At 40.6% G+C, this 71930-nt stretch overlaps 2 protein-coding genes across 6 annotated transcripts; one reads left to right on the forward strand and one right to left on the reverse strand.

The window, feature by feature from the left end:
* Window positions 1–1343: 1343 nt before the first annotated feature.
* Window positions 1344–17699, reverse strand: ALG12 (ALG12 alpha-1,6-mannosyltransferase). Of its 5 annotated transcripts, none has more exons than XM_030480884.1 (10): window positions 17464–17699; window positions 13251–13443; window positions 12980–13112; window positions 12256–12429; window positions 10659–10853; window positions 9244–9347; window positions 8544–8767; window positions 7625–7794; window positions 7354–7429; window positions 1344–2682 (listed from the first exon to the last, which is right to left on the reverse strand). In XM_030480884.1, the coding sequence occupies exons 2-10, from the start codon at window positions 13413–13415 to the stop codon at window positions 2451–2453; spliced, it is 1473 nt and encodes a 490-aa protein (XP_030336744.1). In that variant the 5' UTR covers window positions 13416–13443; window positions 17464–17699; the 3' UTR covers window positions 1344–2450. The 5 variants fall into 5 exon arrangements, with proteins under 5 accessions (XP_030336744.1, XP_030336746.1, XP_030336747.1 ...); XM_030480886.1 differs by having other exon boundaries at window positions 13251–13440; window positions 17464–17641; XM_030480887.1 differs by lacking the exon at window positions 17464–17699 and adding an exon at window positions 17311–17437 and having other exon boundaries at window positions 13251–13440.
* Window positions 17700–17892: 193 nt separating this feature from the next.
* CRELD2 (cysteine rich with EGF like domains 2) lies at window positions 17893–29196 on the forward strand. The gene is made up of 10 exons (XM_030480889.1): window positions 17893–18193; window positions 19361–19443; window positions 20377–20487; window positions 21030–21121; window positions 21925–22101; window positions 23370–23468; window positions 25099–25176; window positions 25996–26091; window positions 26947–27087; window positions 28614–29196. Exons 1-10 carry the CDS (start codon window positions 18041–18043, stop codon window positions 28670–28672), a joined length of 1089 nt encoding a protein of 362 aa, XP_030336749.1. The 5' UTR covers window positions 17893–18040; the 3' UTR covers window positions 28673–29196.
* Window positions 29197–71930: the final 42734 nt, after the last annotated feature.

Raw genomic sequence — 71930 nt, forward strand, 5'->3', positions numbered from 1 at the left:
AGTGATCCTGTTTAACTCTGTTTTGAAGCAGCCTTTACTTTCAGTATCCGAAAATGTCCTCCTGCAGAGTTCCACAACTTTTTTTGATGCAATTACTTTATTTAGTTTTACAACACAGGGTGACCTCAATCTCAGGCAGTGACCATTCCCCATCTCTGGCTGAAACAGCACGATGATGTGTTTGTGTCCAAATCATTTGTTAGCCTTGCTCTTTACAGGAACAAACATTACTTGTAAGAAATTAAGTCAAACTTCAAAAGGCAGTGCATAATGCTATGCAGCTTTTGACCTTTGGGGAGTTTAACAACACATCCTAAGGACATCTCATTCTACTGCAGCATTATGCATGTTAAATGCTTTTTATTTACACATATATTTTTATATTAGAGATGGCTGTACTATCCATCTTTTGCTTTATTTGGGTTAAGTCAACCCTCAATTATTTGAATACGCTCACCCTATTTCTGCTTTTATTGAGAAAAGCATTACTTTAAGCTAGGATTGTTTGTAATTAGTCATGACAAAAGAAATTTTTCTTTTAATAACTTCAATAGTCATCAGAAATCTAGTACTTTAAACTCACTTCAGAAATTCCAAGTAAGTTTTCAGTGTCTCTCTTACCTGCACCCATCAGTTATGTGTGACATGCAGCGAGATTAAACTCCTCAAATGCCTAATGGTCACATACTTTGTGCCACTTCAGGCATTAGCTTGAGCTGCCTGTGTTACAAGCATAATAGCCCTAAGTTTTCCCTGTTTTTGCAGAGGGTTTCTGACAACTCGGGATTTGGAAAGCTGGGATAACTATACACCTAACTGCAGCAGTGCAGACATTGGTCTACACTTGGGCAGGATAAATTTTAGTTTAGATTCTTGTGTTATGGATTACGGTGTGGGAAAGTTACATAAAGACAATGATTAGATTTAGCATAAGAGCCTACATCCTTATTTAAAAGTTTCCTTTTATATTGTTCCAAATTCTCAGCTATTTGCACATGTACTTCCTGCTGTCTCATGTGAATTGTTTGATGTTCATATCGGCTCTGAAGGAAGCTGAGTTTTCTTCCAAAGGCAAGTCAAATAGAGAATACTTGAGTGATTTCAGTTTCTAGAGCAGCCGGAGACTGGACCAACAAGTTCTGCAGGTTGCCTTTGCCACATCTGCTCCGCTTGCGGAAGCCTGCATAACAGCTACAGCCACCCACAGGGGAGCAGGCTCCACCCCACAGATCCTGTCCTCTGATACATCATCTAGAGGATAAAAGGAAAACATGGTCCTAAGAACCGAAATGTACAAACGGGTAAAGGTAGTTCCTGAACGAACCATACTTTTAAAAGTAAAATACAAAACAAAACAAAACTCACTTTATTCAATAAAAGTTTTTTACTCAAGTTTTCAGCCAGCAAGGAATAGTTTCCTGCCCATGTTTATTTCAGCAATACTGATTTTTACACTAATGGAGCTCCTGTCATATTACAACCAGCCCTAACCAAAATTCCAACTTTTTATCCTTAGTTTACCCCTTAACAGACATTCTTAACAAAAACATCTAATAGAGAAGATACTACAGAGCATGCTATTTTATTCTAGTTTACAGAATGCAACACATAGCACATTAGATTACGCCTTTCCAAAGGGACTACTTCATAAAAAAAAAAAAAAAGAAAACAGTACCTATCTTCTTAAAGTGTATTCAAGTGGGTAGTCTCATAGGTAAATATCTGCACTGCAAATTAAGATATCATTACAGCAGAAGAGGGAAGCTTCATTTTAAAAGTTCTTTTTTCTGTGAAAACCAAGTTGCTGCTTCTTTATGAGCTGTTGGAATAAAGACAACCATCCTCAAATCTGCTAGGAGACAGTGCTTGTCAAAGGTCCAACTGCTTTTTAAGTCAATCTTTAATTAGTCTGGTAGCCTATAGGGCACAATTAGGTATTGTGATGAAGCTACAATGAATATGGCTTTCCTATGTTGATAGCATCATTAAGTTTCACACAGGCAATCTGACAACTGAGGGGGTTACAATCCTGCAGATACATCAAGTAATATATCTTTGCGCACATAGATTACATATCAAATTATTGCCGTAGCACAAACCTGTGCCATTATGTATCTTATCTAGGACAATTAGGACATACCTGTGCTACGTTGTGAAACAGGCAGCTACCCAAACCAAGTAGACAGGTTTTACTTAATACTACTAAACTTGCAGGTAGCCTCTCTCAAACATATCTAACAATACGACTCAGTATTTGAGTATATACTGACCAGGAATGCACTGTAATGTTTATGTAAGAAACAGGACGGAGCTAAATACCAATTGGTACAAAGATTTTCTGCGCCTTTCCATGGAAGCTGAATTGCAGTGCTGGAATGACAATTTGCTGCTGTCTTAGATTATTCAGTCATCAGCAAAATTACATCAAAAGGCTTACTTAAAATTCACAGTCAAGATGATAGAGGAAGTTTTTCCAACAGTACTAATTTTGGTTTCAAGTTTAAAGTAAAAGGAGGTAGTGCAGTAAAGTTCAACCCAATTTTACTGATGCCAGGTATATTTGCCAGTGGCCTGTGGGTTGTCTTGTAATGTGATATTTGAAGAGGGTTTGTTTCCATTAGTATGTGTGTGTAAGAAAACATCAGCTGGTCTCCTGGTTTCACATCTTCTCTTTTGTCATACCTGTAAAGAACAGAGATGGATTATTTACATTTCTCTCTTTACATATGAAACATCTCAATTACTGCAAGGCACGTAGCATTATCCAAGATGAAACACAAAAGGAACTGTAACATTCTCAGCTATATCTCCTGATTAAATTAACTTGTACTGGAGGGGGGAATAGAGTTTAGGGAGCCAGTCATTCCATGCAAGCCTTTCTGCTGCTATTGTGATATAAATCAGTACTCCCAGTAAATCTCTCACTAGTCCTCTATCTGAGTTCTGTGAAGAAAGGACACCAAAGCCTGAGACTGTAGAAAACTGGACTCATTTTTAAGTTTTAGTCAAACTGCAATTTTTGTAGAGTAAGTGTGGGTAGGGGTTTTGTCTTGTTTAATTAAAATAGAAATAAAATAAAATGAGGCACTTCAGCAGAAACCTTTCTCTTCTGGTAGTTGTACATTAAAGTAGAAGGCTCAGAGAATCACATAGAAAGAACAGTCTGGCAATTGCAGTATTAACTTGACACTTGTTATTTCTGGGTTCAGTTTCCTGATCTACTACATGTTTGGGTAGGTCACTCTGGATCGCCTCTATAAAACTGTTTAGGTACCTAAATATATCTAAATTATTTATCTAAAATATATGTATATAAAAAAAGTAACTAATGAGTTCCAAAACTATATAACACGCACAGTTAGTTATTTCTTAAAAGGACTTACATTCAATCTAGCTGCAGAGGAAATTTACAGGATGACAAAACAAGTGACTTGAGCATTTGGCAAGGATGTGAAAGATCTAGATTCAGCCATTCTCCATCTGATCTAAGCCCAGAGCTGGTTCATTGCCTCACAGAGCTGTATGAACCTCTCTAATTTTCTAGAAACGGAGACAGATCTCTCTCACTGTCTCATGAAGACACTTCTACTTCACAATCGTTAGTTATTCATTCAGTGAAGATAATCAGGTGCAATTTATAGCCCAGGGGTTAGCATGCTTATTTTGGATATGGCAGGCTGATCGAGTCCTCAATCTAACAACTTCAAAGGGGAAAAATGAGATCAGTCCACCCCAAAACACTCTGTAGACCACTGTTAAGTGTGCTTCCAAAAGTGGGAGAGCTGGATTCAAATCTTTACTCTGTATTCCAGAAAAATGCTCTATACTAATGCTGGCTAACAGTCCGGAAGACAGAGGTTAAGATGAAGATTACTTCCTTTAGTTTGTTTATGACAAGACAGTCTCAGGTATCTAACTATAAAGGAGTCAACGCTCTGTAACCTGGGTGAAGAGCATTCAACCCCTTCTGTTGCCCTTTTCTGTGCACTGTCTTCTAACAGCCTTCTACTCCTATTCTCAGGCATCTTATTCCTCCCACAGATTTCACAAGCAACTTACTCAAGGCTGTGGCTTTTCTTACAGGCATGGACACTGGTAGGGAAATGCTGCGATCCCAACCCTTCATACTCTTAAATGCAGCTAGGAGCAAATCCAGGCTGCACCTTCACCACGTCTGTCTTTGCAGGCCTGGCCTCATGTGCCACAATTCTCTGTGAAAAACTGGAAACCATCTCAATTTATATCATCACAACACTCCCTGACACAGCAGTCATTAACATCTAAGATATTTAAAGCAAGGACTTTACAGCAAACGAGAGGTTTTGTGTGGATTTTTAACTGAAATTTTGTCAACCCAGAAGAAACCCCAAGCTGACAAAATCCAGGGGTGTCAATAAATACATCATATAATGCAGAATTAGACTTTGCACACTCAACAAGTGATTTCTTCCCCTCAAAAAAACGGTAATTTAAAAAAGCACACTAATTTCATCTGCTATTTCCAAAAAGATCACAGTACCACTTAGGATGGTACATGCACCCGGCTGGCAGAAGAAATGGCATACTTTGTAACAACTCCACCAACTACTAATTTTGCATTTTCTTCATCAGCAAATAAGGGGCCTTTCATCTGGCTGCAAGCATTTCTGAATTTTATTATTTTTAAATACCTTAAGCTTACACAGCACATTTATTCCTGGTTCAAAGAGACGGCACTAATTGAAGACAAGATTGTAACACCTGTCCTATGTAAGAATCTGCATCAAGCTTCTTTCAATCATCCTTTGAAGAAAAATAATGGATCACTCGCATTTCTCTTGAGGCAAACAGATCTAATCTGAGCATGCCACTGAAAGCTGTTAACTTTAAGACACTTTTATTTATGGCTCATAGTTATGCTGATGAATCATCAGCCTTCATAGCAACTCCATCCTTAAATCTGTTTTCACCTGATGTACACAGTCTGTGAAGATGGTGAGTTAGTTTTCATCCATCTGAAAGGCTGTCACTTCCCTGCATAAAGGGAAATGGGCAGCTGGTGCCATTAAACTTTGCACTACTGTGCTGTCAGACAAAGTGGCAATCCTGCGTATGATGCTCAGCTGTGGATTTTGCCTGATTGTTTTAATGTGAAGCTTTATGATGAACCAGCCCGCCCTTGAGGCTTTTTTATGATGAGTAAAGATAAAAGAGAGAAAAACTGCTCTGTAGTTGCAACACTATGAAATGTCCATCAGCGACAGGGATGTTATTCGTTCCCAATCCCACTACACTACAGCTTTGCGAGCCCAAAACAATCCAAAATCTACGACCTCAAAAAAGCTCATTTAAATTAAGCATTGTATTTAGAGAGTAGAGTTCTATTTAGTGTGCTCAAAAACCAAAGATTGGAACATTTTAGCTATCACTAATAACGGCTACAGTGTGTTCTATCACTTACAGTTTAATGTCTCCTCCTGACTGCTCATGGTTTAAGACTCTCTCTAGATTGAACATGCAAAACCGAATTTGAAATAAACATTGGATTGGTAACTGTGAAGGTAATTCAGCTTGAAACTGTCCATACCATCACAACGTTATCAGGGAGCATGGAAGTAAAATAAGCCATAGCAAGCGCAATGATTTGTGTAATTCCCCCAGAAGCATACTTTTCCCTTCTCCCTCTTTACTTCCAAAATACTTTTATATCTAAACATAAAAAAAAAAATAAATTATGTTTGTTCAACTGATCCTGAAGACTGTAGATGGAGGGAAAAAACCAAACAACTCCATACTCAAAGTACTACTTAAACCAAAATCTGCTTGCATTGCTTTTGTTTTGTGCAAGAATGAAGTGAGGCTTTGTGTCACTGTCTGCTGAATCATTTCCATTAAGATGACATTTTGAATGGGAAACCTGCACTTCAGCTGAAGAGGTAGGCCTAAGAATCAGAAAGGTGCCTTTTGTTTGATCTGCATCCTGAAAAGCAAACAATGCCATCCCACAAACATCTCCTACTATTCATTTCAATACTCTGATTCTTAAAACTGTTTGTAGCCCACTGCTGGTCCATGATAACACAGCACTCAACTGCATTTTTTCAGAGCTAATGAACATGACCATCAGCCCACTATAGCAGCTTCAATGCCATCTACGTGAAGGATGTTCCACATAAAAATAGACTTATTAATACACACATAAGCCTCACATTGACACATATCATTCAAAAGTAAACAAAATGAGAAGATACCTCCACAATGATATACTGTTCTGCCAAGAGCAGGAAAGTGTTCACCTATAGCTGTGTTTTACAAGATCTAGTGAGATATCATAGAATAGTCAGGGTTGGAAAGGACCTTAAGATCATCTAGTTCCAACCCCCCTGCCATGGGCAGGGACACCACACACTAAACCATGTCACCCAAGACTCTGTCCAACCTTCAACACTGCCAGGGATGGAGCAATCACAACTTCTTTCCTTGGGCAACCCATTCCAGTGCTTCACCACCCTCACTGTAAAGAACTTCTTCCTTATATCTAACCTGAACTTCCCCTGTGTAAGTTTAAACCCATTACCCCTTGTCCTACCACTACAGTCCCTAATGAAGAGTCTCTCCCCAGCATCCATATAGACCCCCTTCAGATACTGGAAGGCTGCTATGAGGTCTCCACGCAGCCTTCTCTTCTCCAGGCTGAACAGCCCCAACTCTCTCAGCCTGTCTTCATACGGGAGGTGCTCCAGCGCTCTTATCATCCTCGTGGCCCTCCTCTGGACTCGCTCCAACAGCTCCATGTCCTTTTTATGTTGAGGACACCAGAACTGTACGCAGTACTCCAAGTGAGGTCTCACGAGAGCAGAGTAGAGGGGCAGGATCACCTCCTTCGACCTGCTGGTCACGCTTCTTTTGATGCAGCCCAGGATGCGGTTGGCTTTCTGGGCTGCGAGCGCACACTGCCGGCTCATGTTAAGCTTCTCATCAACCAACACCCCCAAGTCCTTTTCTGCAGGGCTGCTCTGAATCTCTTCTCTGCCCAACCTGTAGCTGTGAAATACCGAATGTAGCTACACTAAAGACATTGGTGTTTTAGTAAGCTTATGATTTTTTGCGCTGTTTCTGATTTCTTTAAAAGATTCTATGCTATTCAGGCAAACCAGAACCAACTAACACAATTAGAAAATGTTGCTGTGTTCTATTTCTGAAGTGGCAGCACTACATACATCAAAATTCTCTGAAGATTCACATTATTCTTGACCTGGCTGAGTAAATATGCTGTACCAAAACCTGTATCTGTGATGCTTGCCCCTATGCATATACAAAAAGGGAAAAAGCAGGCTCCTGTATTCAGATCAAAATACCTTGTTCATAACATACCTCCAATCTGAATTGATTTCTAGAAACCGAGAAACTCCTGTTTGTGCTGCAGCCACATCAATATGGACTGAGACATCTACATAAAGAAAAGAAAATACAGTTTTAAAATTCTTTTAAGAACACTCTGATTAATAAATTAACAAAACAGTAATAAAAAAGACACATGTAAATAGCGTGAAGTAATATCCAATTAAAAGAAAAGAAAGATACACCACCAAAAAACCCCTGCAATTGAAATTAGGTGAACATACCTCAAGCCAGCTTTACATACCTGCTGTTGAAGGTACCAACTCATGCAACTTTTGAATTGCCACACCTCCAGGATAATTGAAATGTGAAACATATAAAGATGTTCCTGAATAAGCAGCATTAACTAGGAGATGCATAACAACAAAGAAAGATCCAAGTTTGTACAGCCAGGACTTCCGGTAGTTATTCAGACTGTCGAGGAAGGAAAAAATGAGAATAAACTGTTATTTTCTTTCATACTGGTCATTGACTACTGTGACAGAACTTGTATGAAAACTCCACTGCTAGGTAATGAAAATTAATGCAGATTTTATTACAGTCATGTGTATGGAACGTATTTATTATCCATTCCTAAAAGACTAGCTTCTAGTGACATTTAAATTAGAATAATCTCATTAATAAAGCTAATACAAGCTCATAAATAAAGCTAAGTATTTGTGTTTGAAACCTTTAGCTATGAATGTAGTCTCTTTCAAAGAAGTTCAGAGTTCGACTTCAATTTGTTTACTCAATATACCCAAGTTTAACTATTTAACACAAACTCATGGTTTATGAGCCCCACCTATTTATTAAACCATCCTAAGGTAGGTTATGTTACCACCACAGTAGTACGCTTGAACGTGTCTTTCTCCAGTGGATAAAATAAACTGAACTGTAACAGCATAACAGTAAAATCAGGGCTCTGTTCTTGAATCTGCCCCAAACTTGTCAAAGCACCCTGTCAAATACTTTAATTTTTCTTTGTCTCCATTTTCCTCATTAGTCAAACGGGTACAACGATACGGACCTCCTTTCTAATGCATATGAAGATCTCAAGAAATTCAGATTCCAAGATGGAAAGAAGTGCATAAAACCAGTAGTAAGTTTTGCTTTTCTTTCAGATTTTGAGAGGGAGAAAAACCCAACAACAACAACAAAAACCCACATAATTTTGAACTTACATTCGTGAGCACATTTTAGCAGCCACTATGTTGAAGACAGGGAAAGTATATATGATAAAACGCAGCTCTTTGTGTGGGAGAAATGAATACAGGAAAATAAAGCCCAGTGCTGGCAAAAGTAATATCCGAGTTCTCTTTTCTGCTACACCTAAAGGTACAAATATAATGCTGCATCCCAAAGCACGCGGCAGGGCTGAATAGAAATACCACAAGAAGGGGGAGGTCTTCAAGGTGAGAGTTAAGGATGCTTTCACTGCTAACAAGTAAAGTAACTGTTCTTTACAGTAGTACACACACATTTTGCAAATATGCAGTATGCTTTTTGTATATTACATTCTTCCAGGCATTTGGTTTCTTGCCTTACCCTTTGAGAAATAAAAGCAGTTGCCTAATTACATTCACATCACCCAACAGAGGCTCATCAAAAGGCTCTAACGATGGGCAACATGAAAAACCGAGGGAAGAAATCTGGCTTTACATTGGTGGAACACAACGAAGCAAGAAGGAACAGTCAGCAGATGAAAATTAAAATTTATGGATCTAAGAAACAGACACTGTCTCATAAGCTTCAAACACTGAAATACTAGATGAAAAATAGAATTTAACACCATAACTGAGTCTCAGGAATAGGTCACATCAAGTCTTTGCTTTGGCTGGTAGTGTTCAACGTATCTTTTTTCCGGGATGTTTCAAAGGATACTCCCCAGTTGGAACTTTTGTTTAAAACTGTGTTATACCAGAGCACTTTCCCTTCAGGCCACACAAGTTGCCTCCAAAATAGAGAATCCACAGCAACTGTTAGCCCTAAAAGAATTAAAGAAATACAAATCTGCATGAATTAAAAATTAGGGAAAAGCAAACTAACACACCCAAATTGCACATTTACTGACGAGATCAACGTAAACTGGAACATGCATTGTAAGCCTCACCCAAAGCCACAGAGAAGGTTGAATCTGTCTATCTTGCACTGGAAATGCAGGGGAGGGAGGCATTTCTTAATAGAAGTCTTAGCAGAAGCATGTTAGGAATCTGATTGAGAGTCGCCCTGCTCCAAGCCCACGTGTGAAAAGCAGTGGTTTAATTGAAGTTCATTTTGAAAGAATATTAGAGCATTAAATGCAGTGAATGGTAAGAAACCCAGGTTAACTTCAAATGGTACTGAATGGATGTTTACTGTCAAGCTGGTAAATTAATAAAAATTAATCTCTAAAAGTTTGCTACTATTTATTAGATGGGAGGGAAGAAAGACAATAAGGGATGAGAGGCAAAAAGACAGGAAGAACAGCAAATCCATCAGCCCCACCTCCTTCACCCAGCTCTATGAAAACTGCTCTGGTATTTAAGAAGTTAGCCCAGAGAGGGAATGGGAGTACCAGTGACTAATTCCCATTGGACCTCCAAACACGCTGTGAGATGCCTCCAAACGCGTATGTCACGATTTTCTACTGTCTCTACTGTCCATGCTGTGGAAGGGACAGCACACTACCAGAGGTCACCATCAGGCATCTGACAACAGCATTTTTAATTAGGTAGGCTGGCAGAGAAGCCCTTCCAACCCAAACTATTCTGTAACTCCATATGCATATGCATGAGCCTTCCATGGATGGGTAGAGACATGGGGATTTTTCAACCTCTCTAGCATGGATAATCACTTAAGCTATTAAAATTAATGTAATAAAGAAACAGAGCTGAACTGTGACTGCCCACAACCCTCTCTCTTGATGTCCCTGTCTGCTACACTGTTGTATCCTTAGATTCAGCTTATTGTCATGGCAATAGATACTACAGCTGGTAACACACGTGTAGCTACAGCCATGTACTAATTATACAAAAGTCCATTTGCACATCTAAGCCTTTCTAAGATCAGGACATTGTGCTGTAAGCATTTAAAGGCAGGGGTCACAGTATCTTTCTACTGCTCTGTGCACACCTATTTCCTCACATGGAAATTTCCAAAGAAATAAATAACCTTGTCACAGTACTGGCAAATGGAGAGAAAAAAAGCAAAAAAAAAAAAAAAGCCCCAAGGGCCAGGTCACCAAAGAAGTCAGTCAAATCTCCAGACTTCTGCTGTATTTAATACATGGCATTTGTTTTTTCCAAGCAAGCACTTACCCAGACAAAAAATTCCAGCAGGAACAGCATGGGAAAGAACTTTGAAAATGGATATTCTTTTAGTTAACAACGTCACCAGGAGCATGAGGCCTAAGAATACGCAGAGCTCTGATCTGAAGACTATAATTGCCAGAGCCGAGAACCAAATGAATGGCCTTTGCTTTTGCTGTATCCAAAACGTCAATGCCAGGAGTACTGCAAAAAGAAATAAAACACACTGTCCGACATACCAAACTGTTCTTTTTCTAAAGGGCAACACTTTTCTCAATGCTAGCATGTTGTTCCTCTAACTTCCCACCAATCCTCTCTTGGTCTTCCTACTGTTTCTAGTCCAGAAATTCCTCCTCTGTTAGAGAAATGTAATTTGTAATAACATACACTTTTCTGCTGCTGAGGCTTAAGTAATTAGGAAAAGCATAACCGCAGAAGGAACATGTGGGAACGCTAGACAGTATGTTTATTAGCTTTTTTATTTTTTTGGGGGGGGGGGACAGGGAGGGGAGGAAAAAAAGGAAAAAGCAAAAGCAAACTTTAGAGGAGTACTAAAAGCCTTTCAAACTATGATTCACAATTATTATTGCTCAGTTTAGCTGAGGTGTTTATTCTCTTGGCTGAGTATATCCTGTATTCACGATAATAGCAACCCATCTCAAACACAAAAACAATACTACAGACTACCTCTTGGGGAGAAAGAACTATAAAACCATTTGCATGGTTAGCTGAAGACACATCTCCACAGATTTTTTCACAGTTAAAATCACCTTATAACACTGACTACCTAGTAAAGTGGTCATGATCCTAAGGAAAACATGTGAAATACTAACAGTACAAAACCATGAAACAACTTGTTTTTTTATTAATACCCACAGAAATTATTTGAGAAGTTTATTACTACACAGTGTTTATCTGACAATTCAACTGCTTTTTGTGTTTTCAGTTCTGATCTCTACAGGTTCCTACATTGACCTCATGATTTTATTAGTTGAACAACTTGTGCTGAAGCATTAAATGACTCAGCTAGTATCTGTTACATGGTTAATCTTCCCTCTTGTCCTCTCTGGGGAAAAACTGTATGTGTAGACGTGTAGAGTAAGATTCTGACTTTGATTTTTTTTCCCCCTTTAAGTGTGCAACCTGCTATATTTGTAGATAACTGCAGAAGAGGAAGGTGGAGATGTTGCGGTGGAGTTTGTACCACAGTCTCATAAGAAAGCTGTTTCCTGTGTACACTAAGTTCACAGGGTTGGGTGTTTTTTTTGAACTGCAGGTGTAGGTATACTGCCTTTTCGATAGCTTTGTTTTATGCATCAGGAATGTGTACTCAAACCTCTACTTAATCAAAGCCATCTGACAAACTCCACATATACTCAGATTCAATAAAACTGGACTCAACAGTCATCGAAAGCACATAGAGATAAAAAAAAAACCAAACCACCCCAAGGAAATCACAACTGCTTCATTAATTCTAGTCTTCGTATCACACAATTTAATCAAGCGCATATATCGATTTGGTCTGACCACATATTTTCTGTGCTTTAACACACTGATATATTTGAGAATTTTTGTATTTTAAAATTCTTTCTAGGTGAATACTTACCAAAAGGAAGTGCAAACACGTTAGGGAGGGTTCGTGTACAGTAAAACATCAAATGAAACTGAGTAACAGTGATGAGACAAAAGATTGTTGATGTAGTTGCTCCAAACTGCTTTCTAACTTCTTTCTGCAAATTCCACAATGTGTAAATCACACTGAGCCCCAAGCTTCCTCGGACTATTAGAAGAATAAAAATGGGAAATAAGAGTAGTATCAGACGGATCACTGTTGAACAACAATATGGCATAACGGAACAGGAAGAAGTTATGAAGAATAATACTGAAGATAACGCAATATTTCTTCCCACTTTGAAGAAAAAAAAAACCCAAACCAACAACCCAAAACGTCCCCATTAGTTTACCTATTTTAATCTATCTTTAACTTGTCTGACACTTTTGCACAAAGGTCAATGCTTCTATGCCCAAGTTAAACAATATTTTCTGAGGCGTACACGGAAGTACATATGGGAGTGTATTCGCCAAAGACACTGCTTTTTCTACACTGACGTTTGTTAGCACAGACTTTGTGCTGTTAGTTACACCAAAGAAGGGTTGGAATTACCATGCTAGCTCCTAGTACCTACAGTTTGCAAAATCCCTCAATAAGTAAAAGAATATGCTATTTTAACCATTGATCCAAACACTGAATGTTACAACAGTGTAACGAACATCAGCCATTAGGCCAGTAGTAAAACCATCTCTATTCTGAGGATTTAAAGATCTCATACCTATCAGCTGGGAGTAAAACTTTGACATTCTTAGCACAGAGAGTATATATATAGCGGGGCTGGAAAGAGCAGCAATAAAAATTGGTCCAAGAAACGTTCTTGGGACAACTCCAGGAAATTCATGATGGTCATACTGCAAAAAGGAAAATCTAAGTAAGATAGACACATCAGAGACAAAGGAAAATGGGAATAAATCATATTCGCATTGCATGTATCCTGCTCATATAGCAAGGAATCGCGATCTTTAACAGTGTCCTTCTTTCCAAATTACCTTATCCAAGTCCAGCTGGTGGTACACCACATCATGGATAGCTTGTAGGTTAAAGCTTTCCTCCACTTTTGTAAAAGGACAGACAGTTAAATGAACGAAGGCCACAACAATAATCAGCAGCAGCAATGGGAATGGCCGCCCACTCGAGCTCCTCCTCTGACCCATCTTGGATTTGAAATTCACATATATTCTACTATTATTAAAAAGAGAAATAGAAGAAAATACATTAATAACATGGCATTAAGTGTACAAACAGATAGATTGATAATACAAGGAAAACATACTACAGTAGCAGAAAAGTTTAAACAAAAACTAATAAATCAAATAATCCATGCGTTTATATTTTTAGTATATACAGTCAATGCATTGAGTAGATAGCCAAAACCATATGCAGGCACCATTTCAGGATTTATACCGCTTTCTTTATATGTAATGGTTTTAGTTTTCACCTAAAAAAACCTCAGACAACTCAGACCCTACTTAAGAAAGTATTTCCCTTTGCATTCCATACTGCCATGACTGCTGAGAATGCCACCTCAACTATGTCTGCGTTTTGTGGCAGAGACAGCTTTGTCGTTTACTCTTACTTTAATCACACACTGGATTTACACATGATCTTTAGGACATACTCTCTCATTTGTCTAGGACTCGGAAACTAGTGGGAGAGGAACCACGAGGATGAGAAATTGCTCAGAACTGAGTACTCTGATCTTTTGAGTTTACCAGCTTGCCAGTAGCTAGATCTGGGCTCGGCTAGTGAAGGGTGAATCCCCTTTGGCACCATGCGTCACTACGGAGACACATGAGATGGTCTGACTCCCATTCTTTGCACTCCTGCCCAGAAATTTAGGCCATCTCTCCTTAGTGCTTAGTTTCACAGCATTACTGCGCCATTCTTGTAGTGCTGTTTATGTATTTTACCATCATGTGCCGAGGTGATGCCAGAGCAAATAAGAATAAGCATTGTCATGGGTAAGCAGTTAATCTTTTTCTGGTTTCAGATTATAAAGCAGGCGGGGGAAATTATTTTCCATGACCATTTCCAGCAAAACCATGGTAATCTATTTCACATTCTTTTAATTTAAAGTTCCCACTTTTTGTAAGTTTACAACTTAATAAAAGAAATTTTGGTTATTGTTATTCTTGTTCTGTTCTCATAGAAATGAAACTTTATAAATAGCACCTATAAGGTGCAACTGAGGCTTTGGTTAGAGATGTTTTCTCCCGTGTTTTGGTCTAAACATGTCCATCAAATAGATTACAATAGCTGGCAGATTTCTAGGATCACTTAGCAACTGTCTCCTAGAATTGATGTCTGTCCTGCTCATTAGCAAAAATAAATAAATAGTGAGTTAATGTTCCTTATTTTCACAGCCACCACCAATAAATCCCTAAATTTGTGTACTTCTTGAAAATTGCACGTATCTTCCTCTCTCTCTGACTGCATCTCTTTCTCATGATTGCTGGTTACAGACTGTAACTTACGCTCCAACCCTGGGCTCAAAGACAAAGAGTTCTGTGGTAGGTCCTTAAGATTTTTGGCTTGTTTTGCACTGTGAAGAGCCTAAATAAACACAGCATCCCAGGAAGTGGGAAGAAGTCTTTTTAACCTGTGCTTAGTATTACTTCTTTATAAGGGTGGATAAAGCGCTATGCTACAACAGAATCCTTTTCCACAGCTGTAGTAAAAGAGGTACAGGAGTGACACCCAGAGCACTTCAGAAGTGTTTGGCAGGAATTAAGCCTCTGCACTGGGCAATTTAGCTTGTACAAATTCTTGTCTTGAGAACGCTCTCTTGCTGCACTCTTCCAATAAATACAAAGGCATCTCATGTTTCTGGCCAAACTTACCCGAGTTAAAAATGGACACTGAAGGATCAATCCACCACTGCATATAGCAACTTGGGCATTGAGTAGCTTGTGCTACTCTGCTTGTGTGTAATACACCAGCAAGAGGTGCTCTCCGCTCCCAATTCACAGCTTCTTAACGTTTCAGATATTTTAGGACTCGATGAATCCTTGTGAAAACACCCAAATGCCAAGAAGCTCTATTTTTCCCTTCTTATCAGTTGTATAATAAAGAGATGTTACCTTCACCTATAAATACTGCATTCATTAGACTCTGACCGCCCTACAATATAGCCTGCTCCCACTACCTTTAACTGATCACCACGAGTCCCCAGCCTCCTAAACCATCAGAATGACAGTGAAGCTGCACATCCCATACACGGTTTATCACAAGGCTTTCTTTTAATCTTGTTGACTCCAATCCCTTTGTATGCCTGAAGAAAGTAAGCTTGCCAGCATATTCATAGATTTGGAAGATAATTACATGCATTATACATACTGAGATTCCCTGAAGGGAAACATGCTAGGAGATAAAAAACCAAAGCATAAAGACAACACCTAGGTTTCTGAGATAAAGCCTAATAAATTTAGTGGTCTTGTCAAGACTCGAGATAACTTGCTCTATTGAAAATTGATGCTGGCAGATCTCAAAGTTCAAGTGGAATTATTAGTATTTAAATTTGATGTTTAAAATAAATCTGCCATATAAAAGCAAAATATTTGCAATCACAGCTTTTATTTTTAAATGCCAAAACCACAGAAACAGACTTTCACTTAATAAAAACATTTTAATAATGAAGGTTAGAGGAATAGCATAAGTGAATACAAATACTTTTAAACATCGTTAACATTCCAACAACTTTAGAAGAATCTTCCTCAAACCTGTACAACATAGCCACATTGACTCCCCCCCAGGTCCTACATTAAGACTGAATCATACAAGAGCAGAATTTCTCAACATAAAGAATTCATCTCTTCCTGGGATTAAACTGGGTGAAAATAAATTGCTTTTTTACATTTAAAAAAACAAACAACAACCTGAAACAATTAAAAATGGTTTATTCTTTTTCTATTGAAGTGTCATTAGTTCAAACAACGGACTTCTGACTCTTCCCATGGAAACCTACCATACTTAGCTCACATTTTTCAGATACGCTTCAGTATGAATGTTAGAGTTTGGCAGCCAAAATGCATGTTGAATCTGTCTACAGAGGCTGCATTTCACTCCCTCACATGCTCTGTATGGAGGCATCTAAGCAGAACCACCATGAGCATCCCACCATGAGGTCCTCCCTCTTTGGCTTGGTCTAGCTTTGGTAAAACCTAGGCTGTTACCTTAAATTTTCATGTTTTGTTTTCCTATGCTTTAATAGCTCTTCCAACTTTGCTTTAAAGCTAACTTTGGAATGAAGTCAGATTTAAACCTTGCAGTTACTGGGATTGGTTTTTCTTCTTCTCTACGAAGGAACATAACAGTTGCTATTCTCATATCACAGAATGGTTTGGGCTGGAAGGGACCTTAAAGCTCATCCAGTTCCAACCCCCTGCCACAGGCAGGGACACCTTCCACTAGACCAGGTTGCTCCAAGCGCCTGTGTCCAACCTGGCCTTGAACACTGCCAGGGATGGGGCAGCCACAGCTTCTCTGGGCAACCTGTGCCAGCACCTCAGCACCCTCAGAGAATTATTTCATCCCAATGTCTGATCTGACTCTACCCTCTTTCAGTTAAAGCCATTCCCCCTTGTCCTATATATACATTTCCTCAGGAGTCAAAAAAGGGAAGGGAAAGCTTTGGCGGGAGATGAAGCCTGGGACAGCACCAGATAGCAAGGCACAATGAAGCTATGCACAAAGTATCACTCTCTGGGGAAGAAACACACAGAATGCTCCCGACTAAGAAAACCAAACCCGAACAACCCAGCACCCCGCGCCCCCTCCTTCCCGCTGCCCGCCACCCGCACACCGGGCGCGCCCAGGGCGGGTGTGAAGTTCGTCCCCTTCAGGTCGCGCCGGTGCGGCCCCGCAGCGGCTCGTGAGGAGACCACGACACCGCCCACCGCTCCTGGAGCCACGGGCACCGCGCCGCGGCCGCACCGCACCCCGCGGCGGAGGCCCGGCCGCTGACAGGCGCCGCGCGCCCCCTCAGGCAGCGTCTGCCCCGCCCCGCCCTGCCCTGCCCTGCCCCTCTCCCTCCCGCCGCGCCGCAGCTACCGTGCCCGGAGGTGGGGGCCGCCTGGCAGCGCCTCCGCGGGGGATGGGGCTCCGGGGCCGCCCTCCGGCCGGGCTGCGGCGAACGAAGGGGCCCTCCCCGCTGCCCCCCACTCGACCGTTCCTTCCCTCCGCTCGTCACCGGCCCGCACTCACCGCCCGCGCGTCCACGTGGCCACCCCACAGAGGGCGTCGGCGGGAGAGGGCGGGCGGCAGGGGGGAGGCAGCCCCACGGCCACGTGACCCCGCTCCGGCCGGCCATGTTAGGTGAGGGCAGAGCGCGGCCCCGGCAGCGAGGGGGCTGCGGGGCGGGTGCCCGATAAAAATGGCGGGCGGAGCTGACGCGCCGGCGGAGCTCGCGCCTGCCCGCTCTCATGATGGCGGCGGCGCGCGGGGCCTATGAGCGCTGCTTCCCCAGCTCTCTGCCACACCTCCCCCCCGCCCTCAGCGTTCCCAGCACGCGGGAGGCTCCGATTGGCCCGGAGCGTGGCGGGCGCTGATTGGACCACGTTCCTCCGCTCCCCTGCCTCCACCAACGAGCGCCTGCGGCCGGAGCGTGCGTGGAGCTGACGCGGAAATCTGAATGGAGCTCGCGGGCCGGTTGCTACGGGGGCTGGGGCGGAGCGAGCGCGCTGTGCGCGGCCGTCGGTGCCGTCGCTGAGGCGGGCTCGGTGCCGCGGCTGGGGCGGCCCCGCTCCCTCTCCCTCTCCCCGGGGCTCCCCGCGCCCTCGCCATGAGGCCCGGCCCCGCGGCTCGCCCGGCTCGGGCGCCGCTGGCCGTGGCGTTCTGCGCTGCCCTGCTGATGCTGCCGCCCGGCCTGTGCGCCGGGGAGCGGCGGCGCTTGGCGTGCTCCACCTGCCGGGGTATCGTGGACAGGTTCAACCAGGTGGGCGGTGGGGGCGGCGGGCGGGGGCTCCGCGGCGAGGAGCTGGCCGCGGGTCCCGCGGGCAGCCTCAGGGAGGGTGCCCAGCCTGGCGGAAGGCCGGCGCAGTGCCGGTCTGCGGCCCCGCGGCCGCTCGGCTCTGTGTCCCGCAGCTCCTGCTGTCCCTCGGCCGGGCTTCGGGAGCGCTCCCGCGGGTGTTCAGGTGCTGACAGCGTCTGGCCGAGCCGGTACACGGCAGCCCCATGCTCCCAGCTTCGGCAACAGTTGTACTCCTTTGGTAGGCAGGTTACAGAGCTCCTCGAGCTTTGCTACCGAAGATGTTTCGATGCTTCAGTGCGGTAAGATTGGCTGTGCTGGTCATACCACACTCGGCTCCTAAATGAAGAGCCCCTAAATCCACTGAAATTATGTCACTTGCCACTTTCAGCAGCCCTAAATCACGGCACAGTAAATTCAATGCAGGCAGCGAGGGGCTGCTTCAGCTTGTGGCAGATACTTAGAATCATAGAATGGTTTGGGTTAAAGATCATCCCGTTCCAACCTTCTGCAGTGGGCAGGGACACCTTCCACTAGACCAGGTTGCTCAAAAGCCCATACAACCTGGCCTTGAGCACTGCCAAGGATGGGTCATACTCTTTATATGTATATTTGTTGTTGGAGATCACTTTAACTATGGAGACTTTGCGCAAAGTATGATTTACTAGGCATTGGCCTAGTGGCTCGGAGAAGCTGTGCTGATCATGGTCAATTATCCTATTGTAGGGTTGTGTGTGTAAGTTACAACGTGGTCAAGATTGGTCCAAGTGCTGTCAAAACTGAATGAAGTAGAGGCCCTGTTCAAATGATTAATAAAGTTCCTGAGAACTTAAAAGACAAGGGTATAAACTTTCATACTTGTATGTTTTTAATGTAAATGAAGACTGTAACAAGGCCTCGTTAATGCATTATGAAAATTGAGTCATGTTATGCTATCACTTACACTTTCTCACATTTCATGTTGTCACTAGCTGTTTCTTTCCCTTTGCAATTTGACCAGCAGCGTCTGAGCTTCACTGAAGTTTCTGCATGGCACTTTTTGCAATTTTCATATAAGCATTTACTATTGCCCTTAATTTTTGTTAGAAACAAACTCTGTGTAACTTGCATTCTTTTGGTACGGTTTGTTTGTAGGGATTAGCAGATACAGCTAAAAAGAACTTTGGTGGTGGAAACACTGCTTGGGAAGAGAAGACGCTGTCAAAGTATGAGTCCAGGTAGGCTGTCTCAGTACTTCTGTTTTGGCTACGTTTCATGTCCACTGTGTGTAACTTCACTGCGCTGGTGTTTGGAACTTAAATATTGTACGTTGCAGCTAGTTTCACATGTCCGAGCCTTAAATTCTCATTGATTAAAATGTAACATTACGTTGTAATGTGAAGATTACAGTAAAGGCTGAACCCCCTTATTAATGCCTTTGTTTGCCTCGTTTCAATAAAAAAAAGTTAATACCATCATTTATCATGGTAGGTTTTTTCTATTTACTAATTAAAGTTCTAAAATGAGGATCTTAAATAATGGTCACTAACAGTCATAAAAGGTGTGGAGTACTGCAATACTCTTGTTTTGGAATTAAAGGAGTATCTCCTCCCTAGAGTTGTCACTATCTGAGTGCCAAACACAAAACTAGAAGAGGTGCAAATTACTGTTCTCTTTTGTAAATAGATTTGGTTACTGAGCAAAGTGATCTGGTATCTTTCTTCCAAATTTCAAATTCACTTTTTAATCATAGTTGGAGCATTGAGGTGTAAGGGTGGGGTTTCCGAACCTCAGTTACTGTGAGCTTCGTGGGCTTGTATCAGATATTAATGATACATGAAATTTGTTATTGAACTTAGGAGAAAAATACTGCAGTCAACATTTTCTGGAAAGCTGAAAATCTGTCAGACCTGTAATTTGCAGACATAATAAATGCAAGCAAGCCAAAGTGGTTCTTGTGGTTGTCCTTCTAGTTTTTAATGTTCTAGTAATGTTCATTAGTTCTTTATTCTGATATTTGCTTTGTTTTGGAACTAATTCAAAACACAGTATAAACTGATAAAGTGTTCTAGGCTGAAGTCTAGCTTCTCTGTCATATCTTGAGTGGTGTCAAATGTTTAAATTAAACTTGTGTTTAAATTAAACTTATGATTTTTCTTCTCTGCTTGTAGTGAAATCCGTCTTGTAGAGATCATAGAGAATCTGTGCGACAGTAGTAACTTTGAATGTAACAACATGGTAGAAGAGCATGAAGAACATATAGAGAAATGGTGGTTCAAACTGCAAGTATCTTTTTCTTTGTTTTTAATGGAGATATTTGTATCTCCATTAAATATTTGGATAAATTATCTAAAAAGATGAACAACTGATGTTAAATCTTGTGCCTGAACCGTAGCAGTATGGGTAATTCTTAATTACCCTTCAAGAGTTACCGTTGTGTTCAGCCTGACTTTTAATAGCATATGCTGCTCTACTCTGTTCTTTTTATTTTCAATTCCAGAAGTGTTGCACCAAAACACAGTCTGGCTTCTCACTCACTATCTGCTTAGTTACCAGTGGGGTGTTGAGGCAAACTAACATAGGAAAACTTTCAGGTTTATTACTTCTTTTGTTTTCCTTTGTCATAAAACTGCCTTCATCTCAAGTTGAAGGACTTCTAGAAGTTTGTTCCTGAAATAAGATTGTCTTTAGAACAGAAAAAATAGGTTCCTAATCTGTCACTTGCAATAGATTTCTGTACTGCGTTGTGCAGGTTCAGTTGTGTGAGTTGGCTTTTAAATAATCTTCATTCTTTTTCTGATAAATAAATGTCTTTCATGTACAGAAAGAAGAAGTATCCTGATTTGTTTAAGTGGTTTTGTATAGAAACAATAGAAGTTTGCTGCCCTGCTGGAACATATGGACCAGATTGCCTTGGTAATTTTTCTTTTGAAAAATATGGCAGCAGATATGTTCTTTTTAGGGGTTTTATCTTTCATCATATGGAAAAATATGTGAAGTAGGATATTTTGTGTGAGACACCAGCTGCTGTTTAGTATATACCTGCCCGCTGCCTAGTAGTTAGGTAGGTGCATTGTGATCCTGCTTGAAGAAAAGTCTTCTGAGCATGAAGTAACATACAAAGCTATCAAGGGTACTTAAATGTACAGAATTAATCTGATCTGGTGCTTACATCCACACTTCCTGTGATATTGAGTCTGGTTTTACGTGGCCTTTCAGAAGCTATGTAGACAGCAGTTCTTGGCCAGTTTCAAGAGTAATATGGCCAAAACACAGTTGGGGATTAAATTAAAAAAGTCACAATTGCGGATTAGTTAAAAAGGCAGTGAGAGAAATTGGACAAAAGTAGGTGGGAGACAGTTGGATAAAAGTAAGGTCTTCAATGCAAAAGTGATATAAAGGATGCATTTTGGCGCCTGAAGCTTGTATAATTTACAAATCTCTAAAACCTTGCACCTGATTAGAGGCCTTTTACGTTGTTAAAAGTTGTGGTGATTCCCAATATTAATCTAAATGATTGCTAGTAGGTTTTTCTGACTGCAGTATGATCATTCTCAGAAATCCATAATAAAGAAAGATACCAACTTTAGCCGGGAAGTTAGGAATATAGATAGAATCCTAAGCCATGGTCTTTACCCAAAATTAAATTTATAACTGAACTTTCCTGGAGATTGTTTCCCTTTAACATCTGATTTAAAAGTATTTTTGATGATTTTTAGCTTGTCGTGGTGGATCGGAAAGACCTTGCCATGGGAATGGACACTGTGATGGTGATGGTACCCGAGGTGGAGATGGCTCATGTAGCTGTAACAAGGAATATACAGGAGCTTTTTGTTTGGACTGTTCTGATGGTTACTACAGTACCTTGAGGAATGAGACACATTCTATTTGTACAGGTAACAGTCTTTGACATGTGCTTAGATTTTTGTGATCTTCTGTTTTTGTAAAGAAAACTAGAAACAATTTAAACTGACAAATGTAAAAACAAACAAACCCAAAAACCTACAGTTTGGTCACTCAGCTTTAACCATAAATGACAAATGACGTATCAGTCAGTTTGGTGGAATTGTAAGGTTTTGCTGATCATCCTTCCCCGCTGCCCTTGATCTGATCTTTTTTTTTTTTTTTTTGAATTTTTTATTTTTCCCCTCTGCTTTAAATTAAGAAGCAGAATTCATCAATGTCATGAGGGAGATGGGAGGGAAGAGCAAGCTTTGATTTCCACCCCCCCCAAGTAGTGTACAAAAATCTCGAGCTGAAATTGCTTCATAGTGGACTACTTTGAAAGCTAGGTTTTCCTAATGTCTCAGGTAGGCTTTACTGGAGTAAATGGGCATGGAAACAGCTGATCTGTACTGTAGATCACATAGATTCCAGTTAAGTATGTCTAAGCTTTATTTTGAAACAAAGTCATCTGATTTTACGTCTTGAATAAGATTTTTGCAGCAACTAGACCCTGACTGTGGCATCTAATAAGATTGGTTTTCAACATGAACTATGTTGGGGTTTTTTTGGTCTGGCTGTGTAGTAATTCTTCTGTATGATTTGTTTTATTTACAATATAACATGCATATGTTATATTGTGTGTTAGATACGTGTTCAATATATATAAAATACATATAATATGCATATACAACTGGATTTCTAGTATGTTTCTTTTTGAAGTTCTTCAGACTAGTATCACTTCATGTATTGCTCTCATAGCTAGTTGCAAATGAAGTAGTCTGAGGATTCATTAGGTGGGAGTGCTAAGTCTTGTGTTTAAAATGTTCCAACCCTGCAAGACTGAGCAGGCTTTACATTCTTTATCTCCTCTTCCCAAATATTTTTGGAAATTGGACCTGCCACTTGTAATCACTAGAATTTCATGGCACTGTTTTAAGTGGTGCAGGTAACTATAATAACTAGGTTTGTCTACCTAGGGTTTGGTTTTGGTTTTCTCATGTGTGTTTTTTAGGGAGATATTTTTGTAGGATAGAGCTGCGTTATTGTAAATGATATCACCATAAAGTCAGGATTTAATCTTGTGAATGGGAGGGTCAAGCTACTAAAATATGATACCTTCCAGTGAATCCTAAATAAGGTTTTCTTTGAGAATTTGTGTGCCCAGACTTGTCTTGGAATCTCTTAACAAAGCTCAGAATGTAGTTTCCTTTTATCTCAGCCTGCCACGCTGCCTGTAAAACTTGTACTGGTTCAAGTAACAAGGACTGCCAAGACTGTAAAGAAGGCTGGATTAAAAACAAAGAAGCAGCTTGTGTGGGTGAGTAATGCTTGGTAGACTTCAAACAGGTCTTGTAGTAACGCTGGCTACTGAGATTAGATGATGTCACATCGAGTTTTATTGGTTTTTATGGAAGTGTTCTGTCAGTTTAGATTTTCTATAGTTTGTAGTCTTTCTCTCCTAACTTGTTGCAAGAAAGTAGTATTTCCTCCCCGTTGATCTCCTGGTGATTATAGTTGTCTTTATCAAACTGTTCACTGTGTATCTTTCTAGTTTAGTGGAATACAGGTAGCAGCAAGTGGGGCATTCCTTTTAAGACATGGGTTTTGTGTCTATTTGAATGATAAACAGTGCCCTGCTCTCAATCTAAACTATTTTGTCAACTACTGCAAGATTCCCGTCAGCTTATCTACATATTTTGTAGTAATTGTGCAACTGTCTTCACATTACTGTATGTTTATAAATGCTCAACCCTAATAGAGTTCAGACATTTCACTAAAAGCCAGGGCATACTAACTTTTCCTGTTGTTGCAGGGAAATACTAGGAGACAATCAAGCTCAGTGCTTCCATTAATCTCCTGCCTGTTTCTAGCTTAGCATTTCTCTTGGTTTATGAGGAGATGAAACACTTAAGGAAAATTCCAAATACTATAAGTACTCCCAATGCAGGAATGCACAAGGGGGAGAGTAACACATTCCATGCAACTGGTTGAATTTGACCTTTAACATGATGTTTGGAAACATTATCTTAGAAATTATGTGAACGCTGCTTCTTTTTAAAAGTGCTAATGAGAACGAGGATTTGAATTGCAGCTTCTGCAATACCTGCTTAAGTAACTGTGTTGGACATTCCAAGAGCGTTTTCAAGATTCTCCAGTATTGTCATCCAAAATACAGCTGTTTTTTTCCAAATTATCATTGCAACTGATAAAGTATAAATTAATTGAGTAATCAGTATGAATGATGTCTGCAGCAACAGAATGAGATAGACAACAAGAGGACAGAAATAGTCATCTTCTGTGTGAATTTTTTAGCTGTGAGTACTGTTGTGCCCTTTCCTTGAAATAACCAGACTAGAATGTTTTAACTTCCCAGGTAGAACTGGTTTTCAGCTTGACTGGTCCTAACCATAACTTGGCTTTCTCCAATTTGTTTTATGTAAAAAAAATTAAGCAGTGTATGTGTGTGCATTTGTGTAACTTAAAAAGTTCCATAGCTTGGCAATATAGGGGTAGAGAAGTAAACAGTATTCCGGAGGAGTAGTCTGTCTGCTTTTTTGTTATGCTGTTTGCATAAAAAGCATAAATGCATGCAAAACACAGACTTGAAAATAGCAAGGATGGCAGGTGTTCTGGAATTCTTATTCAATTTGAGCTCTTGAATTTCTGAATGTTGGTTATTGTCATCACAAAACATCTTCTGAGGATCAGTTTTGATTTGTTAATGTTAAGGTGAATAAAACAGTGTATGTTACCATGTTACCTTTGTGTCTGACATGTTGCATATCTGATCCTGAACTCATTGTTAACAATACTCTCAATGCAGTCAGTTTAAGTTTATAGCTTCTGTGGGCCAGTTCGTACAACATCTCAAAGCACAGCGTTGAAGTATTAATCTGACTATTTTGATCATTACTATTTTAGGTAACTTGTCGCTTTTTATCTTTCAGATTTAGATGAGTGTGCTGCTTCTCCTTGCAAAGATCACCAATATTGTTTGAACACAGATGGATCTTTCTCATGCAAAGGTGTGTTTTTTTGTTTTTTTTTTTAATCTGCTGTTGCACTTTATCATCTTGTAACCTAATCTAATGCCAGACGTAATGCTAGAAAGGGCATGATACCAAAAGGCATTTAGTACAGTGTTGTCTGGGCCCGACTGGGCATGGGGAGGATAAGGCAAGCAAGAGATTTGTGGTTATTTCTACTCTGTTTTTGTGAGACCCCACCTGGAGTACTGCGTCCAGCTCTGGGGCCCCCAAGCTAAGAATGACGTTGACCTGTTGGATTGAGTCCAGAGAGGGGCTACGAGGATGATCAGAGGGTTGGAACACCTCTCCTGTGAAGACAGGCTGAGAGAGCTGTGGCTGTTCAGCCTGGAGAAGAAAAGGCTCCAGGGAGGCCTTATAGCAGCCTTCCACTACATACCAGAAATCTGGAGAGGGACTTTTTACAAGCGTGTGGAGTGATAGGACACGGGGGAATGGCTTTAAACTAAAAGAGGGCAGATTTAGATTAGGTATTAGAAAAATTTTACTGTGAGAGTGGTGAAACTCCAGAACAGGTTGCCCAGAGAAGTTGGGGATGCCCGATCCCTGGCAGTGTTCAAGGATGGGTGCTGTGGCAGGGTGGTGTGATGGCAGATTGGATGGGGCTTTGAGCAACCTGATATAGTGAAGGTGTGCCTGCCTGTGGCAGGTGATTGGAACTAGATGATGTTAAGGTCCTTTCCAACCCTAACCATTCTGTGATTCTATGACTTCTTGTGTTGGTAAGCTAACTGACTTAAGGGTGGTACTTTAAACCTCAGATACCTGAATTTTATGCTTAAAATATTTTATCTTTAGCATGTGATGCCAGCTGCATAGGTTGCACAGGAGAAGGTTCTGACAAGTGTAAGACCTGCGCATCTGGGTACACAAAGGAAGATGAAAGGTGTACAGGTTGGTTGATTTAGCAGTTCGCGGTAGAACACCGGTTAGCTCACTCTTGGTTAGCCACACTGAGGAGCTGTTAACTGCATTCATGTTTGTCTGCTTCAGTTTTCAAGGCTATCAAAATGAACCCAGTTGTGGTATTAGCAATAAAGACTTTCTTTATAACTTCCCTTATGTTATTGGGCTAATACGCATGGCAAAGATTAAAGGTGAAATATTCCTTAAAAAGGAACAAAGTATTTTATAGTGGCTTGGGGAAACAAATACATGAGTCTCTTGTCAGTTATCTACCACTCTGTTAGATGTATGCATCTGTATTCGTTTTGTAACAGAAAAGCAGCAGCACAATTGGGATTCTGTTGGCTTTCTGTTAATCCATTAATGTCCAAGTTCAAATGACATTAATTCATAGTGAATTATAACATGTGCAATGATAGTAAAAAGAGTGAAATTAGAGTTTCTCTGTGGGGAAGAGCAGAAGGCACACATGATATTAAGGAGATGTTAATTATAGTGACGTAGTATTTACATGCTTCCTTCCCTTTAGTTGTACTTTGATGTCATCAATAGGAAATGACTATGGGAAATCTTTTAGTAGATTAAGATGAGTGTTGTTGCTTATTTCTCCACATAGGGGCCTGCAAAACATAAAAAGCCCCAGTACTCTCTGGATAAATTTGAAACTCAATCTAAATCATGAAGAACTATAACATTATTTTAACAGAAGTTAAATCTGCTGCAGCAGCATTCTGCTCTTCAGTGTTATTTATATTTGAACTGAATTTTATGTGATTGAGCCACAAGTAAGTTTTATAACAAAATAACAGCAGTGGACTCTTTCTTTCCCTATCCTATCTGTAGATATAGATGAATGTAACCTTCCTGAAAAGGCCTGCATGAAAGAGAATCAAGATTGTGTTAATACTTCAGGTAGTTACAAGTGTGTATGTTCAGAAGGGTTTGAAGATAAACAGGGAACATGTCTTCAAACTGTAAAACCAGGCAAGTGGCTTTTTAATGACAGATGTTTTTAAAATACGCTGTATCAACAACTTGGAGCTGTATTTCTGTCTGAGGATATAGTCACTTGTAAACTCTTCTGTATAACTTCTCATCTTCCTACAACTGTGGTCTGTGTCAGGTAGTTTGTGGTGTAGGCTGTATTCTGGCATGCATGTTTTCTTGCTTAAAGACAGTGGTTTTCTTTTAACATCCTGTTCTTGTGTTTTTTTTTTATTTTTTTTTTTTTTTTTTTTTGCTTAACTCAAGGTCGTGTTTGTAAGTCACTTAGGTGACTTACAGACTTACCTTTCATTACATAAAGTGAAGTAGGAAATTACTGCTATAATAAAAAGGAGGTCTTCCTCCTCCCTACTTTTTTCCTTTATTATTAATTGCAATGACTTAAGGATTTATCTGGTCACATGCAAGCTGCTGCAACTCACTGAAACTCAGAAAATTGGATGAGCAAGCTGAATTTGTTTATTTTGTGATCACAAAAGTGCCAGAAGTAATGTGAAAGTGAATACGGAGAAGACATTCACCTTTCAGTAGCAGAGAACTGTTTAGCTTGATTAAACTATACCTTTAGTCAAGAAATTCAAGTGTGATTTGCATAGGATGTATGACACATAATAGACAGAATTACGTTCATTAGTGTTTCATTATTCCATCTAGGCTTTTTTACAGTTCCAAAGCGAAAGACAGGATGCTTTTGCAATAAAGGTTGTAGGAGAGTAGATGAGAGACACTTAATTTCATAACTTTATTTTCTTTCTACTTCTTAACTTGTTCATTTGCTTATTTATTTTTGTCTGCCCCACCACTGACTGCTTTTTCATCCTGTACTAAGTTGTAAAGATCCATATAATATTGCTACCTGGGGCCATTCAGTTCAGACCTTATATTCTCAGTACTCACTTAGTCCTTTAAAATCAGATATGTACTTTCCCTGTGCAGATACTTAGGATATCAGTTACTGTGATTTTTAATGGGGCCTGACATTTTATGAGAACAAAGGCAAAATGAAAAGTTAACAAGTTGGTTAGCTTTTTTTCTTAGATTAATGCTTTTACCAATATAATGGAATTTCTCTGCTCTTTTTTTTTAAGGCTGTTTTAACATCTGAACTGAGCAAATTTGCATTATAGAAAACAATTCTTAATAGTACTTGCTTTTTGTTTTCAAATACCAGAATTTCTTGTGACAGGTTGTATGGAAAGGAGAAAGTTCACTGTGAATTGCTGAAAAAATAAGGTTAGAATAGAAGTAGCTGTACTGCTTTTTAATTCTACTAACAGTATCATACAGGCTTATTTGAAATGCTTTGTTGCATTTAGAAAAACAATATGATAAGCTTAGGCTAGGAAGATGGTGCAGGTAGCTTTTTTGTATGGTTTTATTGCTTCTTTCTTCTGGATAAATATGTTGATTTGGGTTTTTCTTAAAAAAAAAAAAAAATCCTAATGTCAAAAACTGTGTGGTATAATAACACATTTGTATTCTAATTATGATACTTAATTTCACAGGAGATGAAGTAGAAAGTGAAACAACTGGGTCTTCACCTATTGGACATGATGACTTATGATCTGCATTCAGAACCAAAAGACATTCCTATCTAGAGTTTTAAATTATTGGACTTAAGCCTCTGCTAGCTGACATACTGTGGAAAAGGTATTAAATATGCAGGTTGCCATTAAGATTTTTTTTTTTTTAATGGTGATAAATTTCTCTTTGTTCTTATTTCTTTATTCTTAAATGCCACTTTTTATATAATTCTTCAAGAGCAACACTCTAGGTGGGTTAGTATAAAATTTAAATTAACATTGTACCCAGTCATTATAAATGACTTGCAGGCTTCTCATTCTAGTGCCTCCTGAAAACTGTCGTTTGGAGGAACTTAGTTGCACTTTGTAATTCAAGAAAAATTTAGACTGAAGTTTGGTGTTTCTTGAGAAATACTTCTATGACTGAAATACAGCTTTTAGAAATTGTCAAAGGGAATCTCTTTGTGAGGGGGAAGCACTGTTCCCACAGATTAGAATGCCTAATACTGCATTCAATAAAAGTTTATTTTGTTGGAATGTGCCTTAAAAATTTTTCAGATGTGAATACCTTGCTCTGTTGTCATGTATATTTTTCATTTAGACAGTGGAAAGAAAAAAGAAAATGAAGCAAAACAAAACCCACCCTGCAAAAAAACCCAAAAACCAACCAACAAAACAAAACCAACCAACCAAAGCCCCCATCCCCAACTCCAGAACCTTCTAAGCGCTGTATTTCAGTGCAGCACTAAATTCCAGCACTTGGTCGTGCTGGAATGTATGGGGGGGTGGGGAACAACAACGAAACAAACACACACACAAAAAAACCCAAACAACACCACCACAACAAAAATCCCCAAGCCAATAAAAGCGGCACCTGTCAACTTTCCTTTAAAGGTAGAATTATGTCAACCAACTTTCCAAAGGTAGGTAGACAAGTCTTTCTACCAGATACTTGCACTAAGTATGTGAACTAGTTTACACAGTGATGAAAAATAAGTTTGGCTAACACCTGCACTCGGCAGCCCACAGTTGTTATATGAGCACTCTCTAGGATTGATGAATACATGACTTTCACTACAGTCTACTGCTGCACATAATACCTTCCAGTCTTTCAGAGCAAGCATTCTACAATCAATTTTATTGTTTCTCATGCCGTTTCAGAGGGAAAGCTAATATGTGTAGCCTAGACACAGCTTTATACGTGCTGTCCTTAAGCTTCAAGGCAAGTGTAAGAGTTAAAATTGGTGTATTCTGCAGGACCATCACAGCCATAAATAAGCGAAGGACCATCCAGGTACAGAATTTGAAACTGATGGAATACATTGTGGTGGTAGGATACAGGGAGCATAAAGAGGGATTACAGAATACAGCTAAAAGGAGCATAGCTTGGGCTTGCACGGTGCTGTTTAGAAACTACCATCAACTCATACTCCATGGAACTCTCCAGTACATAGTTTTTCTTAATATTTTCTTTTTTTTTTATTTTTTTTTAATGAGGAAGAAGGAGGAGCAGGCACTGTAGTATAAGGTAGCCTATGTATTAGTCGTATGCATTTGTTTTGGGTTTTTGTTTTGTTTTTCTGCATAAAAAAAGGTTGCCCAAAAAAGAGATGTGTGAATAAATTAATCAGGATTCTAACAAGAGAGACATGGCAGGTCATCTTATTCTTCCCTTGCTAGTGTGGAGTTATTCTCTCTGTGACTTTTAGAAATGCAGGATCTAATTACAGAATTGCTGAGGTAGTATCTTTTTCATTCCCTATTATTTTATCTACTGGAACATATTATCAGGTGCTTATTTGATAGTAATTCTTTTTAATGACTAGCACAATAAATAAGAACTCTCCCACATGCAGATTGATCATGGTGTTTGTGGTAATGCACACACACAAAAGATGGTCCTATATAAGATCTTCACCTTCCAAAAGGTGCAAGAGGAATAGTCATGGAACTGAGATTCATCTTTGACATTTAATAAAAACAATATGCAGGTTTTTAGTTTGCTTTTAAATTGAAATAGGCAGTGTCACGTTTTCAATCGCTGAAGCAAAGGACAGAAACTACCTTTTAAAAAAGCATGACAACAGCTGACATTTTCATATGAAATGCATTTAGGTAAAGGAAATAGCTAATCATAACTCTCAGCGGCAATGTAGTTGCTGTAGTGTCTAACAGGTTCAGTACCAAGACCAACTTTAACTTGCTCTCAGGGAAATTCAGAATTTTTGCTGTGTGCGTCCCCTCAATTACTTTGTAACATACTGTAAGAAATTTACTGTTTCATTTATTCATCAAGGAACAGCAGGGTTAGCTGTGGCTGCTCAGCGTTGGTGAGTAGGAGAACAGGTCACTGGGAATGGAGAAAAGGGAGCGTGAGAAGTCATCAGGTGTATGAAGCAGCCACCAGAAAGGGGTGGTGTGATACCCACCATCAATGGCAGTCTCTCAGAGCTCTTTAATATCTTTGTCCAAGAGCCTGAACTGAAACAGCAGCTTCTCTTTAGTAATAAGGTTAGGAAATAAAGAATTGTGTCTCAACTGCATTTTTATATTTACTCATCTATACATCTAAATGCTTATGTTTATAAAGAAATTCATAGATAGGTAGAGACCTATGTGCCATAGTATACATAAACACCTTTCAATTGAAGTACTTCATAACTTTGTATCTTTTTTATGTTATACATTATAATATATGCAGTGATTAAAATAAATTCTTCCTACCTGATGTCAACTCTGCAACAAGAAGTTTCATTGCAGCGTGAGCTGTAGAAGCTGGATAAACTCTTCCCATGAGCTCACAAGGGAGGAAGATGAGTCATTAAGACACAAGCTGTTCCGTCTTTTAGGACATAATTCTGTTATCAATTCATTGCACACTGTTCGTGTTCAAAACAAACAGAGTGTCCCCACAATAAGTTTTATTTTATGTTAAAGCTCTTCACACAGATGGCGTTTGACAGGCTATTTGACAAGACAGGCATCCTAGTGGGATGACAGCTCTGGGATTCCAGTTGTTTGGGAAAGAGCTCTATGGCAGGTGTGGTGCGATGTTGCTCCAGGCATTCCCTTTGTAGATGATAAATATTGCTGCACAGCTGTTTGCCCCATGCAGAGATGCACAGCTGTGCTGTGCTGGGAAAGCAGTAAATCTGTGTAATGCTGTTTCAGTAGGTTGTGCTGCAGATTTTCGCAACTGCCGTCTTAAGCCAGCAGAGGGTACTCTTAAGCTTCCAAGAAGAAGTCATATTGGCTGCTTCAGGAGACCACTATCTAACACAGTTACAGTGCTAAGAGGAGGCAAAAAAAAGTGATCTCTTTAATTATATGGCCCTGATTGCACCTAAGTAAAACTAATTAATAGGTGATATACTTAATTGAATAAATCTTCTACAGCGCATTCTTTCCTAAAGCACAACCTGCTGATATCTTCGTAGTCATATAAAGTAACATGATCTTAGAAACAGGAAAATTTAGGTTGGAAGGGACTTCAGGATGTCACATCCAGCCATCTGCTGAAGCAGGGTCAGCCATGAGATTTGAGTAGCTGCCTTACCCACTCTTGAAAACCTCTAAGGATGGAGACCGCACAACCTCTCTTGGCGACTGTCTTCAGTCATAATGTTTATCCACTTCTTCGGGCTGAACCTGTCTTGTTCCAACTGATACCTGCTGTCTGTCGCCCTCCTGCTGTGTGCTGCTGTGAATCCTTGACCTGGCTGCGTTCCTGCTAACGCAGCCGGGAGGCTGGTGGCTTGCTCTGCTGCCAGGGCTGATGCTCATCTCGCTGCCCACCAGGACCCCCAGGGCTTTTTCCACAGAGCTGCCCTCCAGCTGGCAGCCCCTAGCCTGTATTACTGTAAGGGGCTGTTCCTTCCCAAGTGCAGGAATTTGGGTTTGTTATCACTGCATTTCATAAAGTTCTGGATAGTCCATTCTTCCAGCTTGGATAGATCTCAGTTTTCTGTGAATTCTTGTATTTACACTTCATTGTCATTCAAGTCAACAGTTCCACTGTCTTCAATAGAATGAACTACATGTATAAAGCCTAGAAGTCTGTAGGCTTGTGGATTACAGATTTGTACGTAAAGTTGCTACAAGCAAAACCACAAAGTTAGGTTATGAATTTCTAACCTATTCAGTAAATAACAGAGGTACAGGGTTTTGTCTTTTCTTTGAAAAATAATACTTAAAGAAGAAAAATAGTCTTTTTTACATAGCTTACATATCTCGTGTGATGTCATGGGTAAAGTACAAGGCATAAATTCACAGTTCAATCTAACTGACAGGATGATGTAAAAGTCATTATAAGTAGGACCTTTATTTTCAAAAAGACTCATGATCTTTCTCTAAAACCCATATGTATTTATGTCATTGCTCATCTGTACAAATAGAGTTTATTTAAAGCACAACTGTTGCTCCCTCAGGGGTTTTCAGTATGTCCTTCTGCAGGTCAGCTTTATCACCAGTTGTTCGTATTACCTACAGCAATATGTTTTCTGCAGGTTAGAAGCAGAGCAGTGAGGTAGCCAGAAACACCTGGAACCTCTTCAGGATTCTTGCTGGCACATCTGGAGCTCCCAGGATCATCAGAGCACTGAGACTAATGGCACCACTTTTATGATCAGTTTGCAACCCAGCACCACCTGAACCAGATGAGTTTTAATGAAAGTTTATGACTCATTTAGGCGCAGTACAGCAGTGTTTTGTACAAGACCCTTGTCTTGACACTACAGCCAATTAAATTCTACCTCTTTCTTTCCAAAACGTTGTGGAAACATACCAGGGCAGTAAAAATGTATAGTTTTGTGAAGGTCACAGTCTGGTGTACTTGCCCTTTTATTTATTTTTTGATAGTTTGAAAGTTAGAAAAAGTAAGAGAGAGACAAGGAGGGAGTTACGTACTGGAATAAATATAGACTAAGCAGTTAGCATTCTTATTTCCTGAAGGAAGGTGAGGTCAGTCTTCTACTCCTTAGAGCTCTTTTATTTTTACAACCATCATCACTTTAATTCTTCTTTGTCACTACTGTGAAGACCATTGAAACAGTGTGATGGAAATGCCACATATAATAATTAGAAATGTCATTTCAGTTTGGCATGAAGAACACACATTGCTTCAAATGTGAAATCCTAGTGTTTATATTTTTAATCTGTACATGTGGTTTTTATTTCACCTGGTTTGGGCACTCAGAAGAAAGCAAATCCATGCAAATAGACTCATGTACATCCTTAGGCAGGAAAGTGTGTAAAGCTTAAGTAGAGAGTACTCAAAGCCAAACACATACACAGTCCTCTGTGTATATATGCATATATGTATATATATGTATATTTATAAAATTAGTGGGATTTAAGGGGAAGTTTAACCAGTTTGCTGAATCAAGTAGATCAGCATGGATGTATGCTTAATGCTCTTCAAACAATAACATATATGCATCATTTTAAGGTTATGAATAATCTCACTGTCTACAACTGGTGCAATTAAGATTTAATATACATGCGAGAGGATTCAGCACTGGCCTGGAAGGTTCAAGTGGTACATTGTGCTGTTGAAGAGAGATAGCTGTGTCACGGCTGGAATGTTTCGATCAGTGGCAAGGGTCAACAACATATGGCATGAGTGTCAAAAGGCAGGGGAGAGGCAGATCCTGAATGTCACTCAGGTATAAAGAGCAGGGGCTCCTGAGCCCTGACAAGACATTTGATGGGTCTCCTGTCTCTGAGTTCAGGGCTCAGATGTCCCTGCCTCACAAAGAGGAGAAACAAATCAGCTGCATTATCCTTTTCAGAGGCCAAATTTCCTAGCTCCCACTGATCGACTTCCAGTGCACTTAGCTTCTTGTTTGGGGAAGAAAAAGTAGTCTGGCACACTGCACTTGAAAAGATGCTGACCCCTGTTCTACATCTCACACTTCCACGGGAAACATCCATGGTTGTTGAATTTAGCTACATCAGAGCATGTGTTCCAAATCCTGTGAACTTGTGTGTCTGTTAACAGCAATTTAAAACCTGCCAGTTTTGATAGTATTCTATAAACAAGAATATGTAGTACTTCTGAAGAGTTATCTGCTATTACTCTGAAACAGTATGATATTTACCAGGGAAGCCGTCATCAGCAGTAGTACAAGGTGCCTATTGGCTTGCATTCTTTATTGTAAGAATATTTGGGCTTCCCACAATGTGAAGTAAGAACATGGTGTTTACATGAGTTAGAAGCACAGAACTGGAAAGCAGCAGCTATATGAGTTAATGTTCTCTGAATAGCAGTTGAATAAACTTCCATGGGAAATTTTTTTATTTCTGAACTTTAAAATGGTTCCAGGAAATACTCGTGCTGTGACAAGTTTCACTATTCTCTGGGGCAGAGAGGGATTTTATCACGGGATCATGGCCTCTGAGTTTGCCAGTGAGGGAATGGACGTGCTATACTTCTTATTCTGAGTCCTCATGTTTACAAATACAAAAAAAGAGAAAAAAGAAATCATAATTCTGCGAACTGTGCTTGGCAGTTGTATTTAAGGTCCCAGGAAAACCTTATAAGCCTTACAATTCCTAGTAGCAAGTTGAAAGAGAAGGTGATGGGGATTTGTAAAGATAAGCAGTTGTGGGAAGCAGTCCCTGCTGAGCTTTGTCACTGTAAACATTGCTTCTAATGTTGTCATCTATAATTAAGCAGTATATATAAGATTTTTACCGAATCATCCAAACTGTAGGAGAGCTTCACAGCTACATTTAAAAAAAAAAAAACAAACAGTGGGGCTATAAGAAAAAATAGATGTGATGACATGTACAGCAAAACATAGAATCTTCCAAAAACTAGAATAATCCTGGATGTATGGTGAAGACGATGCCAGTGAAATGAAACGAGCGGCCCTTTTCACAGAAATCCTAATAGCACACTGGCATTTTGCCTTGGTTCTTCCACAGGAGGAGCCGTGGAGCATGTCTCCAAAGCTTTTTGATTTACACCTGTCAGCAAGGGCAGGTGACTGATGAATTAAGATGTGTGTAAGGTGTCAGTCAGTTGCATCCTGCAAGATAACAACAGAGATTGCTCTGAGTTTTTCCAGGGACACCTTTGAGGTACCTTGTCGAAGGTGCAGGAGGTTCAGATAGCATGTCCATAAACAAATCCATGGGGAAGGACAGCCTAGTGGAGTTCAAACAGGGATGAGATATCCAATTTCTAGGTTTAGCCTTGCTGTAAACTACCATCTGATTTTTGGGTCATTTGCTTCACTGAGCTTTATTTTTGGACAGGGCTATACTTGATAGGCTGGCTTGGCGAGCCTTAATATAGAGAATAAAACAACTCCAGTGCCTCCCACTGAATTTTAGAGGCCAAAGTCAGGAATTGAAAGCTTTGACCTTAATGAGGAAACTTAGTGGGCTTAGTGGCCACCTGTAGTCACCATTACTCAGAGCATCCTCATGGTTTCCCGACTTGCTGTGGAGAATCTGAAAGGTCCGTGGCAGCCCAGGCTTTGAATGAACACAGTGGCATCTGCTGATCCTAGTGAACACAGGGATCAAAGCGATTTTGTGCTTTCTAGTGCTTCTGTGAAATTCATATCACCACAGAAGTGGGAGAAGCACTCGAATACCCTGATGAGAAGTGTCTGAAATGATGAGGTAACTACAGGCTTTGGACTGTGGAGCATATCTCATACCAGTTCAAACAAAACTGAGAATTAATATAGATTTTGTAAGGATAGGCAGCTGCACTTTTGGCAAGAACTCAAGCAAAATACAGGCAGGGAGAAAACGTTGGTTTGGTTGTATACTCATAACTGGACCTTACACAGCCTCTTGTTCAGGGAATCAGCACTTTGCTGCGTTCCCACAGCAATAATAAAATAGATGTACAGAGAAAATGACAAAATGCAACTTGACAAATACACACTGTCCCAAATCATCCTCTCTCCCAAATGGAAACTTCTGAATTTTTCCTTTTTTCCCCTAAAAAGTACCAGTTCTAATAAAAGAAAAGCTTGTTAGAGGATGGCATTAACAGGAGGACAGAATGTTCTTTCTTCTTAGCAACTTTTCTTTTGAAGACATGTGTCAAGAAATACTGAACTTTGTTGAAACTTCTTTAACCTCTCATTCTTTCATAGCAAGTGATCTGTCTCCTGGTGACAGATAATGAATGGCTTTGTAGAATACTTGTTTCTGCTAGCAGGACACACAACATATTTTCCAGGATAAAAGCTCTTAGATAGAGTGATTCCTGTTTAAAGTACAAACTGATTTTCAGAATCTATACTGTAGAAGAAATCCCTGAAACCAGACAACTTTTCCAGTTGCAAATCCAGCTTAAGTTATTTTGCTTGGATTATCTTCTCCAGCTTCAAAGTTATGCACAAACATAGCTAACTAGTAAAGTCATGCATGCAGGCAGGTTGGCAGGCAGGAGAGAAGCTGAAGAATGCTTTCCAACACCAAACAGATTTTGGAGATGACTGGTGATACTGGTTAAGCGATGCAGAGGAATATTTTTTCTGGCCAACTCCTTGGCTTTTTCCACCCCTCCCTTCCCCACCTGCTGCATTCCTCCCCATTCCCTCCTTACTTTTATCTGCAGCGTCTCTCCTTCCTCAGACCATGGCTGTCCAGAGGTCTCTGCTTGATGCTTACATTTTTTCCACTCTCAGACTCAGCTTACCTCACTTCTGTTGGCGTCTAGAGAGACCTATCTGCTGCTTTTCCCCACCCATAAAATCCCAGATGATCCCCAGGGATTCAACACCGCAGAAGGGATGGGAGTAGTCAGCATGTGACTAGCCCTGATTGTGCAGCCAACCCTGTCATTATAGGGTATCACTGCAAGTAAGGTGTGACCATTGCTGTCATCAGGGGGAGGTTTGCCTGCAGCTTTTAGCTGGACTAGGCCTGAGACCTTAGAGCACTGAAAATGAATGAGAAAAACCAGAAACCTTTCTGCCAATGTTTTAAAGACGTCTGTTGCAAGGAAAATATCCTGGTCATTAGGAACTCCACAATATCGGAGCGAATGACCTTTCAGAAAGGAATAAAGGCTCAAACAAGAAGAAAAATAGATTTTATCTGAATGCTAGGTTTAGAATATTAGGGAATAGTAACAGAGATAACTTTATTTATGCTAGTCCTTTCACAAAGAAAAATCTAAAACTCAAAGAAATGCAAGAACAGGGGTTAAACAAAGGAATAAATATGAACTATTGACTAGTAAATGGTTTTGCTTGCCCACATGTAAAAAAAAGCAAAGTATCTTCATAAGCCAAGCCCTCACACAGGATGTTCTTGCAGATAAGGACAGAGTGTGACTGGCAGCAGGAATTTGGATGATACTAGTAACCACATCCCTGGGCCTGCAGGTGCCAAATGCCTCTGGAAAACACCCTCCTCTCAAAGTGCTGGGCTGGGTTGGCTGAAGATCTCTTGGTCCAGTGCCAGCCCACATTAGGTGCTTCGCAGAGATATTATGAGTTTTTTATTATGACTGTAGACTTTCTCTGTGAGAGTTAAGCATTATGGAGCAGGGCTGGCAACTTGTTTATATACCTTAATGAAAGCCTGGTAGTCTGCTGAGTAAAATTGCAAATAAAAATATTTATGAAAGAGTTGTCCAAGTAAAACAAAGATAACATTTTTGAACACAAAGGCTATTACCAGTCAGTGAATAAAATGCTGCTATCTTGATGATGATTTCTTGGTTTGGATGTGTCAGTGGCTTAATGCTAAGTCAGACTATTACATCCCCGATGAAGCTGAGAAAACAGAGTAAGTAACACTCAGCAAACAAAAGCAGTCCCTCCCATTTTAGAAATTTATAGTCTTTTGTCTCTCAGAGAGGCTTATTTGGCTTGAATTAGCAGAAATGTCATTGCAATGGGTATGCAATGATGGAAATCGAGTCTGGCTGTGGAGTACTGGATGACTTTGAATGCAGGTTATCACAGACTAAGAGTACAAATGAGGCTTGATTACAAAAGCACTAAGACTTCAGAATCAGCATCTATTTTTCAAGGCAGATCTGCATTGCAGTTTCACCATGGAAAAGAACAGAAAAATGTGTCCTTCTGTATTGGAAATAGTTCTTCTGGCAGACTAAACACTCCTCAGTCAACAGACAGATATATTTTATAAACTCTATTTTATCACATTGGTAAGAATTTATGCTTGCAGAAGTGTTATGGGGCAGAGCAATGATAATTAATCCCAAATCCCATCAGTTGTGTAGTAGTTTTAGTGCTATGCTGTTACTAATAAATGTCATGCCATTTCTCTAGGGTGAGGCTTCTCATGCAAGGAGTATATTTTCACTGTAAGATTCTATTGTTATGCTTGTTGAGTATGTCTATCAATTCAGTAAATTATATTTCTCAACCTAATTTTCCATTATTATTAATGAACTAATTTGCTATTCAATTATCATTGGTAATAATTGCCTGTGAATGTCTGCTTTCTGTACCAATTTTATAGTTTCTCCAAAGATGTCAAAAAATGTAATTATGGGGGATGTCAAAAAATGTAATTATGGGGGACAGTTTATGATAAGTCATCAAATGCCTTAGGTACCAATCAGGACCAGACCTATTTGTTGCAATCAAATTATTTGGTATTTGTGATAACAAATCTTCCAAGTCTTCCAGAAGAAAGCATGGATTTGCTATGTGTCCAGCTTTGTGTACAGGAAATTTGCGGTGTCCACAGTGGTAGCTTTTAGGGCTACTCAGGAATTCTCTGCTCCTCTATCAAGTCTCTCCAAAAAACCTTCCAAGCATTATTGTCATATATAGTTTACTTTATAATATCTAGGCTGCACTGTGTGATAAATTGTCCATGTGGAGCTATCCTTTTGCCAGGGCTGTTTAAAAGAGTCAGGAGATGCTAGGCATAATGTGCTCAGGGACTTCTCGACGTAGATGTGTTGACCCTGGGTCAGCATTCATGTTCAGCATGAACCCACCCACATGCTGACTGTGGGCTCCCTTCAGAGCAGGAGCATAGAGATCCCAAGTCAGCTTTGTCTGTGGGCAACAGCTGAGCTTGAGAAATCATCATCTGGATGTTCAAGAACCTCATTCAAAACCAAAGCCTTCAGATTCCGAAGCTCTACTGAGCAGTTCCCATTGTCTGGGTTACACTTAGCTCCAGGCTAAGTGGGTGTTGATTTACCCATCAGGGCATTCCCTTGGCACAGAAGCCACCAAAATGGATTTAATACAGTGTAGCAGCAGGAGAAATTTGTTCCCTAATTAGCAACATAACTTTCACAAGCAGGTCCCAGCCTGCTAAGTTTGAAGCAACCTCTATGCTGTTATAAACTCCTGTAGGAGTCACTTTGGCCTCTTGTTGGGCTGAAGGTGATGGAGGCAGAAAAGTACATCGCTATTTCCTGTATGCTTCCCTCTGTGGAAAGGCTGCCCACTCATTAAAGTTGAACCTTTACTCATGAGGCCCCTGGTGCTCAGTGTGTCAGTCAAACCCCATAAATGGCCCCTACCATTGCCTGCATGAGCATCTTCAGTCAGAAATAGACCTTTGTATTACAGAGGTAGGGTTAGGAATAGTTCAAGTAATAAAAGCCATCTGTGAAATACTAGAGACTCATTGCTTATACCCAATCAGAACAGGAAATTACTTTCTTCTTAGGATATAGTCCTTTCTTGGATTTACAGCTAGGCAAAACTATGGTATGAGGTGCCTGCTCAATGAGACAAGAACTTGGTGAAATACAAGAGAAAAGCAGGTTCTTAGTTCTCTTAGACTTCAGAGTAATTAAACTACACTGGAAAAATGCTTCCTGCGTTCATGTCATCCAGTACTTGCTGAGTGTTCATTAAAGAAAAAGGAAACAGAAAGAAAAGCATACAGAAGACAGTTACATTCTTGCAGAATATAGCAATTCATCAAACATAACCCACAAAAGTAACTGAAACCACCTGTTTCCACTTCCTCCCAAAAAAGAGAGTACTGCAATATACGCAGAGCAGAGCAGTGAATGCAGCAAGTCCTGGAGATGAATCGCAGCAAACACAGCCGCACAGAACTTGTTTAGCAGGGAAATGGCATATCCCTTCTTTTTCACTTCAAATCCAACCATTTGTATTCACTCTTTTTTGTACTGCTTCAGCCTGCTAGACAATAAACCTCACCTACTAGAAACCTGGCCTCAGATTATCTGCACTGCAGATAATGTGCACTGCACCGTAGAATGCTATTAAATTTTAGGGTTTTTTCCAGGCATTATATTAATTGAGTTGTGTTTAATCTGGAATCTAATGATGAGAATGGTCATGGGTTCTCACTGAAGAGCACAAAATACATTTTATTCTCACTCCAGCTGAGGAGGTAATGAAAGCTGTCATTACAAAAACTTCAATTTCTTGTGGTCTCCTGCTTACATACAAACTTAATACCGATGTGAAATGTGCTTTACCCTGTGAGTTTCCTGTCAGTTCATGTTGACTTCATCTGTATACTCACTGAGTAATTCGTACCTCTGGCCAGCAGATGATGCATTCATTCTGTGTGGTCTCCTCTGTTGCTGACCGATACTGAAGTGTTTTGAAACTTTACTCTTCACATAGTTTAAAACAGTACAAAGAACATTTTCAGGTATCGAATAGATAGCTGTCGTCATTACTGCTGCCTTTACCAAGACAATTCAAAGGCTTTTTTGCAGAAATGCCAGGTTCTGTTGTTTCGCATCATATGCAGCCTTTGCCTTATATACAATAGGTGTTTCTACTAGTATGCTCCTAAAACTGCAACTGATTGCACTAATATTTGAAGCCGCTATGTCTTCAAATACTAAGTCCTCATTACTTAGACTCTTTATATTTTGTTGTTTTAATTAACTTAATGGAATAAAATAAGTAAAATAAAAACAAAAAAGTCCTTGTCATTGTAGTTGGCCAGATCCTTGACTGGCAAATCTTCAACAAAGTTGCGTCAGTTTATAGGGTGAGGCCTTCAGATGCTGGAGGAACTACCTCTGAGAAGGCTGTATGCTTTATATATTATGTATATAAGGGTTTGCTGTACAATACCTGCTAACACTGTTAGCAATTTAGATATCATTAAGTATATTATACATTTGCACTTTCTGATCTTTCTTTCACATGCATTTATGACATCTCTTGATTGATGTTTATGTTGTCAACACTTACTCTGCAGTATGCGCACTTAAATAAGCATTAATGTTACAAAATCTGGTTTTAATATCTGCTTGAAAACCACGGTTATCCAGCCTGCTTTGTTACTGTAGCACTGGCCTGTAGCAGAGATGCAGGAGCTTGGTGTCCTAGAGGGTAGAATGAATTTGTGATTTGATTCCCCAGAGCTGGTTTCCCTTCAGTCCTCCTGTAACATGAAGGTGACTCAACAGTGTTGGTAGCCAATGCAGCTATGCAGAGCGTGTTTGTTTGGTGTCTCTTCGCAGTTCTGTTCACGTTTCCCTGGGGGGACAAAGCAGCTTGGGAACAATAGTGAAATGACATATGCTTGAGCCAGGAGCACATGGCATCTGTAAAACTTCCATCCTTAATGGCTTGGCAGTGGATCATTTGGGAATTATGGATGAAAGCAACAGATGTTATGCACTGTGTTATGTTATCCATTCAAGCACCTGGATAAAGAAATGAAAACCTGAAAACTACATACATTATTTTGACAAAGCAAAACGGTGAAACTTGCATTTGTCTGTGATGTCCCATCCTATTCAGATAAGGGGCAGTTTGTTTTTAAATGGAAATACAGCTTGGCATAACATGACAAAACCATAAAGGCCCTTGTGGCCGTGTTACAGCTGTGTCAGATGTATTTGATGTTCTTACTTTGATCTCCTGTATAATCAGTATGTTTTCAGCTTAGATCTTGAATCCACGTCTCTTGTAAACAAGAACAATTCCCAGACCTTTTGATCTGGAAAATGACTCATTCTTCCACAACTCTACTCCAGGACAGCAGAGAAAAGTGATTCCTGTTTCCAGGGATTTCTTTGGCATGCACGTTCAATACATACAAAGCTCTCTCCCAAAAATCTTAAAGGAGTTAAACAAGGTCTCTACTGGATCTCTTGGAGCTTTTTCTTTGATATTCTTCCCATGGCTTCCCTTGGGACTTTAAAAACTTGGATAAAGTTCTCTATGATGACTGGATTCATTGACTGCATTGCCTGGGTCTTGTTGATGAGAAAACTGGGACTGTAAAGAAAGGAAATAATGGGTAGTTTAGGGGCTGATAGATTGTGAAGGAAGCAAAGAAACTGTGGACAAGGACTGGGAAAGTGCAGTATAATGTTGGACAGAGGGAGAACAGAGACTGCAGAGGCAACGAGGAATTGGTGAAAGGATGAGCTTTGAGATGGGCTGGGCAAGAACATGAGGACAAGCGGCTGAGGTGCCCACGGCAAAGGCATCGTGACTGGTTGAGGAGTTTGAAGGAGAATCTGAACTCCTGAGAAAAAGACCTGTGAGCAGGGAGAAGCGATAGGAGGTGGGTGAGAGGGGAGCCAGGCTGTGTGAGCGGTCCAGGGCAGGGGGATTGGGCCTGGCTTGGGGGGAAGAACAGGAGCAAGCCTTGGAGACAGAGATGTGGAAAAACAGACTGCAGGCAACCCAGAGGGAGAGGAAGCCCGCACAGAGCTGGGTGAGAAGCGGTGACCACTAAAAACATACCCTTCTCCATATGGCCATACCCCTGACCTTCACCATTCATACACACCACTTCTTATGGCACAATCTGGCAAAATGTCCTGTTGCTTTCAGAGCTGGTGAAAATCTTTCACTCTTCTATGAATTTAAAGGGTTATGTTTTATATTAATCTCCTCCACCACCACCCCCCCCCACCTCCCCTTAGCCTTATTCTAAGTGTGAGGATTTATTTCAGTTCAAAAAGAGATTTTTTTTTTTGAAAGCTTGCGACCATTTTGGAAAAATATTTTTTCCCACCTGTCTCTATCCCATTCAACACGGGAGTATTAAATAAAACATGAATCTTGCTAAAAATAGGATGAGATCATGTAAGGAAAGACAATGCCAGTGCATTTACAGAAGTCTCAATTACAATAATCCTTTTTACATTTTGACTTTTCAAGTCACCTCTCATAATACTGTTTTAAAACACACTTTTCCATTTCTAGAGAGAAACATTTTTACCTAATATACTGAGACATTACCCACAAATTCTATTTCTGTCTGCTTCCTCTATTGTGCTCCTTTTGTGTGATATACTCACAATGTGGGTAGTAGCTGTGAGCTATTTTTGGTATGTAATACTATAGATGTGAACAATGGATCACATTTTAGAACGAAGGAGGATTCTGCAGAAGTTCTCTCATTAGGTGCTATTAAAAGTATATAGCTCACAAGTAATGTGAAATGCAGCAGCCTGCCAGGACAGGAAATACATGAAAACCATTTGCGAGTCCGTGAACAGAAACAGAAAGCAATGGTGCATTTTTCTAACTGATGGGTTAGAAAAACTAACCTAAACTTCTAATTTTCTTCTAAATTTCTTATTTTAACAAAATGTCACTACACAGGCACAAATCTTACCCTTTACTTTGGTTTCCCAGCTAAATTGCATTCTGTTTCTTGTCTTTTCTCAACTAGGGGGAACGCAAGTGCCATCTCATTTTTTTAACTTTATGCTTTTCTACCTGAACAGCACTTACCGAGACCTGTGTGCAAAGCTTGCTGCAATGTGTCATCCTTGAGCATTTCAGTGGCTGCAGATCTGGGATCTGTTGCAGCCGGGGGAGTTGCAGAAATCCAGGCTTATGAGTTTCCCTGGCATAGCTTTCCTGTTATGCACGAACACATGCTTAAAATACACTGTGTGGGCCACGTCCAGGCACCCCCCCTTGCACTTTCCCTTACTGAAGGTGCTGCTGGCTCATCGGGTCATTTTTAGCTTTTGGCTGGAAAGCTGCTGGAGTTTACTGAGAGGTGCTGGGAGTTCCCTGGTGTTTTCCGTTGGAGAAACCTACATCCTGTTATTGGGGCACCTCTGCTTCCTTCACAAAGTGAAAGAGCTCCGGGAATTTGATGTTTATGTGTTCTGAACTATTTCTGGCTTGCGTCTGTCTATGAACAGCAAGTACCTAAACTAAAAGGAAAAGCCATCTAGTAGGGTGCTGATTTAAAAACCAACAAAGAGACAACATCACTAAGAAATGTATATGTACGTGTATGTACATGTAAGTATATACATGTAAGCATACACGTGTATTAATGCATTAAACCTTGTGCGACTAACCTTAAAAAGCCCATCCTTCAGGCCTAAATCATTTATGTTTGTAACTGTAAATTCCTTGCTTATGCCTGTCTGTACCTATTTCTATACAGCATACATGCGAGTGCGTATCTATGTCCCTGTCACAAAGACCTACGTGGACCCGACCTTTGGTCTTTGTGAAGTGCCGGTGGGGTTTGCAGGGTGTCAGCAGCCACTAGAGGGGACTGCGACTCCGCAGAGGAGCTGGACCGAGGGGCTTTAAAGGAGCGCGGCTTTCTGTTGCTAACACGTGTTTGTTTAGTGTTCGGTTGCCAGGCCTGGCCTGTGTCTGTGTGAGGCAGGAGGCAGGTTGCGCCTGGAGCTTTCCCTTTCACCCAGTTGGACGATGGAGGGACCGTGTTTCTGGCAGCGGCTCCGCGGGCCAGAGGCTGGCTGGAGGGAGGGAGGCTGCTGTGCTGGGGCTAATGCCCCTGAGGACAAGAGTGGCCCGAGAGCCCTGCTGCCCCCGGGTGTTTTGTTCTAGAGACTTAGAAGCGCCCAAGTGATATGTTTGATGCGGGACTGTGGGATGCACAGGGAAACCTGGGAATGAAATCTGGCTAGGCAAAAGTTTAATCCACACGCACCCCCGACCCCCATTTCCATAACACCAAGACAGAAGTATATACACTCTTGGCTGCACAAGAAACACATTCAGTGATACTTCTTTAAATTATTTCTATTTAGGTTTTTATGGAAAGGAGAAAGCTTAAAAACTGTGTGCATTATGTGGATATATTTGGAATATAGCAATCCTTCATTCAATTATGATACTTATTCAGAAACAGTCAGTGGATAAAGTAAGCCTGGACAATAAGCTTAGACAGATAAGATAGAGCTGAGACACCTGGTTCATGACCCCTATTGCTTCCATGTCCCCTTAAGTTTATTACGGTGACATGTCACAGTGTACAATAATAAACCCATGTTGATGAAATCCTTTGCTTCCTTTGGGGCAAAGATAAGCTGTCTGAGCTCAGAGATATGGTAGCAACAATACTAATACCTTTTCCATTTCTTTTTAGGCTAAATACTATCACCTTCTCCTTTTGTGGGAATCCCTATTACAGCTGAATACTGTGCCAAGTCCCTGGCACAGTCCAAAAATACCAGAAGCCTTCTCACCTTGCCTATTCCTCCCAGCTTGCTTTACTGCACATTCATGATATATTGTTCCCTTTAAGCTTTCCAGAGCTCTCAAATGCCTTGAAGAATAGTAGTCTGGCTTGAAGGTCAGTGAAGCCAATTAGGAATGTTTCACTGACTTCAGTTAATTAGGATAAAATTTTCATCCTGCTCTAAAAGTTATTACCTTTGTCTTACATTTTTTAAGCATTTGTGAGATGGAGAAGTGTGCTGATGGCTTTAATTTATATAACTACCTGAGCATGGTGCAGTTGACTCTCAAAGCCTCAGTTGAACAGCAAAGCCAAGAGCAGCCTCTGTGCTCTCAGAGCATACTGGAGATTTGTTTGTTTATAAAAATCAACCTGAGGACTTCTTCATCTGAGCTCCAGCTGAGTTTGGCCCATGTGGTGCATGAGGTGTATGACTGTGAAGCTTTCAAAGGGTCTGACATAACTATGGGAGCATACAGCATACAGCAGTACCAGATTGGAGATTCCTAGCTGAGAGCTGGCTGAGCTGGTATGAAGGAGCCTCTCAGCTGGGCAAAGGGACCCATAAACAGGAGCACTAACTCTCTCTGGGTTCTGCATCTCTACTTCGAGATACATTCAGAGAACCAAAGGCACTGGAGAAATCTGAAAGATAATTTAGTAGCTTCTCAGAAACCAGCTGGAAAACCCTTTTCTTAAAAAATAATAATAATTAAGAAAAAAAAGGCAGGCAGTTGCAGATCAAAAGTGCAGAGTCATTAGACAGCAGCAAGTCCAGGAAGGGGAAAGTGAGGACAGCCTAGAAACAGCTCTTTTAAAAGCAACAGGACAGGGAATCCCCTGAACTCCAATTTATATAAGGAAATATCAGGAGGCAGGAAGAAAGCACTGTGGTTCAAACACAGTGAGAAATAGGGCTTTTGTGGCTTTCTGTGATGATCCAGGGTCTCTGTGAGGTGACTTGATGTTTTAAACACTGATGATGATTGAGGTGAATCACGCCAGGTAGAAAGAGAGCAAAACCTCCACAGTCATGCGGACGACATACTGGCCTCCTGAATCCAGCTGGAAATATGCTACTCCTTGCACGTCCAGGCAGTCCCAGATACTCTGTCTGTTTCCTGACAGCCCCCAGAGGCATCATCAGGTGTTGTGGTGGCTTTAAGCTTACACCAACCACACTTACAGAACAACTTCTGTGTAACCAGGATATAGTAGAAAAGTTTCAACCCCTGGCTTTGAGGAGGTGATTAAGTGCTTTATCGCCTGTGCTATGCACACCAGACCTCATCCTACTCATAGCTACACTAAGCAACATGTGCCATTTCCCTTTTCTCACTTATTTATATTTGCAAGTTTTTATTGGGGTGTTTTCTCTGCTGCTTGGTTACAGGTTTGTGTTGGACTATGAATAATTGCTTTGATTGGTTTCTTGCTCATTTGGCCTAACTGGTCTCATTGATTTAAAATAAAATAATAATAAAAAATTCCAAATGAACAGAAGAAAGCACCAAAGCGACTGCATAGCAGGTTGGTTTTAATGTCTTCATTTTCACTTGCTCTTTGACTTTGGTCTGTCATGAAGGGCCAGCCGTCAGTGTTTGTATCTGCGCACACACATGTACACACGCCCAGATACAATGAACTCTTTCATAGTCAGGCTTTACCAGTAAATGGAGAGTAACGTTGAGTGCCTGCTGTTCTCGTGTGCATACAATTAGTTTGGATTTGATCATACACGCTTTTGAATGCTGCCTGTAAGGGGCTTTGTGGCCTCAGATGTCACACAACATCCCTTTCCCATCTATGGTTAAGCACCAAGCTGCTGGAACATGTCTGTGTGAAGTGGATGCTTTTTATTCAAAAATTCCTTGTAAGTGTGCTCCAGTAAATGTTGCCTTTGGTTTAGACAAGGGTATGAAAGGCTTCACTTAACAGTATTACTGAAGTGGTGTAGTAGTGAAAAATGTAGGAGTCCAAGAATTTGTTTACAGCAGTTTTTTTAGCATGTTGAAAGAAAAAAGTATAAAAAAAATCAGTGCATATAAATACTCCTGTTTATACATTTTACAGTGCGAAAGTTCAAGAAAGATAAAATTCAATACAAGTTTTATTCTTTAAATATTGTCAATCTATGAGCAACACTGTAGCCAAGTCATATCACTGTGGAAAGACAGGGGCTCTCTTGCTTACCATGTCTCTCCAAATTACCTGCAATGAGTTGTACAGACATGTATAAACAAATCCCCAAATAATAGCTTTCTAGGTACATTGCAAAGCCCAATTTTTATAACTGATAAGTGAGAAATGAACTAGATAGTGGGTTAGCTGAGGACATAAATGTCAGGCACACTATCATACTAGTAAAATGCGTGTATGGAGTAGAATGATATGAATTTGCATATTTGGCGCTGTTTATTATCTAGTTCCCTAAAGCATCAAGGATAGACATATCATATCAGCCATAACTCATAAAATTGGCTCCTGCCTTGCACTGGCATGCTGTAAAACATGTATTTTAAATCCTAGCAGCAGGCTCCCTTCTGCTCAGTAAGTACAATGCCAGCTGCCTCTGGTCAGCCTGATCTTGCACACTTACAGAGCGGTCACAGAGTAGGAGGAAGGCTGTGCCACTAAGCAGTAGCTGGGATAAGTGTGTGCCCAGCCCAGAGCCAAGATAACGCTGTGAAGTTTTCAAATCGTACAGCCTCATCTAGCTAAAGCTATATGGAGACTCGGACATGCACCTCCTGTTCAAGTTGAAGGCACATACCAAGTGCGTATATTTAATGCCTGTGAATCTAATGGCTGTGATCTTGCACTCTGCCTGGCCATTTGGGGACAGGAGATCACTGGTAATTAAAAATATATGTGTAATGTGTGCAAAGTGATAAGAAAATGCGGAGGAAATATATTAATTACATGGACAAATATGGTAAGAACAAAGTTCATCTTACAGAAGTTGCTCAAAAAGTTTTTTAAATCTAAGGTGTCAAAGTTCAAGTTTATTTCATCCCAGATTAGACTCGTGAATCTGAATTCAGTTATCTAAATGCAGATCCTGTGTAATTTTAAATGCTTGTGAGACACCCCACCTGCTCTTCCAAGAAACTTCAAATCTTTTGCAAATTCAGTGTCATATGGCAGTCCTGTGAGGATGTCTCGAATGGCTTAGAGTTCCTAGGTATTCCAAAGTAGCACAAGACACCTACAGGTGTTCCTTGAATACTTTAAATGGTTTTGACACCAAAACCAAGTCGTCTTAATTCAGGGCTAAATCGCACTCCTAAAATTCAGTGACATCAATTCCAACAAACAGACTTCAAAACTTCAGCTTCGTAAATGTCCGTCAATGTGCTTGTACTAATAACTACATGATCAGTATCACACTGGTTTAGTAATGATGAAGGCTTTGGGCAGGAGTAACAGGCTTAAACTAAGATGAAAGACAGAAGATCTAATTATTATTCTTTGAAAACAAGAAGGAGTTAGATTTTTGCTTCCTTGAATGGCTCAGTGACAAAAGAGCCTCACAACTCTTCAAATTTGGAAACTAAAAAATATTGCTTTATGAATAATGATGAAGGGAACAACACAGTATTCTCACACTTAATAAGCTGTCATCAGTTACTGAATCCAATCTGGAAGCTGGAGATGTTACTGTGGTCCTGTCTGGAACCTGTTTTATTTATGTAATGCAACATTTCATCCAGCTATGCTGCAAGGTCCCCTTGAGCCTCAAGTTTGTTCTGAAATATGGCAATTTGTGATTGTTAGCGAAATGAAGGTTGAGATTTCACCCCTGGGAACAGGACCATCTGCTGACCTGATCTCATGGATAATGGCCTCTCCCATGAAGGAGTAAAGCCTTGCCTGCATGAGAAGTCCTTTCCTCACAGCCATGTCAGTAAGTGCAGATGCAGTATATTCCGAAGGGGAATTTTTTTTAAGGAGAACTTCGTGCTGTTGCTCAGATCAATGCAGCCCTTCTCCTCTCCTTTGGCATGGCACTTGACTACATGCAGAGTTTAGTATGGTCTGGAAACTTTGGGATTTCACTACACGCTTGCTTCTTCAGGTCAGTGATGAAGATATTAGACAAAACTAGTTACAGCATCCACACCTGGGGATACTCCAGTATTTTATCCATCCTGTGCCACTTCAACCCTATTTTTTGCTTCCTGCCTTTTAACCTCTCAAACAATTAAGTTATGCTTCCTCCAGAACAGTGGCATCTTGGCCTTGGTAAGCTTTGGCGTGCAAGAACTTTTAGGTAGTTTTTCTGTACCGCTGATCGTATCATTACATATTTGTTGCTTCTGACCTCAATTAAGATGGTCACATTTCCTCAACAGGCACTATCTCTTGATACAGTGTAAATGGCATGTAGCACAGACCAACAATCCCCAGGCAGTCCCAATATCCTTTGTCGTATTACTGTCAGATGGTCAGCTCCCACTAGAAGATTTTTAAATGCTGTGCTGTAAAACTTTAATATTCTGCAGAACTGCCCCTACGCAGGTCTCTGGGACACAGACATGGACTTTGTTTTCATCAGAACGTACAAGGCAGAAAAGCACCTCAAAACCTTCTGTTCCCCCAACGTGCACATGAACATGGCTGCTGGAAGTCACCTCATTACTTTGTGATGAATATGATGATTTCCAGCTTGAGCTAAATATTATCTATGCCGTCTAATTTGTCAATAAATGTGATGCTACTTCTCACCTCCATATCGCCACTGAATATCACAGTGTCTCTTTTGGGTGCTGTGTGGAACTGCACATGGAATGTGCCTCATGGTGTCAGTTAAACCATAACTTTTGCTTCTACTGCATCATTTGATCATTAATAACTCAAAGTCTCTGACATGAGAAGAGTCTTCTGCCTCTATCACTCATCCTTTTATTGTCTTGAGTTTTATATGGATAATGTCGGGTAACTAATTATGTTTTCAGTACAGTGGCTGGTTTCTTGGGGTGGGCCCCATTTGTACACAAAAGCAGACACCCAGCCTCAGTGGAGCAGACCTGTCACCTGGGAGTAAGTTCACTGTCAGCTGCTCCAACCAGACACACACTGAAAGAGTATTTCACACCCATTTTTAGATTTAGAGAACACCTCATTGTTTGATATTACCATTTTAGTTTAGACCATTTAGTCTGTAGTAACTGATATTATTGGTTATAAGGAATTAAACCTTTAACTTAAAAAGTATGTTTCTAGCTATGAAGTATGGGGTATGTATTTTTATTCTGCTTTGTGTGTTTTGTAGGAGGCAGTTTATCTCTCCTTCTCGTGTTCCTGATTTATTGTCATGGGAAAACTACACCTCTAATTTTGTAAAATAGAGGAATATTTTTTTTTTTTTTTTTTTACCTTGACAGAACTTAGGGATGGATGGAACAATTTACTGAAATGTCCTCAAAAATATTTCACTTTGGGACACAAAGCAGAAAAGGAAGATTTAGCCCAGTGCAAAATGTGGGGATTTTAACCCTTATATAACTGCGTGCCTATATAGACGTAGCAATCAAAAAGCAGTATTTCCTAAGAAATCACAAGTGTGTTATATGCTTTCTAGCAATGCATCTGAGGTAGCTGCATGGCCTCATTATCGAAACATCTGCGAGCTTCACAATATATGATGTTTTCTCTTACAACACCTCTACTAAGGAGAGAATGCCTCTGTCCTCCTTTAGCAGACAGAGAACCAGGAGGCAGTTCAGAGCATTGCCTTAAAAAGACCGCTGCACTGGACTTGAACATCTGAACTTGTTACTGAATTTGTTCCAGCACACAAACTGCTGTGGCTCGGACCACTGTGTTGTGCTTAACCTTCCTGTTGCGGGGAAAGGAAATGTCCAGGAGATAATGCATCTGTACAGCACCCTCAGCAGCCATACAGATAGATATAGCTATGCAGCTGTATAGCTCTGATAATGCAGGCATCAGTCCTGGCTGATGCAAAGCAATGCCAGTTGGTGCAGACAAACTACAAGGACTGCAGAACTTGAGCCAGGTTGTCCAGAGCATGTCTGGGTGCCACTGGGTTACCGTGCTGTGCTTCACATCACTGCCCTCCTTGCACTTGCAGAGGTGGTCAAGGCTCTGTGGCAAGTGTGTCAAGGCACTGGCTGTCACAGCTAGTAGAGCTTTCTAGCATCTGTCTTAAATCTAAGCCAATTTGGGAGCAAATTAGATCCATCTATCACAACCTCTGGGTACTGAGTTCAGTGCAGAGCAAAGCAGTGTTTTCCAAACAGCTAAAGAAGACAGTACTGCAAGACTAGAGGTGTTAACCAAAAAGTGGGAGATCTGGTTTAATATTCCTCTCATCCTGATGAGATTCAGATTGTCCTTCCCGGGAGACTGCACTCTTTGACAGTCTACTGACAAGCCTGTGGTGATGGTCATCTAGTCTACAGGAAAACAGGAGACTGATAGGAGCACAGAAAGCAGAAAAGAGTCTGTTCTGCAGACAACTACTTACAAGTACATCCTTGGCAAGAAGAAAACCTTGAGTCTGCTTCCTGCTTCCATGTTGGTCTCTGCGTTTGATCCAATGACCTTTACTGAGGTAAATTCAATACAACATGGCAAGGGTTTTATGTTGTATGAGGCAGTCATAGCAAAGTGTAGAATGGAGCAATGTTCATCAATAGTCACCTCGACTGGTAAATTGTTTCTCTCAGTTGGTGCTGAGATTGCTACTATATTATTGCCAGTAATCTCTTCTCCCAGGGAAAGTGGCAGAGGGTTGGGGGGAAGGAGTTTTAAGGCATACAAATGGGATAAGGTCAATAGGTTAGAAAATTGCCTGGCATGAAAGCAGGTGCTGAGAGTGCTGAAAAACAGAACTATTGCTGGTGGTGGCAGCGGCACAGGACAAATAGGGGATGAGAGCCAAGAAGGAGCTGTGTCGTGCAGGGTGTTTGCAGAGAGAGTGGGCTGTGCCAACATGAGGAACAGCATAATGGGGAATTTGTGTCATCGTTCCCAGTTTCTTTAAATGAAAAATGAGAACAACGATCTTTGCAGATGTCTGAAGAGACATGTAATCTTTCTTTTATTCAATGTATATATACTTTTAATTGAGAGCCGCATGACTCTGCAAAAAAGGAAGGGTCTGGCTTTGAGGCTGCTATAGCTTTCCAGTGTTTTCATGGCATTCAGGATCTCATGACCAAGGCTGTTGCCACAGTTTCTGTCTCTGTGCCCCCAGCCATGCTGAAATCATGCAAGGAGCTTCATTCTTGCACCAAGGACATGCTGGTGATTGGCACTGCCACAGGGCAGGAGGGCAGGCAGGTGAGCATCACCTGAGTGACTGAGTGACTTTCAGCGTGTAAAGCCGGATACTCTGTAGGGCTGCATGAACTCAAAGAAGTTTTCATTTCCAGGTAGAAGGATTTTCTGAGGACTTGTCCACATTTAGCATATATCAAAGTTTTCAAAACAGATGTTAATCTTGAAAAGATTTGAAGAGATTTCAGCAATTAAAGCAAGTGATGTTTAAAGCTGTTTTCATACCAAACCATGCTCATAGTGCTAGTCATCTTCTATTCCATGGGGCTCTGTTAAGAAAGTGGAGGAAGTCAGGGGTATAATATGAACTCATAGAGTTTCCTATTTGTTTTTCTTCAGGTTTGTTTCTCTTCTTCACTGGGACAGGAGAGGTATTCTTCAGTTTTAAATTTTAATTCTCAGTTCTTTTAAGTCAGATTTCAAAGCTGCAGAAATCCAGGTCAATCTTTACAGCTCTAGGCTAGCAAAGAACAGAATGTTTGAGGCATGAAAGCAAGCAAATCCGTCGCTCAGTCAGTCAATCAAACAGTGTCCTTCTGTGATAGGCAAATAATCCATAAAACATCATGTCAAATATTATAAATGAATGGTCTCTCCTTAGTTCAGGGGACAGTGCAGGGTGTGCTGGAGTTTCTCTTTATACAGGGTAATATTGCTTGCTAGAATAGGAGACTTTAACGAAGAATTTGGCAGTGTTTTGAGTTATAGTCAGCTGTCATTTATTATCTACTATTGTAGCAGCATGATAAGTTTTTCTTGGCATTCTAGACATTCAGAGGAAGTTAGAAAGATATTTAAGTTAGGTGAGAGATACAGTACCAAATGAGGGCAGGATTTCGAAATCTAGGGTTTAAGGGAAGGGATGTGTATGATGACTGTCTCCAAACTGCCAGTGATTGGTTGAACAGAATTTAAACCACTTTTTTCCTGGTTGGTGGTCACTGAAGCCTGCTCCAGCAGCATGATAATGGGTCATCCAGCCACTTACTCAAAATGGTGCTAAATAAAAAATGTAAAGTTGAAGTTTATGAAGCATTAGGCCAACATTTACATAAAGAATAAACAGGGCTGTTGGTGTAGGAAGGTTATATAAACAATATTTTCCCTTATCACCACACTTGAAACTTTAACCTCTGTTAAAATATGTCAGATCAATCATCCCGAATTACTGAGTTACAGAATACATTTGATTGGTATTCATTGTCTCAGGTAGCATCCTATGACTATTTCTTTGTGTTTTGTTTCTTAAATAGTCAATTATAAAAATTAATTATACTTCACAGTTCGCAAATAATTTAATACAAAGAAACACTAAATTTACTTCAGGAATGTTACCCCAGTTGTCAACGCTTATTAGGAAATTGGATTTCCATATGTATTTTTTTCCCTCTCTATAAAAACTGTGCATAAGTGCAGAAAAAATACTGTGAAATTAAAGCAAGTAGTTATACAATAGATCTGGTAGTGACCAGTGAATAAGTGAAGCAGTAAGTTAGACATCAACAAAGTCAGCATTTAACTTCTGATTTTTGAGCTTTAGCCTGCCACCACTGAGGCAAGACTAAATTCTGCAATTGTACATGCTCAAGAGCGCCCTAGGCTAGCTCTGAGTGAAAGCTGTGTCTACAAACACACTACACACAGATGTTGGCTTGGTCCTAGCAACAGTGTATTGCTGTGAACACTGCTCTGCCTCTAGCCTGAGTTCAGGGCCTCCCAACCATCACTGCACTACTTGTGCTCTGCTGGCTGCGAATATCAGCTACACAGCAGCTCTGCACTGAGTGTCCTGATGCACTGCTAGCACGTCCTGGGTGCTCTGCTGGCCTCAGATCTTGCTGCTGCAGGTCTGCACAGCTCTAGTTACCTCTTGGTTATGGGCCAAAGAAAGAGATTTGTTGGGCTTTGTTTTGTTTTGTTGCCAATGCTCTTTGAAGGTTTTATAGCCAATTCAGCCACAGCTTATGAATGAAGGACATCTCCATGTCTCAGCAGTGAAGGACAGTAAAGGACATCTCCATGACTCACTGGCTGTATGTTGATACCTGGCCTCCCTACATAGCTCTGCAGTGGACTCTCGAAGCACACTAGCTGTTCTCTCTTGCTTTACAATTTGGCTAGTCAGAGATTTTTAAAAATAGATCATCTTCATAACCACAGTACATCAGAGGAGAGAAACAGCCTTCCTTCTTTCAACTTTGAATGAATCATGGACTTAATCATGGACACTTAGAAAGCTATATTTCCAAATATCAGGCAGCTATTTAAAACCTGTGATCAGCTGTCATTGTGTCCTGATGGAGGTTGGATGGTTCTGAAATGTTGACAAATGCACTATTTGAAAATAAAAGCAAGTTCTAACACACCAGACTGCAAGCATCTGTACTGTGAAGGCTGGATGCAAAGCTTAGAAAGGAACGTGGAGTGGGATTGCACACTGACAGTTCTCAGGCATTCTTATTCAAATGCTACATTTCGGATGATTTAAGACCTCCATGAACAATGCCAGCAAAATAAATAAATAAATGCAGACAGGCTACGAGCATGCAGTTATCGTGGGAGAATGACAAATACCCACATATCACGCTCTAATGGGGTCCCAGCTTGTCCACCGCCCTGGTGTGACAGGCTCTGTGGGTTTCTGAAGTGGTACCAAAGCCATGCCCTGACTCCTGATGGTGTACAGATGTGACATCCCTAAACACTTGCAAGTGTGTGCCTGTCTGCACACACACAGACGTGCGCATTCTCATGCCTCTCTTTTTGTGAGGAAAACATATTAACAGGAGAATAAACAGCATGGGAAACCACCTTGAGAGCTGAGGTAGCAGGGAAGGGAAAAAGCAGTTGCCTGCTGCCTTCTCCCTTGTTTTCTGCCCCAGGAGCCCCCTTTGGTTGTACTCTGTGCCCAGTTACTTTCCAGTGATGTCAAGGTCAGCTTTATTGCAGTAAAGAGAACTGCAAAGCCCCTCCTCATCGTTCTGTCCTTCACAGCATAGCTTAGGTGCCTACTCTTCCACTGATGATCTAAAGACTGTACTAGCTGCCTTTGCTGTGGACTGCTGGAAGATTCAATGGACCATTCAGCTGATCTCTAGTCACACTGACCCTTCTGTAAGGGCACTTAAATGTCTTCATCTCATCTCAATAGAATCCCTCATCTTGTTATTGTGTCATAGAAATGTCTAAGAAAAGGTATAGGAACAGGAATATTTTCCAGTGATAAATTTCAGAGTAGTCTGCCAGCCAGCCAGGGTTTCCCCAGGGTAGCCATAGAGTCTTTGTCTTTTCAAGCCGTTAATAGATATTTCTTCCCTAAATTTCTCAAAATGATTTTCAATCCCATGTCAGCATTTGACGTCTACTATAACTTGAGACAAAAAATAAAAAAGAAATCAAACCCCTGTATCTTACCTCTGCACTGGGTGGAGGTATAACTTCTTGTGTTTGTTTTACACTGCTTTTGCTAATGCTGTGCTCTTCAGACATGGATCTCCATGACAAAGCCTCACTAGCTGAGTGCATGACCAGCATTCTTTTTTTCTAGGGGTGTAACTTTGTACAGGTCTCTGTTAATATATGTTCTGAAAGCCAATAAAGTGTTTTACAGCATCTAATAGCGGTGTTAAGGCACCTTTGAAGAATCGTGAGCCAAGAGTGTGGATGCACTGTGATAGGTACTGTACTGTATACAGTACCTATAGAAACATATAGAAACATACGCAGACTTTTGGTACCGAGGGTGAGCCTTAGCTTTAGGCAGAGTTCTTCTGAAGGGCGGACAAACCCAGAATATTTTAAATCTAATAGGACTTTATACTTCTGTATGGGTGTTTCCTTATATTTACAACTTATACTAAGAAACCTTAGGAAAGGAAGATACAAAATTAGGAATAAAGTCATTATTATCAACATTTTTCAGGTGAAAGTACAGAAGAGTGAATGTACTGCTTGGGGTCACCCAGGAGATGTCTGTGCTTCTGCTGACTCATGGCTCTTGATGTGATAAATGTTTGTCAAAACAGTTTCAGCCTGGTAAGCTCTTGAAAAGGTGTGTCAGAATGCCAGGGACTGTGGGAGAGCAGGCATTTGCGACGGGGAACAAGCAGTCATGGCTTTCATACTGTCTGGTGGGACTCATGTCTTGAGGGAGAAGATGAGCGTAGAGGACTTGCAAGTTTGTGCAGAGCTAGAGAAAACAGCTGAAGCCTGAAGCTTGTAGGTCTAGCATAACAAAATCAAAAGAGAGTGGGCAGATGTGCGTCTCAGGAGAACATGCTTCAAGAGGCTCATGACACATCCCCCTTTTTCCCTTTCAGAGTCCCATGACATCCCTTTCCTTCTCCTATTTTAAACTGAGTTTGTGTTCCCAAGATATTAAACACTTACCAAATTCCATCGAAGTGGCTGCAACAATTCAGCACTGATGAACTGATTTCTTTGTCTCAGCCTTCATCTCATTTTATGTGTGAAAAGTGATGCAAGATCTGTTAAAGGGGGAGGTATGGGTTAGGAAAAATCAGGGGATTAATCCTCTGGCCTGATGGACGAGACACTCATCTGTGTATATAAGAAATTTCTTCTGATCGCTCCTCAGAGAAGTTTGTAAACACATAATACCACAGAAGTGAGTAAGAGAATCCCATGGCTTTGTGATTAGAGAAAAATCTCCTGGATGATGGAGATTTAAATATCAAGCACAGACTCGAACCTGCCATGGCCTATGGGTGTCCTAGTTGAGTATTGTCTTTTGGCTTAAACAAACCCACCATCATCATAGTATATTATAAATCTCATCTCTTCCATTTTTTCCCAACTGACAGTAATAAGCAATTCAACACAACCTGCAATATCTCTTGTCATCAGATAAGCCACTGCCATAGGAGGACATGCAGCACTAGTGTAAAGGGAAGAACACAAGTGGAGCAGTAATTGTAAAGGATGGACTTTCAAGGTTTGAATTTCTTTAATGTTTTCTTCCTCACCATTATAAGAACTATTAAGTTGGTACTAACGTATACTACAGCATCTGGACCAGCCTAAGTAGCTGTCCTTTATATCGCAAGCCCCCGTAACGCTTGGCTGTTGTTACAGCTGAAACCAGGACATCAGCCCTTCTGAAATAGGACACATGAGAGCAAGATCTTTATTTGAGCTTATTAACTCATCTCATCTTACAAATGAGTTAAAAACTCCAACAAATTAAATTTTTAGTTAGGAAAAATCCAAACCCAGTCTTTTATATTCCTTGTTATTATAATAAAAATTAGATTGGAGTATATCTGTGACATGTTACTCTAGATATTTAGCCTCTCTTCTTTGGACTCTTATTGTGTGTTCCCTCTGCTCCAAGCCCTAAAACTTGCTGGGTCAGGAACCACGTCTTCCTGTGAGAGTGTAGTACAGTGGCCCCTATGAGACGCACATTACAAAGTATAGCAGTAATAATAGTTGACACTCCAGAAACTCAGCAGGAGTCAAACAGATTTACTTTTCCAGACATTTTCCTACTCTCCCAGTTTTTGCTTTTGAAGTGTTTGAGTTAATCCCTGACATAATGCAAAAAAAAATCTGGGTTGATAAGAGAAACAATTTCTGGATTTGTGAGAAAGTTGTGCAGTAATTTATAAGAAATATTTTAGTAATGACCTCACTATACTTCTGCTCTTTGACACTGTAAATATATAAAACACACTGTTTGTTTGCTCTATGGTATTCAGAAATGCATGACTGTAATCATTTGGGTCAATACAGCTATAAGAGAAAAAGACATCATTTGTCAGTCTTGGTCACAGTGTGAAAAGAGGCAGTTTTTCAGTCAACTTATAAATTGATTTATATAGTCTGGGACTTGCTCCTTTTTGTAAAATCTTATCAATCTATCCCAGTGTCTAAAATTAATATGCATCCAATCAAATAAACTTCTTCAAGCAGCATATGAGAATTACATAGATTTTACTAAATCAGTTCAGAAGGTTTTAGTTAAATTAGTGCAATCTCTGCACAGCCCTCGGTCACAGAGTTGCTCTAGATGACTTTAATGAGAACTTTGGTTCATCTTTTATCTTTCTACCAAGCTGGTAGGAATTAGTGGTTGCATTGTGAGGTGACTCAACAAAAATAATACAGAATTAATCAGTGGGAGCAAACATGCATTTGCATAAATGTAAACATGTTTCCTGAAATAAGGCAAACATACCATAAAGTTTCACTGGCCTGTTGATCCCACAGCACCCAGCCTTCTGTCACCAGAAGTGGCAGTCTTCCTGGTGACTTTTCATACATCTCTTTCTTTGAGAACATTCTAAAAACAAGGCAAAGAGAAGATGGCATTAATACCTAGCCATAAGAAAGCCCAAAAGTATCCGGGTCCCAAATTCAGGCATGTAAACTCAGTATTAGACAGTGATTACCTATGCGAAGATGGTGAGGCACTGGAATGTGTTGCCCAAGGAAACTGTGAATGCGCCATCTCTGGCAGTGTTCAAGGCCAGGTTGGATCGAGTCTTGGGTGACATGTTCTAGTGCGAGATGTCCCTGCCCATGGCAGGGGAGTTGGAACTAGATGATCTTAAGGTCCTTTCCAACCCTAACTATTCTATGATTCTATGATTCTATGTTAGCATGTGTGTTGTAGTAATATAGCTGAATTAACTAACGTGGGTACCCCATGGCATTACAGAAATGGTCTGTTGTGCTGGAGGGTGTTGACAGGTCTCTGATTTCAGGATACCTGGTCCCAGTGTAAGATACAGCAGGATTCTTTAATCAGTACCTGTTAAAGAAAAAACCAGAGATCTATCCTGGTATGTTTCCTCTCTTTTGACATGTTTCAGATCCTAACTCCCAAAGGCCAGGCAGCTGAAGGAAGACAGGCAGCAAAGGCAGGACTATTTCAGTCGTGGGAAGGTACATACCAGCGGAGGATTTTCCGCAGCTGATCAGTGGCCTTTTATGACCACTTTCTCCTGAAAATGACTCACATGCCCTGCACTAAAAAAGGTACATGTATTTTAGATGACAAAGACAATGGAAAGAACAAAATATTCTTGGTGGAAGTTCTTGTATTGGCTTCCGCTGCATTCTGTGAGAGTACCCTGGCTCCTGGGATAAGAGCCTGCTATTTGTATTTGAACTTGTATTTGAAGTCACTATTGTATACACAGGAAATGAAGATAATAGCAAGGTTAGCAGTAGAAATAATTTCAGTATTATATCATATCAAGAGCCTTGGACGCTGATGAGACTTTGATTTCCCTTACTGTAAATACAGTCACTAATTGAGCTTCAGAATATTTTGGTCTAAGTACTCAAAAGATGAGCTCAGATTTGGATCTAGCTCCTGTGTTTGGAGGTGGTATTACATCCAGCTGTGCATTCCCACCTCCCTCCTCCTCATTTAAAGGTGGAGCAAGAGAGCGCAGGCTGCAACAATTATCGCTTTGCTTGGCCACAGGAGCAGCAACGTTTGGGAGAAGGAAAGAGTAGAAGGCTTCATATGATAAACAGCTTAACTCAGGGGCTTTGAGCACTTCTTTTGTCCTAAGTTTAGATATTTAAACATTTAAGAAGCGCATGTCAATGTGGTGGGTTGACCCCAGCTCTATGGCAGATACCCACTAAAACTGCTCTGTCACCCCTGTCCTCAGCTGGACTAGAGAGAGAAAAAATATAGTGAAAGGCTCGTGGGTCAAGATAAGAACAGGAGACACCACTCCCTAGTGGTGTCATGGGCAAAACAGTCTCACCTTGGGAAAGTTAGTTTCATTTATTGCCAATCAAATCAGAGTAGAATAATGAGAAACCGGACGGAATCCTAAAACCCCTTCCCCCACCCCTGCTTATTCATGGGCTTAACTTTATTCCTGATTTCTCTACCTCCTCCCTCTGAAAAGCACAGGGCGACAGGGAATGGGGGTTGCAGACATCACATGTTGTCTCTGCCACTCCCTCCTCCTCACTCTCTTCCCCTGCTCCAGCGTGGGGTCCCTCCCATGGGAGACAGTCCTCCATGAACTTCTCCAATGCGAGTCCTTCCCACAGGCTGCAGTTCTTCACAAACTGCTCCAGTGTGGGTCCCTTCCATGGGTGCAGTCCTTCAGGAACAGACTGCGCCAGTGTGGGTCCCCCGCAGTGTCACAAGTCCTGCAGCAAACCTGATCCAGCGTGGGCTCCTCTCTCCATGGGGCCACAGGTCCTGCCAGGAGCCTGGTCCAGCACAGGCTTCCCACAGGGTCACAGCCTCCTTCGGGCATCCCACTGCTCCAGCATGGGGTCCTCCCCAGGCTGCAGGTGGAGGTCTGCTCCACCATGGACCTCCATGGGCTGCAGGGCACAGCCTGCCTCACCATGGTCTGCACCACGAACTGCAAGGGAATCTCTGCTGCGGTGCCTGAAGCACCTCCTCCCCTCCTTCTGCACTGACCTGGGTATCTGCAGAGATGTTTCTCTCACATATTCTTACTCCTGTCTCTGGCTGCAATTGCTCCTGCACAGTGACTTCTTCCCCTTCTTAACCATGTTATCCCAGATTCACTATCACCATCGCTGGATGGGCTCTGCCTTGGAAAGTGGCAGGTCCATCATGGAGCTGGTGGCATTGGCCGCATTGACATGGGGGAAGCTTCCAGCAGCTTCTCGCTGAGGCCACCCTTGTGCCCCTCCACACTACCAAAACCTCACCATACAAACCCAATACGGTCGATAAAATGGAATGCCCTGTAACGTGTGAGAGTGCAAACTAAATAACCTATCTTTGTCTATAGAACAACAGAAGTTACAAACTCTGTATACACTTATTATTGTTATCATTCAAGTGAATAGTTTAGACTTGTGCTGGTTACTGTTTCTGATTCCCCAAAAATACGTATAACTTTGGAAGGGAAGTGATATGGTAGGATTTGGATTGTGTGCATCTGGAGGGTGGATCTATTTTGTGCTTATAAAGTACAGCTGGGAAGCAGAATTTTCATATAGTTCATAAGTGAATCAGCCAGATAGAAATAAACAGCCAAAATAAAATCTGTCTCCATTTTTTTTTTTTTTTAATTTTTCTTTTTATTTTAATTGTGGTAGAGATAAGTTGTTAAAATGAATACTACCAATAGCCAAATATGTAACTAAGAAGAGCTAAGTGAGGCAATCTAGAGCAAGAGATGCAGAAGCAGTTTGTACTCATGGAAGCTAAAGATTAATGTGTGAGATCCCTGAGCAGCTTCTGGAAAGCCAAGAAGGTGCCCAGTGGAAATGCCTTGGAGGAACTCTGTCCTCTCTCACTAGGGCTGTCTCCTGAAACCTGCTAAAGCTATATCCTACAAGCAGCACACTTTTACCTCTGTGCAGATGGTCTTCTTGTTCTTTCACCTTGCTGATGGAGGAGATACATACCTTGCGTGTTGTGCTCAGCAGGCAAGGCTGGTGTGAATACAGCCTGATCAGACACAGCCCTGCAGGAGCCAGGCAATGACATGACAGCCTGCCCGGCAGTTTCTGCTCTCTTGCACAAACCAGGCTAACTCTTGCACGGTGAGCCCTGGACCAGGACAGATAGACCTACCAAGAACTGAACTGACTTGGTGTGTGCCTGCTACAGCATCTCTGCAATATGTCCAGCAACATGACTTGGAAGTGCCTGAGCAGATGCCCTGAAGAGACAGCTTAGGTTCCTGGCTTACTAGCTGTTGTTCCCTGTCAACCAAAGCCACCCCTGGGCATGATCTGCCCCTGTGGCACAGGTGTCACTGGTGTAGTGCTGGACAGGAGGGCTCAGCGTGGGTGTCTGTGCATCCTGGGCACCATTTGTCCACCATGCACAGGGCAGAGCATGATCTCTGACTCACCTTGCATTCTACTGTCATTTTCTGCTCAGAAGATTAAAGCCATCTGAAATTAACTTGTGTAATGCCAAGTTTTCTAATTTAAGATTAAAAGGACAAAAATGTGTTGGAGGTCATTCCACAAAGACGTTCATGAAACTGAACCAGGCCCTTGCTCAGGGTGGCATGTGACTGCATGTTGAGGCTGATATTTAGCTGAAGGAGATTTAAACTCACACTTACAGGAGGTACATTCCTTAGCTGGCCCTAAAATGGAAGCACTAGTGTGGTTGTATACACATTATTAGTTGTATTACATCCTAAGTATGGCATGTGTTGAGAAGTGGTGAATTAAGTCCAATAAACTACAGGAAAAAAAAAAAATCTTTCCTATAATTAGACACAGACTGCAAAAAATTCCATCACACAAATAAAACATCAATGCTAAGTGAAAAAATGTCATCAGGTTTAATGATTTATAACCAATTATTTTATAAATCCTGTAACATCAAAACTATTGCACATATTTAAAAACAGAAGAAGAAACAATTCACAAACATATTGGAGATTAAATGGCATAGACACAGTGCTGCTTTGGTGCCAAATCATTTAGATCTGTTTTTGATCGTTTGTGCCTCTGGGTTTCACCCCTAACTGTTTTCGTTTTTATACATATCCCCCTATTTCATCTCCAGCCTTGCAAAAAACAGGCCTCAATGGAAATAAAACCACATAGGCGTGCTTTAGAAGGGTTGCTTGGTTTACTATAACATTTAGGTAATATGTTTTAGGCCATGGTAATATTTTTGAATCTTCTGCATGATTTAGTATTTTTTATTCTTTTCAACATTTAAATAAACCTTCACTTTATTTATCCCTATTACTCAAACATTCCCTTGATGAAACCAAATTTTTACTGCATAAAAGTCGCTAAGGGCAAAATCATAGTTCTTCCGAAATTGGTGTTTACCCAAAATTTAAATGAGAATTGCTAGTTCTGAAACTCTTAGGAGTCAATCTTGTCTTGCAAGGAACGGAAATAATTTAAATAGAGATAGTGAATGCCAGCCTCCATGCTGCCTCAAAAGGAGTTTAATGTTCTTCTGATATTAATATCTACTATTGAAAGTCTAAAGTCTATCACTCCTTCCAGTATGAAGCCAAAATAAAGCAGGCCAGACCCATTTATCCTTTCACTGCTGTTTTGAACTTTTGGCTTCCTATGCTGAAGAAAAAAGGTACAGTTTTCTTTTAAACACGAAGCTTAATGTGATCTTTCATCTTTGCACTTCAAAAAGTTTTTTGCCTGGAACGGTCTTCCACAGATGAGTTATAAATCCCTGAAAACAGAAATTTATAACAGAAAAGCTGTCACCACATTAATTATGGCAGCAGAAATGTGGTGCCGCTTCTATAGTTAGTTACTGCTTAAAAATAAAAACAAGGAAAAGATGTTCTGACATGAAGTTTATCCTCACAGTACTCAGTGTCAAATGGTCAATATCTAGTCAACTGTGCTTTTAAAAAGTGATAGCTATAGTGCATTCCTTTGCATTTTTCTTTCTTTTGAGAACTTTAATCTGTTGGTATAGAAAAGATTATGTTTCTACTGACAGATAGGAGTTGGAAAAGGGTGAAGATGACATATATAAAGAAGTTTCATTGCATGATAAAAAATATCTTGGATGTTTACTTAGAAAAGCCATTAACTAGCTTACTATCTTTTTTTTTTTTTGACCCTGCAGTCTTTGTCAGCAATTTGGATTCAAATCTCTAAATTTAAAATTTCCTATCGATCTCTTGGTCCTGGTTTCCTTCTGATTGCTTCTGGATTTATACTGGCTCTTTAGGCTTTAAATGAATTTGAAGGAGAGTAGTCACTTAAACATGATGTTAATGATCTAATATGGTAAACTTTGTAGGCATTTAATAGACTGTGTGTTTGTGTTTGGTTTAGACATGATACTGAGAGCATATGTCGTCGTATATTAGTATGTATCTATTTGGCACAGGGAAAAAGCATAAATCATGGAACAGTACAAATTTCATGATGACAATCTTCAGGAAATATCCAGAGAAAATTCTAAAGGAAAAATTGTATGGTGATGCAGCATGCTGTGCTGAAAGGTTTTCTGGACTTCAAAAGACATACAAAAAGCATAACAAATAAAAAATGCTTATGAAATGGAAATAGATAGATACCTTTTGTGCCACAAAGTACTATCGTAAGGCTGACACTGCAATCCAAAGGTTTTGGCCTTGGTTGCAATTTTTGTGATCCACTGAATTTTAACTGCTCATGGCATATGTATTTAACCTTTTGCATGGTTCAGAATGTGACAGAAGGATATTTTAATATGTCTGAAGATAAACAGAAACAGAGCAGCCAGCTGTAGCAGTCCCATTGAGGAATTTGTGAAGATGCTGGGTGTAACACAGAAAAAAAGCCTTCATTTTTTTTTTTGTTTGTTTTGAGTTCTCCCAGCCTCCTCTCTGTCAAGTCTTCTGTGCCATTCTCTTTTGCACAATTCTGTCATAATCATCCTTTTTATTTCCAACTCTGTTTTAAAATACATTTCTTCCTAACAGAATATCAAATGTGAAACCTTCCATGGAAGGATGTTGATGTAATTATAGGAATCCTGGGAGGGAGCATCCCTTCTCAGTACTGGTCCTGGGAGGTATTATGGGATCTGGCAGTACTGCAAAACGTGTTCATCATCTTATTCCAAGCATTGTTGGGCACAGAAAAACTCTTAGGTGCATGTCAAAATTGAATTGTTTTCATCATTATTATCTCAGTTATGCTACATTTTGACTGGGTTTCATTTTACTGTCCTTATGTCATAACACACAGACCAGCCAAAAATAACGGTGTGAAAAAATGATGTTACTAGTGGCCCTGATCAGAAACCAGCACAGATAAAATGAGGTGCTCTCCTACTATTGCATGCAAAGCAGAAAAATACTAGTGTCTTTGCAGAAATCCTTCATTCTCCTCCCAGTACAGGAGGTCTGAGTGATATCTGTCATCCTGGGATCCTGCCTTGGTATTGCCTCTGACAATGTGCAGTGTGCTGGCAGCACAACAAAATGAGAGGTGTTTTAACATACAGTCCTTTAATATTTCTGGGTTTTTTTGAGGTTGGAACTAGGCTTTGAGGTTGGAAAACACACTGGGGTATTTTCCTCACTACAGAAAAAAGACACATGTAACTCAGAGCAATTAATGCACCATAATAGTCCATTGAAGACAGGGCAGATTATGGCCTTCGACTAAATTAAACATTGAGCTGAAGACCTTTTAGAAAAGCTAAGTGAAAACAAATTTTCTATGCCTTTGCTAGGATTTTACCTTTAGTTAACTAATTCAAAATAAAAACACACCTTTTTTATTTTTTTTCATTATTTTCTCCCCCCTTCCCCCCTTGAATGCAAGACCTTGCATCTGACATACCAGTGCAAAAGAACATTTAATTCAGGATCCAGATTTTACAATTTGGGTCCATCTGTGATAAGAACAGAGTGTGAAGCCATGGAAATGCGTGTGTGAATTTTTAATAAATTGTCACTAGCCCATTATGATACAAGCTAGAAAACTGCACATAAATACAGCAAGGAACTACCATGCAGAAAAGAGGTGCTTCCCTATAGCAGAGTCCAGCCCAGCCCAACCCAGTGCTCTCCAGCAAGGTGTGTAAAGTAACAACTCCCCACAGCAGCATTTCACAAAGCTGCTGCAATGTTAATAATGGGTCGTGGTCCCCCAACACTAAGTTCCTTCAGGACAGGACACAGAGCAATGAACACTGGACGAAGCATTTGTGTTTAATCTAGTAACCTGATTAAAACTAGTTACTTTATTTTCAGCAAAAATATCACATACTAACAAATGCAAATACTTGTAGTAGGTTAAATACAATAAAAAAGCCATAAAGTCTAAAAAAACCACAAAACATTTAATTTCTTTTCCTGAGTGATTTGCACTGATTTGTCTGTTTTTCCAAAGAAATGAGAAAAGAAAAGTTCGTTTTAGGTCAAAGTGTTTTTCATTTCATTATTTGATCATTTTTTGGCAACAAACCATACAAACAGATATTCACATAGCTCTGGTCTGCAGTTCTGGTAATGGCTCTTTTCCAAGATGTATTTGGGAAACAAGTTCATTTACAAGAAAGGGAAGTATATTTGGGATTTCATAATTCTTTCTTTACTCTTGTATTCAGTTTTCAGGATTGCAAAGAAGGAAAAAATGAATATCTTTTTGATTGGAACACACAAATTTGAACCTAATACGCAATGTGAAGAATGAAAATTCCTTTTCTGAGTTTGAACACTCCTTTAGTAAATCTTATGGACACACGGTAATAATCTGAATTATGTTAAGATATGCAAATAGTTTTCTATGGAAACTAGAAAAAGCTGCAAACTTTAAATCCCAGATGGAGTTCTTATTAAAGAAACCTCATACTTTTGAAAATCCTATTTCTCCATCTGCTTGTAATATCTTTCAAGTGCATCTCTGTGTAATTGTACTGTTGCTTTCTTTGGGTCATATTCTTTATTATTTATTACATAATTCCACTCCTTCCCCAAAAAAGCAAATATTCACCTTATCATTCATCAAGGCCTAAATTCAATTTCTTTGCTGATCTGAGTGGGAGAAAGGGATATGTTTGTGGCATCTTGGCAAAAGCTCCACAAAGGAAGTGTGAGGGTTGAGACTCTCTTCTTCCTCAAACACTCTGCAGAGAGTTTTGTGTCGGCGCCCCTCTCCCATCCTTGTGGTCTGACTCATTCTGACTCATTGAGTTTGAGAAAGCAGTCAGCTTTACTCCTTTCTGGGAAAGTGGAAAGAAGGAGCAATCCTGCTCCAAGTAATGCAAATAAGCAAGCTGCAAGCATCTGGGAAAAAGCAGTTAGAGAAGTGAGAAATTATTTCTTGTCATCCAGTATTCAACAGCAGTGTAATTTTGGTTATCTTATTTCTTTTTCCTGATCAAAATAAAATGAAGTTCATAGGTTGTGAATCCAAGCTCAGTACAACATTTGAGTAAATAATAGGCCACATTTAATTAAATATCTATGGCAAATTGTTGTTTGGAGGTGCTTATCCAGTCATTTTAGTTTAAGAATGCAAGAAATTTGACTGTAGTGCATTGTTCAAGTACATTGGCTTAAGTCTTGGCTGATTTATATTATGGTTTCTCAGAGAACATTCTTGCCTCTCACCTTATTTGCTTGCATGTTCCTGAAAAGACAATACAAAAGCTAGAGGTTCACCCTGCTGCTGTAAAAGAATCCAGATCAGTATTTACTATAAAATGCTTTTGCTATGTGACAACTCCTAGTTGGGAACATCATAGATCTGTAGTAATAGAAATAACTGCACCTGCCCTGAGAGTAGCAATGAAAGGAGGGTTCCTGCTGCTGTGGAGCCCTCAGCTCTGCCAGCTTCCATAGAGTGCGCACAGGTGGTGCTGGCTCTTCACTGGGGATCTCCTTCTTGGAACTGGAGGTCGAAATACTGTATTTTTGAGTATAAAAGCAGTTTTTAACCAGCCTGCAAACTCGGTAGTAGCCAGATGGTGTCAGACTTGTACCGAGGCTTTGTCGTTACCCTCCTTGCGGCTCAAGAGAATATAAAAAATTCTGCAGCTCACTTTTTTTTTTCCTTCACCTGTACTTGCCTAACGGAAAAAAAAGGAGTGACTTGCCAAAATCTGCTTTGAGCAGGTCGCGCAGCCTGCCCTTGAATTGCAGTGAACTTCTGAAGACCAGAGTGCAGAATCTGCATTTCCTTACATCTAACATCTCTGCTCTGAAAAATTACCTGATCTGTCTGTCTTGATTTTATTGTCAGAATGACCGACTCTTGCAGAAATGCTTCTTATCAGAGCGAGACACAGAAAGCAGAGTGCCTGAAAGACTTGAGATGGACTAAACCTGCCCAGAATTGGAAAAAACAACAGCAGTGAATGACAGATCACTTTAAGGCAGGCACCATTACCACTAAAAGAAAAATCTCATAATATGCAGAGCTACAGCACATCGCTAAAATGGTAATTATTATATAATCTATTCATTAATGCAAACATTATGGGCTTTTGGATGAGCTGTAAAACCCAGTTCTTGGCCACTCTTAACCTTCAGAAGTGCTTTGGCACTTTGGCCAAGAGCTGGGGTGTTAACATGAGGGCTCTGTCCAAATTCCATTTGGGTAGCTATATTTTGCCTGACATTTGCATATAATTTAATTAGAGACATTATTATTCCTTGCTTGTCTCATACTGTAGTACAGAGCTGCTGTATTAAGAGCTGCTGCTGTCTTGCCAGAGGTTTCAATAACCCAGGGACCAGTATTCCTGTCAGTACCAGAACAAGGGTTGTGGTCAGTGTTTTGGGAGTTTGGAGTGAAAGTGCTCTATAAATAAATATCCATAACCAAAGCTCTGTTTCAAATATCACAGATACACTGGAAGCCTTGGCATTTGCTAGCAATGCTGAACTCCTGAGACTGCTGGCAATATTAAGGGAATTGGTAACATCCCTGCTGAGCCCTGAATGAATAAAACAAGAAAACTGGTAAGAGGGCTCAAGAAATATATGCTGTGTGTCTTAAGTTCAATTTAATCTATTTAAACTGTTTATTTTCAAAACTATCTGTTTAGCAGTCTATCCAAAGTGTGTACACCGCTTCAAACCTAAACAGCTTCCGTGTCCAGAAGTAGACTTGACAGGGCCACTTAGCTGTTCTGTGGAGACTGGGTAGGGGTTTGTGTTGTGACTGCATCGTTGTTTTTCACACAGGATGTTTTGGAGGGTGTCTTTAGGAAAATTGCCCTGTCTCCTCTGGAAAGTTACTCCCTTGCTGGATTCTCTGGAACAGGAATCTTTTGTCTTTCACATATATCATCTTAAATATTGTGACCTAGAGTGTTCTAAGGAAAAGTAATACTCATGGTAGCCAAGGCTCCTCAGAGCATGGTTATGCAGGATTTTTGTTGGTGCAGTCTGGTCTGCACTGAGGTGCTAAGACAGAGGAGGAGCTGCCCATGGCAGCTAGCAGAGGGTGAGCCCAAGTCGGTGCAGTTACTGCTAAATCCTGCAGTCCCTCCTGCCCTCACTGCCTTCTGAAGGGCCATGTGCATACCAATGAAATGACCACAGCCTCCAGGAGGGTTGGGGTGACCTCCTGCAGTTGCCCCAGTGTCTGTTAGCCCAGTCCATGGTATGTGTTTGACTGAGCCACCCAGTACCCTCCCCCAGATGGTACCTGTGCTTGTTTCTGGGGGTATCGTAAGCCTGGGACTGTTCTCCCTCTGTGTCAGCAAGGATGGGATTACTCTGCTGTGGAGGGACAGAGAGCTAAACTGGACAGATGTGACCACTTCAGAGCTGGTTATATCTATATTTTGGGAGCAGAAAGAGAACTGGAGATGAAACCAAGCTGTGAATACCGAATCTTTGTGGTTGTGTCCTATGGCTTAGGATTCTATTTGATTCTGTTCATGATAAGCTACTTCAGTCCTGGGCAACCAAGACAAGTGGGGCAGGGAAAAACACAGCAAAATTTTTCCTGGCCCATGGATTACATACCCTGTTCTCCCTAGCATAGCTAGCCATACAAGAAACTACAGCAGCCTGTCTGGTTTGTGCAGGAAAGCTGAGATCTGCCAGCTCTGCATAACAATCAAGGACTTTGGATCCTCTTTAGGACTAAGCGGGCCATGGAGATGGAGAATCCTCTGACCACTGTGCTCTCACAGTTTGCATTCACCGCGGCAAAGGACACCTCTGAAACCCTGCAGATGCTTTCCTCCTCTCTGTTAGTCTAGATTTACCTTGCCCACTTTATGCCTTTGGAAAAATGGTGACACTTCTCTCTTTACAACCTGACATCACTGGGGACTTCTAGTCACCGACAATTCATAGTCAGCATCACTGTGTGCAGCGTGGGAGCCAGAGATGAAGCTGTTGGTTTCCAGTTCTCCCTTTTGTACCTTGCCACTGTGAAATAGGTTCTCCTCTTCCAGCAGCAATAACCTCCATTTCCCCCATCCTTTTATCCTAAAAACATTATACCAAGCTTGACATAACTGTTAATTAGTCTTCTGTCTCACTAAATATAGGATTAAAAAAGCAGTGAAAGCTGGTATTGTGTTGTATATAGAGAAAGAGTGATACTTTATTAATTTTATGATGCAAAGCATCACCTCCAGTGGGTAGTTCTCAGTTCATCATGCTTGTTGCTATGCAGAATCTGGGGAAACGCTGGCTCTCACACAGATGAGTTTACAGTGTATTTTACATGTTATAAAGTCAAAAACACAACTTGTTTCCAAATGAAAATAAATACAAAGAAAGCCTATTAAGCATAGTGAAAACTAGATGATTCCGATTTTCCCTTTTGCTCTGTTGGAGTTTGATTTCTTCTCCCAGGAGTGCTACTCAGAAAGTTGTAATTTACTAGTAACCTATTTGTGGTTTTGGTGGCTACGCAACAGTTCTAAGAAACCTTTGTCTTTCTGGATTACTTTTTCCATTGACTTCATAAAGGTCTTCCCAACTCATTTGTACTCCTGAAACCAAGAGGAATTTAAACAAAGGGGTATATTCTGTCTCTGCCTTACTGTGATGTAAGTCCTCAAGAATTCCCTTCAGTTCCAAGGATTTTATCTGGATCTGCATAAGTATAAAACAGACCAGAATGTGGCCACTAAAAATGCAGCTGATTTAGGAACTGGCTTAGCATGGCTGGCATTAATGATCTCACTGTATTTAGAGATCC

Source organism: Strigops habroptila, chromosome 3, assembly GCF_004027225.2.
Source record: "Strigops habroptila isolate Jane chromosome 3, bStrHab1.2.pri, whole genome shotgun sequence".
In the NCBI taxonomy this organism is placed as follows: domain Eukaryota; kingdom Metazoa; phylum Chordata; class Aves; order Psittaciformes; family Psittacidae; genus Strigops; species Strigops habroptila.

Excerpts from the sequence above, each read along its gene's own strand:
- ALG12 (XM_030480884.1), bottom strand. The coding sequence starts at position 13,415 with ATGGGTCAGAGGAGGAGCTCGAGTGGGCGGCCATTCCCATTGCTGCTG. Across the intron at positions 12,430-12,979 it reads GTTTTACTCCCAGCTGATAG|TCCGAGGAAGCTTGGGGCTC; the intron begins GTATGAGATCTT and ends TTCTTCTAATAG. Across the intron at positions 2,683-7,353 it reads GAAATCAATTCAGATTGGAG|GTATGACAAAAGAGAAGATG; the intron begins GTATGTTATGAA and ends TGTTCTTTACAG.
- CRELD2 (XM_030480889.1), top strand. The coding sequence starts at position 18,041 with ATGAGGCCCGGCCCCGCGGCTCGCCCGGCTCGGGCGCCGCTGGCCGTG. Across the intron at positions 20,488-21,029 it reads GAGAAATGGTGGTTCAAACT|AAAGAAGAAGTATCCTGATT; the intron begins GCAAGTATCTTT and ends TTTCATGTACAG. Across the intron at positions 27,088-28,613 it reads TCTTCAAACTGTAAAACCAG|GAGATGAAGTAGAAAGTGAA; the intron begins GCAAGTGGCTTT and ends TTAATTTCACAG.